The sequence below is a fragment of the Kryptolebias marmoratus genome, linkage group LG10 (genome assembly GCF_001649575.2).
Source record: "Kryptolebias marmoratus isolate JLee-2015 linkage group LG10, ASM164957v2, whole genome shotgun sequence".
In the NCBI taxonomy this organism is placed as follows: domain Eukaryota; kingdom Metazoa; phylum Chordata; class Actinopteri; order Cyprinodontiformes; family Rivulidae; genus Kryptolebias; species Kryptolebias marmoratus.
In genome coordinates, this window is record NC_051439.1 from 21,092,007 (window position 1) to 21,163,856 (window position 71,850).

Below are 71,850 nucleotides of genomic sequence, written 5' to 3' on the forward strand. Positions count from 1 at the left end.
GGCAGGCAGGCGGACAGACAGGCAGACGGACGGACGAAGAGATGGACGGACGGACAGACGGATGGTTGGAGAGATGGACAGACAGACAGACAGACAGACAGACAGGCAGACAGACAAGCGGACAGACAGACAGGCGGACAAAAAACAGAAACCTAACCTTTTTGGCGAAGGTAATAAAACTTCAAAACTTGCACGGTGACAACATTTCATTTTCTTTTGAAGCAGAGATTCACAGCTTTTATTATCTTACAGTTTGAATATTTAACCCCGAACTTCCCAACAACATATATGCTTCATGCTGTATATCATATACCATCCCTGTTTCTGCTAAACACCCAGATTGTTCAGGGAGGTTTTCCTCTTTTACGAACTCTAGCATTTTGAAAATGATCAATTTCTTTGATCCGTAGGGCTGTAACGAGATCTTGCGAGATTAAAACATCACCAGATTTCTTGTTGTTGAATAACGTCTAACGAAACCAAAATATTCTGTCTCATGACTTTATCTGGTGCCGTTCAAACTAAAGAAGTTAAATTTTAACTTGTTTGTGTGGCAGCAGGCTCTAAGACCACACGGCTGTGCTGTGAGCAGCTTTCCCCGCCCTCCTGCAGACTCTGCAGCTACGTGCTGAAAGGAAGAGCACCTGTCATGAAAACAGAACAAATCTGATGATCAAGCTGAGAAAATCAAGTTTGAACAATTTAATTCCTTTGAGTTGAGAGGAAAAGACTCAAACTTTGAGGTGGAGGTGAATCAAAAAACGAGACAAGCTGTTTAAAATGGTTTCTGTGTTCATCAGAGCAACTAAATCAGTCCTGAGTTTCCACAACTCAGACATTCAGACAAAATTTAGAAGTTTTGGAAAATTAGATTCTTTTATCCAATCTCACCTTTAGTGCTAAAGTTTGACCGAAGCAGAATTTGAACTTGGTTAAAAAAAAAAATCCTTATGTGAGGCTGTTTGTTGTTTAAAAATGATTTTTAAGCAATAATGTTTTAGGTTCAACACAGCATGTGTTGTGTCAGAAATAAGACAGAACCAAAACAAATCAGTCGCATTAATATTAATGTCGAATGTAGGATAAAATCAGATATTATTCAGTGCAACTCATCCTGCGCTCACATGATTAAAAAAATCTTCTTTCAAGATGACGTCGTTGCCATGGAAACGCGTTAATGAATGGTGTTTTTATTAAAACTGCAGCATGCTGCTCTCTCTTGGCCTCCGCAGTCATTGTTCTGTGCAGCACTTTGGCTTTCAGGAACACATTTAATTTAACTCCAAATTATTAGCAATATTAGTATAATTAAAATGTTTCCTGGCAATTATACTGTTTGCACAAACCACTGCAGTCTTTGACTGGGAGATGTATGATTTTTGAGTGAAAACAGACACGTAAAGGTTAGTTTTAGTTCACTACATTGTTATTAAACTGCTCAGAAGCTGTGATTTTTCTTTTTGTGGTTTTACTATTTATATGAAATACTCGCTAAAAGCTTAATGTCATACTTTTTCTACTTCAGGACAGCTTAAATCCTGCAAACCTTTGCATTTTCTAACAAATATGCTGACTGAAGAGTATCAAACACTTGTGACTCCTCTGTTTGAAAAGTTTCCTCAGGTGTCCCTTTATTAGTTTTTTTAATGATCTTTGCTTAAGGTCCTAAAATTGAACAACTGCACTTCTTTTTGAACTTTATTTCTTGCTGTTAATGCCGTTATTTTCTGTCCAGTATCAAATACTGCCTGTTTCTTCAACATTAAGATGATTTTACAGCCCTAGGAACCATCTATAAATTTTGATATCAGTAAATATATATTCAATTGCAGAACACATACATTTAATAGGATCACAACTCTGTTTGCAAAATATTCCATGAAGCACTTTCAGGAAATAATCATTGGATGTTCATCTACAATTAATTAATTTTTGTAGATTGATTAACAGAAAAATGTTTTAACTTGGTCACTTGAGATAAACTTTGGTTTTGGCAGTAGCTGGGAGTCCTCTCCATCACATACTCTGAGCGCTTAATAATTCACAAAAGAATTTTGTTTAAAACTTTGGCATGCAATGCAATGGGTGACATGCATTCCTGCAAGAAATGTTTGAAATGGAGATGATTTTAGCTTGGAGACGTGCTTAAAGCTGGAGGTGCTGCATATTTACAGATTGTTCTGTGGCAGCAACAGCATCCAGTTATAAACAGAAACCAACTGTAAGAAAATCAGTCGTTTTAAATTTGTGATTATTCGGTCGGTGTGTCTGCAGAGGAAAGAGAACAGTCCTGACATTTTTAAAGCACATGCATCCAAGGAGTCATTAAGCTTCGGCTCGACAGTGTTACGGCTCTCTGAGCACCTTCGGAGAGCAGGGAAGATGGAGAGGAGCAGCTTTTCAGTGTGGAAAAATTGACTGATTTTCTGTCGTCTCCATGACTTCAGCAGCAGAGCTGTTAAAGTTCAGGCTGTGTTACAAACACACTGTCACATTTAACACCACGAACCACACAAAACACCTCAGCGGCCTTTTACTGTTTCCTCACAAACCCTGAAGAAACAGGCTTTAAATGACCTCTCCTCATCTGAAGATTGATGACTCCATCTTCAGCTCTGCCTCATGCTAAAAACACTGAACAGCCCTGCCTCCTCCCCCTTTAAAGGTCTTTATTTGTGTGGGAATGATAATGGTTTAAAGTGTCTAACATAGGCCCGCAATAAAAACAAAATCTGCACCACATATGGAGGGACGATGTCTGCAGCAGCCTGCAGATAAACTGTGGTGTTTCTAACTTTTATTTCAGAAATAACAGTCCAAACAGCTGTTAAATGTGTGTCAGCTGATGCTGTGTTTAAGTAAAAGCAGCTTTTTTGGGGAATCCAGTCATATTATTCTTCATTATATAAACCTTTAGCATCACTACTTTCTTCTTTGTTGGCCGTTGTGTTCTATCATGTGATGCTCGGCTCCCTTCTTGTCTTTTTCCTTTGACTTATTTTTACATATTTCTCTGTTTTCTGTCATGGGAATGGATATTACTATCGTGAACTTTGACCCCTGAGCAATTTAAAAACAAAAATATATAAAATTCATGTTATATGCCCTGAAGAATGTTACATTTCTTATTTCTATCTAATCCAGACGGTAAAAAACTGTTAAATGGATCAGAAAAATTTATGTTTAAATCGGTGTTGATCTGCACAGCACCTCTTGACGTGATGCACGACGACCCTGAAGCAATGAACGCAGGTTAGAAATCTTTGTTTGACACATGGCATTAAAACCTCACAGAAGGGAGGTGGCTGCCATCGGGACGGGTTGGACGCTGCAGTCCAGCTCCTCCAGCAGAATGACGCAGGACGTGGCAGACATTTTTATTCAGATCGTTTTTACACACGTAGCTATTATCACCCGCCGTCAAAAGGCTTATGTTGAAAAATTATGTTTGTGTGTGGCTGTCTGTTCCAAAAATAACTGGAAATATTTTAATGAAACTTGCAGAAAGCCATCATTTACAAATAATTAAACTTTGGAGTCAACCTGATTCAAAATGGCTGACCTAAACCCCCCCACAAACCCAGTTTTACAGGTATTGACCCATAATTTGGTGTGATTGTAGAGCTATGTTACTCATAGCCCAAGATCTTTGCCTAAAATACTGTCAAAATCAATTATGTCTGTCTGTTAGCAAAATATCTCATAAACTATTAGACAGATATAATGAAACTTGCAGAAGGAATCACTAAATGCACGTCTACAACTGATTAACTTTAAGAGACAACCTAACTCAAAATGGCTGCCACAGCTAATTGAGATTATCCAACACAAAACAGGGACATCATCTGTGACATCTTGTGATTTTATCTTTAAAAGGCACATATTTATTTCCATCTTCAGTGAACGTCACTCAAACCATCATATCACAAAGTTTGACCATAAATTTACTGAGCACATTTATGATTCCTGGACAAAAATCAAAAATAAATTTGATTTAAATGACCCCTGCAGGACAAAGACATACATCTTCAGTTGGAAGGAAAAAAAGAAAAAGACTAAATTATGAGGATGCTGTTTTTTACATCAGTGCAGAATATATTTATGTTTTTGTTCTGTGAGAGACTGACAGCCTGTGCCATTTGTTTCCCAGTGTTTTACATAACTCATGAATAGAAATAAGCCAACAGTGAAACTCAAGGAATGATTGATGGGACAGAGTCTGCTGCCTAAAAGCTGCCCTCCTGCAGAAGTTTCAATTTATTCAATTTATTGCTGAGAAAATATCTTCATGTAGATATTTCTTGGTCTCAGTAAACCACAATGATGCATCTGCAACCAGAAACTGAGCCGTGACTTAAAGTCAGAGCTCTGAGAGGGGGTGTTTTGGACGATGGAAGTGTCTTCTTTTCTCTCGGAGAGGCAGATATTTTACGTCAGGGGATGGAGCTGTGAGCGACAGAGATGGTGATGAAGATAAGGTGAAATAAACAGAGAGAAAGTGACTCCTTTGGGCTTTTACTGCCCTCTAACAGCATATATCCTGAGGGCGCAGGGACAGGGAGTGGTTGCCACTAAAAAGCTATTGATCACATCATTGTGTTTCTTTCTTCACTTCAGAGTATATAAGTCACGTCTCCCCGCAGGGAGGTGGGTCAGCATGAGCGGCTGTTTGTGTGAGTAGTGGCTGCAGCACATATTGACGGAGCAGCTTGACATGCCAGTGACCTGCAGTGTCGGGTTATTGAACTGGTCCATAATGCAGAGTGATTACACAGCGGTGTTAATTCACTCCAGTACGAACAAGTGTCACCCTGAACACACACACACTGTCTTTATCTCACACACACAGACACTTGCAAGGCCTCCGATTACTTCACTGGTCAGATGAGCTTGTACTTTACTGCTGTAGTTTCCAGTTTAGCAGCCTGGGTGCAGCAGACATGCTTCATCACACTGATCTAACGCCGTTCTGTTCATGTGTGGTCAGATGAAAGGAGCTCCCAGTTTCTCTGTTACAGCTGCACGTGTTGTGTAAAGTTATCAACAATTAGGGATGTACACACCACTTCCTTCTAAAAGTGTTGGACAAGTGAGGTCAATTCCTTTTCTTTTCTGCTGCAGACTGAAAACATTTGAGTTTGACATTAAAAGATGAGACAAAAGAGCAACAATTCAACTTTTATATCCAGGTGTTTAAATCTGGATCGGATACAAAACAGAGAAGATAGCATTATTTGTAAAGGAACATCAAGAGTCTTCTTTTTTCTTCTTCTCTCAGCTGTTCCCTTTTCAGGGGTCACCACAGCGAGTCCTCCTCCTCCATCTAACTCTGTCTTCTGTGTCCTCTGTCCTCTCTAACATCCTTCTGTCCCTCCTCTGGACATGTCCAAACCGTCTCTAACTTTATCTCCCAGTTCTTCAACCTGTGCTGGACCTCTGATGTCCTCATTCCTAATCCTGTCCATCCTCATCCCTCCCAAGGAGAACCTCAACATCTTCAGCTCTGACACTTCCTGTTCTGTCTCCTAACCAAACAACATGGCTGCTCTCACCACTGTCTGTAAACCTTTCCTTTGACCTTTGACCTTTGCTGCCACCCTTTTGTCCCAAATCCCTCCTGAAACTTTCCTCCAACCTGCCTGGACTCTCTTCTTCAGCTCTTTACCACACTCCCCGTCCTCCTGGACAGTGGACCCGGAGTCCTTGAAGTCCTGCACCTTTGTGACCTCTGACCTTGTAGCCTCACTCCTCCTGCCTCCCTCTCATTCACACACAGGTCCTCTGTGTTTCTACGTCTGACTTTCATCCCTCGTCTTTCAGGTGCATCCCTCCACCTCTCCAGGTTCCCTGTTCTCACCACAGATCATAATGTCATCATCTGCAAACAAAACTATTGGAACAAACAAAATAGATTTAAGTACATATTTACAAATCCTTTGCTTGCAATAAATGCATAAATCCTATGACCCACTGACATCACCAAATGTTTGCATTCTTCTTTTGTGATGCTTTTCCAGGCTGTCAGTGCAGAAGGTTATTCTCTCCAGGTTCCTCTTCAGCAGGTAAGATGCAGCTATAGTTTTAAATCTGAAGCTGAGAGGAGACTTTCAGCGCTATCTATTGTTTGCATAATCAGTGTAACAGGACACACCTGTCAGCTACATGTTCCAATACTAATAATTTGGTGTTCTATCTTCTAAGTTGTGTATCTAATCCAGATGGAAACACCAGCTCTCTAGTCTCATATTCATCTTTAGATGTCAAGCACAAATGCAGTACGAGATAATCACACAGTAAGTAAACACAACTTAGATATGAAGGAACCTCAGCGGCAGAAACTATCTCAGTTTGAATCTGAGGTGCAGAAGATACATCAAGCAATAAACATCTCAACTCTGCCAACAAAGGCTGCAGAGCTGAGCAGACACTCTGAAAAGCAGGAGAGCTGCAGGTAGGAAAAAAGGAATAAAACAGATCCCTGCTGGAATCCAACATTACCCGTTTGAAAATGTTTCCACTTAAGTAGAAGAAAAGAAAAGAAGCACCTAACCCTGTGGATACCTAAATTCTCAAGCAGAGATGTCTGAAACAAAATAAAACGAAAGCAGAGCATTCATCGCCCACCGCCTTTCATGCCAGATTTTAAACTAAAATCATCTCATGATGGTCAAACCTTGAAAATAACTCATGAGAACACTCGGAGAATGTATCTGCTGTGAATGACTCAGTTTCTACCACATTAAAATGTAGGTAAATCTCCATAAAACTGACCATTTTTATGTTTAAGGTCTGTTTGGCAACAGCAGACAAAACCTTTTAAGAACGAAGCACCCAGACAAGCTAAGTGATGAGAAGTTCACAAACACATCCGGTCAGCAGTTCACCTGAATCTAATGGAAGTGACTCGTTTCTTGTTCCGCATGCGTACATGTTGTTCTTAATTTATTGTAAAGGCGATTTTAGTTGCAGCATTCCAACTAAAACTAACTAAACTGATGCCAGTGATCGAACATGGGAGCCATCGGTGACATATCTTAGTATTGACCATCTCGCTTCAGGCTGAGATGGACTTTAAGAGACAAAGAGAAGAAGGAAGAGCGAGCTGACAGAGTTTCACATTCGATGGCGGATCGTTTTCCTTTGTTCCTCTCTATCGGTCAGTATAACAAAGACCTGCGTCTCACCATATTGATTGAAACATGTCGGTTGTGCAGGAGAGCCACCGCACAATGACAAAATAACGTTTGGTTTTCAAAAGAAAAGTCTTACGCTGAAGAGGATTATGGATGTGAAGGGATGAGGAAAACACCTGCTTTCTTAATGAGTGTTAACAATACAAACATGAAATAATACATAATATTAATTTTAGTGAATTTATTCAACAAATGTCCCGACCTGATACGATCTACATACTATTTGAGCAAAATGATTATTTTCATGGCTGCAGATGGAGCGACTTCTGCTCAAACAGTCTCTATAGTTCTGCATGAAGTTAATTAGCCAATGATATGGCTTCACTTTGAATTTCAGTCATCTGCCACCTCCAGTAACGGCTGTCTGGGATCATTCATTGTCTGATTGCCGCTGCTTGTTGTTGCCGTTTCCTCTGACTCTCTTGTCATTTAAGATCCCACCTGGCTGTTTATTTGTAGTCCCCAACTCTCATGTGTCTTGTTTATTCCTGTTGACATTGTCCCCCATGTCTCCTGTTTCTCCACCTGTTTTATTGTGAAAGGCCTGACTTCTGTGCTCTGTCTTGTTTTACTTCCTGATTAGTTCTACCTTTTTCCAGCTCTGCTTTGGCAAAAAAGAGTGGGGAAATCTTCATAACTACTTCATTATAGAGGATGAACCCAAGCATCCTTCTAAGGGGAAGACTTCAGACTTAATCATCTAAACAGCAACCAAACTAAGACATAAAGACTACATTTTTATCACCTTTTATTGTCTGTAAGCGCATACATAAAATAGTATTGTTGTTTATTCTTTATTCCTAACATTATTCACAAGACTTGTTGCCAACTTGGATTAATATTGTCCAAAAATCTAATATGCTACACATTAAACTTTCAGGCTTTTAAGTTTAATGATGGGAGTTTTTGTTTCTGTTTGTTATTTCGAGGAAGTGTTGGTTTAACATACAGCCCCTTTGAACAGCTAAACTGATGGCTTTTGCGTCACTTCTTGCCTTCATTTGTCAGATTGTGCCTTTTCCTCTTTTACTTTTGTTTCTTTGAATAATGCTCTCTCTTAGATTGAAAACATGTTTTGTTGCTGCCTTCTGGCCTTTATGATTCATCTTTCTACTTTAAGCACCAACAGTCATATTGCTCAGTTTGTGCTGTCAGAACTAAAGGAAAATAACTCCAACAGCGTTTATTCTTATAAAGACACTTATCACCTGTTAATAAGCTCTTTGGTTGTGCAGGCTCCGTTTTTTTCCCCACTTGTCAGTTTAATGAAAATTACAGCCCAAAAATCGGTAAAGGATCCTCTACACACTGCTGTGACAGTTTGTCTAAATGCCTCGCTGCATTTCCTGTTTGCTGTCACATCTGTGGAGGGTGGCTGATCTAATTTCACAGCTGACAGTTGGTGACCACACACTGAGGCAACCGGAGTGTGTGTTGGCCCGTTTGTGTGTCTGTAAGCATGTGTTTGTTGCCGTGTATGTTGCTCTCAAGTTGCCAGTTTTCTTCATCTGAAACTGTCTGCTGGACGCTCGAACAGATCTGAGATCTGATGTCCTCAGAACAGCAGCTGGGATGATAACTCACTGCCATCAGACTGAAGTCCTGGAGATAAAAATGCTCATGAAACATTTAACCTTTGTCACAATATTTAGCTCAGAAACTACTCTTACAGATCTTTAATATCACAGATTTCCTGCCCAACCCAGGCACACGGGTCAAATAAATAGTGCTCGACAGTTTAAAGTTGGCAGATTTAAGTTATTATCTGCTGATGTGCAGATATCCTGTGAGATCTGGCCTTTAGCACAAGAAAACCCCAGATGCTACTTCAGTTTATCTAAAACTTATCGAGATATTTCCCGGTGAGACAAAAAGTCCAACATGCAGACAGACACACCAAGACTGCCTCTGGTTCTGCTGCCCATGTGAAAAACTGCGTGAGCGGTTTTCTAAATGGTAGACACGAGGCGGAACATCAATAGTAAAAGTTATTATGATTAATTCTGCTGTAAATCTGAAGTCAAACAAACTGCATCACATTCATCATGTTAGGGGCGGAGCACAGTAAAAAGGCATATTGGATTTCTAATCAGAAGGAAATGCCAGCCTCAGTCTAAATAAGAAGACATGAAGCTCGGTGAGTGAACTTTCTGTCAGGAGAATAAAAAAAGGAGGAGAATCTGAAGGAAGGATGGACGGAGGAGAAGAAGCACTTACTGTGTACTTACCTCGGCGGCTGCTGGTCTGGGCGCTGTTGTGAACAGCGTGGGCCAATCGACTGTGACACCTCATTTATTACCCTGAACACACTGGAACAGAGCTACAATGACACCGCTGCCGCCCACGCCGCTGAGAAGACCGGCAGCATTTTTCTCCAACGCACACGGCACATCCAGGTTTGTCCAACGGTTACCTGAGCACGGACGGGAAGGGGGCTCTGACCCGCGCTCTTCAGGCCTCAGCAGAAAACATCTTCAAAGCCAAAATAAGTAAACGTGAAACAAATACTGAAACATGCAGCAGAAACATGTTACATTAGCTCCCATTATGTTGGCACATTGAGAATCTTTTTGCATATGCTGCACAAAGTTCAGTCTTGTAACTTATGCTGTGTGATTCATGTGTAATGTTCATGATGCACTCGTTATAAATTTTGCTCAAGTCTTGGGTTGAAGGGTGGGAAAGGTACAGCATACTACGTGCTGTTTCCCCGTGTATCTTCTTGTCTCTTCTTTGCCGTCTGTTCTCCTCGTCTTCCAGTCAAGTCCAAACCAAACTCCCAACAGCAGCTTGGACATCGGTTTCTTCCAGGTCCATGGAATGAACGACAAGCGGAAGATGTTGGTTTTATATCCGAACACAACAGATCTAACGAGACATAAGTTATTACACCTTAAAGCACCACAAATATGCCAAAATATTGCGGCAGTGCAGAATGTCTGCATCAGGTTTTTATAAACTTTCATTATTATGGCATATATGGGAGGTTTCAAACGTTTTGTTCATGCGATAGAGTTTTTCAACATGATTAATATATCTGTGGGAACCTGGCTTTACTGAAGATCATGCTACTTTCTGCAGGTTAGAGTATCAGATACATAAAAAAAGAGATTTTGAGCAGGGCACAAAAAGCAGCACAGATTTAAGATCAGTTTCAGTCCAATATAACATAAAGTACCTGCATCTGATGGTATCTGATCAGTTCTGCATCAATGAGAAATGAGAACAATTAGGGGCTCTGGGAAAATGTGGTAAATTTGAATGTAATGATGGATCCACCACATATTCCTCAGCATCAATTATCAGACACGTCTTGCTGAAGAGTTTAGTCTAATAACTGATGCTGACCTTGTTAAAATTTGGTTGATCTGGACTGTTTTCTGTTACAGAGTTGCTCAGTTTCTTGAAGCAGAGTTTGAACACTCTTTCCTCTGTGGATAGATGCATTATCATTCTTTATCCAATCAATGACTGGTTCTGTTAAGACCCTAATGATGGTTTATATTTGGCTTTTTTAGACGGAAATTCAGTTTCCTTGAGCTCAATTCTCAGAGTTCGCTCACAAATTTCAACTCCTGCTTCTGTTCATAAAATAAATCCGATGAATAAAGATCCTACAAGAGTTGGGTTTCCTTTGTTTTGTTTTGGGCTGGGCTTTAGTTTTAAAAATTCTTCCTCATGCCATTGAAGAATACTGATTGTATGAAACTGAGACGGCTCCTGTTGAGCAGTTTTCATGCTGTTTTCACGGAGGGATGTTCAGGTAGGACCTGCGCGTTAAAGTAAATTAGCATGAATTCCAGGACTCGGGGTGTCGAAGCAGAACAATGCATTGTAAAAACCTGATCAGAGTAGTTTTACTGTTGCTCCTGCTCAGTTTATGACCTTTCGTACGCCTCCAGGCCTCTTCCACAGAGGGAGGAAAGAGAGAACTGCCCTTATTAACAGTGGCAGGCCTGGGTGGCTGTGTGTGATAAAGATGGATGGTCCAGCTCTCAAACACAAACACACACACACACTGAGCAATACATCTACTGCAGCCACACTACACCGGCATTTAGGGTGAGTCTACGAAGGGAAGAGTGTGTGTTTTATATTAGAAGCATGAGGAGGAAATTAAGTAAGGACAGCAGCTGGAAAAAGGTGTCTCTGACATGCGGGGATAAACCAACAACACTGAAACAAATTTCAATTTCAATTCCCCTGACAGCGCACTGAAAATAAGCACAGTCGCCATCCTGTTAAACTACCTATTACACCGGGTTGGATTCCCAAAGTGCAGTCGAGAATATTTTTCCCTCCTCCTGGACATTTTTGCAGTTAAGCACTTTGGCTGATGAACTGTACAGAGAGGCAAATTATCAGCAGGCTTGGTGAGTGTGTCTCTGAGATTGGCTGCTGGAGGGATTATGGAAATGAAAATGAGAAGCTGATACACCGAGTCCGGGCTGAAACTCGGGACAAAAAGGAAGAAAGGCTGAGACAAACGGCTGGCGTGTTCGTCTTTGGCTCGTCCCCGGGGTGTTCAGGCGAGGTTGGAGACATTTAGGGAATCCACTCCGTCTGTTTGTCAGCAAAATATCTCACTAACTACAGGATGAATTTAAACAAAACTTTCAGAAAGTCACCCATAGGTGTAAATCTACAACTGATTGACTTTTACAGAAAGACAGCTCAATTTAAGATGGCTGCCACAGCCACCTGACACAAAAACGGCTACAAGTCAGCAAATTTCAAATTGAGTCAAATGAATCATGCAAGATATCACAAAATTGCATGGAAATGTGCAAAATGTTACTTTCAAAGTTTGACCAAAACAGCTAAAACTCTGTTCCCCAACATATGATCTTAGTCTAAAAGTTTTGCATGAAAAGCAGCAGGTGATATGCATTCATTCAAGGAATGCTAGTCCTTTAATTTACACAGAATTTGAGGCAGATATAATATTCCTCTCTCAGTAAGCTGATAAACTTTGTTCTGGCGCACACAGGCAGCTATCTTCTTCATATGTTATGCCTGAAATGCCATAAAAAGCTGATAAACTTTGGTTTATTGTTTATTTGTTAAGCTTTTACCATCATTTATTGAAATAAATTCAATTTCTCTAAAACTAATGTTTTTTTTCCAAGCCTGCCTTAAAACTAATATCAGCTTTAGCAAACCTTTTACCTGCTAAACAGAAAAATGTTCCTCAGTCATTCTGAGTATTTTGACATGCCTGCTGACATTAGCTTTTAACTCAAAGCCCCACTGTGCCTAAGTATTTCCTCGCAGCGTGGCTGTACTCTTAATCTGGATTTTATGCGTATTTCTGAGGTAATTATGGCATACTGACTGCGGTTAAATGTACAAAGGCTGTGAGCCGCTGCCCGCTCGGATATTTACAGACACATCAGGACAGCAGCAGTGACCAAGAACTGGCCTCAACTTTTTCAATAATTTCCTGGTGTGAGTGATTTCATCAAAAAGGAAAATAGACTCAAAAGTTTCTTTTTGTCTGAGACGCAAAGTAAAACTGTGGGAACATGTTTTTTTCTCATAAATGCTGCAAACAAAAACATTCAGCCATGACATCATCATGGTTTGGTCTCATCAGTGTAATTTCAGTTGTTACAACATATTTTGCCTTTTTTTTGGAAGTTTTGGGTTTTTTAGGCCAAGTTATAAGGGCAAAAAACAATTCCACAGGTGATTGTAATCCTGATTTGATCCAAGAGAGTCGGAGACTTCAAGGATCAAAAATAGTCGGAGGATCTGCAAGATCATCACTGCAAAGTCATGAAGACCAGACAAAATAAAAAAACCTTCATGAAGTTAAAATAAGCACAATATTCTTCTCATATCAATGCTTATTGTGTACTTAAATTTTAAATTTAACTACCACATCGATTCATTAACCTACGGAAACAGTCAAAGAGGCTAAAAATAGTCAAAACGGTGTGTGTGAATGAGAGGGAGGCAGGAGGAGTGAGGCTACAAGGTCAGAGGTCACAAAGGTGCAGGACTTCAAGGACCTTGGGTCCACTGTCCAGGAGGACGGGGAGTGTGGTAAAGAGGTGAAGAAGAGAGTCCAGGCAGGTTGGAGGAAAGTTTCAGGAGGGATTTGGGACAAAAGGGTGGCAGCAAAGGTCAAAGGTCAAAGGAAAGGTTTACAGACAGTGGTGAGAGCAGCCATGTTGTTTGGTTAGGAGACAGAACAGGAAGTGTCAGAGCTGAAGATGTTGAGGTTCTCCTTGGGAGGGATGAGGATGGACAGGATTAGGAATGAGGACATCAGAGGTCCAGCACAGGTTGAAGGACTGGGAGATAAAGTTAGAGACGGTTTGGACATGTGCAGAAGAGGGACAGAAGGATGTTAGAGAGGACATGGAGGACAGAGGACACAGAAGACAGAGTTAGATGGAGGAGGACGACTTGCTGTGGAGACCCCTGAAAAGGGAACAGCTGAGAGAAGAAGAAGAAGATGCAAATTTAAAACTGGTGCATGAACAAGAACCAAATCAGGCAGGAATAATTTCTTTAATTCATCTGTTTCTAAATGAACAACAACCATCTGTTTTTGTTTAAATGACTGAACTGAAGTATGTCATCAGCTCAAGAAAGATTAAAAATATGTGGCTTAAAAATAAAATAGAAAAAAACTGAACAGTTTGTCTTTGACAGACAGAACCAAAAAGAGCTGAAACAGATTGGTACGGAAACAGAAGCTCCAGTGCTTCTTATTCATCTGTAAAAGTTCAGGACATTCAGCAGAGATGGAGTTGCACAAACCGAGCAGAGTTAGTTCAGAAACAACAACAATAAAAAACAAACAAACTTCAGAATCGTGTCTGGCTGAAGCTGTGAGTAAAGTCTTTCAGAGCCTGAAGATCACCTCGTCGTCTTCAGTAAATAACAGCTTAAATCTGAGACAAACTGCAGGAATGAGTGAACGATGTCTGACCTAAGAACGGTAAATATGATCCACCACCGGAGAACTGTTGGAGCGGCTGAAAGTATTCAGTTTAACAACAGAAACTGGACGTGATGAATGCTGTGAGGTATTTTGTTGAAGCAGACGTCACCTCTTAGAGTTCAGATCTTCACCTTGTCCTTTCCAAACGTTCAGGGGTTTGCCTCTTCGGTCCTGGGATGGAAGGAGGACAGTCGGCTGCAGTCTAAGGGATGAACTTTTCTCTTTGCTGGTTTCAACATTCTGATTAGGACAGCTGTTTACTGTTAAACTCCTCCTCTTTTAGGTTTTAGAACCTCAATAAATAATAATTTAAATTGAATGAAACAGCTGATTGTTCATTAAATCTGATTCTGAAACAATGACGGTGGAGAGAAGTTCAGGTATGTTCTAACATGAGAAATATTTTTGAGCCCAGATGTCAGCCTGCGTGCACGTTCTGCCACAGATGTTCCAGCTGTGTCTCAGTGCAGAAACATCAGCGCGGCAGTGAGCCAGCGGGCGACTGCGAGGCCTCGGACCCACAGAAGAAGTTCGTAGACGGAGAGTTTCCACAAACTCAGAGACTCAGTCAGAGTGATCTGCAGACGCCACCTTCTGGACCGAGCCTTGCTCCTCTTGTGTCTGTCAGAGGAGGAGGAAGAGATAAGACGTCCCAACACACTCCCACCGAGATCAGACTGTGCAATGCTTAGAACAAATGTTTTATTATTATTATTCTAAAAAGCACAACAAATAGATTTGGTTTCCAGATACCTAACAGTATAGAAAACACATTTATTTATCATTTCTCACAGCTGAAAGCTGTTAGTAAAATATATCATGAACCCCAGGATGGATTTGAAGGAAACATTCAGACAGTAGTCACTGGATGGACATCCTCAACTGTTTATATTTTGGAATCAACCCAATTCAGTATGGCCGCCACAGCTAAGCAACCTTAGCAAACATAGTAATGGCTGCAAGTCAGTCAGTCTTACAGGTAGTGAGCTGAAACCGGATCTGGTCGTAAATGAGAGTCATCCTCAAGACATATCTGGAAACTGACACATGATGGAAGATCTCACATGAGGTTGTGCATAATGACATTTACAAACAATAACTCCATCATTTCTAAACTTATGATTTTAATCTGAAGCTCTGGTTTGAAAGGCAGCGGCAGGTAAAGGGCTAACACTCCTCCATGTTCGGTCTTTAATCTATGGATTTCTTTTTTTTTCCATCGAGTCTGACACAGTTATGAAGATGCTTGAAGCTCGGATGCAGGTGAAATATTCCTAAATCACTTAAAAGGCACCAGAATGCCGAGCATGATGAAATAAGCCGATAACAGTTGGTAATCTGCTGTCAGAGAACTCGGGAGGTGAAACCGAAAGAGAGCGGAGAGTTTCTGACCTGGCCACGGCTCGTATGCAGCAGCGGGACATGTTGATGAAGGACGAGGATGAAGCCCGGGTTTGTAACGTGGTCTCGATGCCCCTCAGGAGATCGTTGGTCTTCAGCAAAAGCAGCATCTGCCGAGGAACCCGGTTCAGCAGATCGCTGATCTGAGGCAGGTACTGAGCTGCGTTGGTCCGAATCTCCACGTCCTGCCGACAGAAGGGGGAAAACGGTCACCTCTTCCTGTCTCTGTTTGCATCAGGCTTTAATCCTCCAAACTGAAGCTGTTTCTGACAGATTTAACCTTTCTGATTCACATGTTGGAACACAACATCCAGGATTATCATGCTAATCAGACTGACTCAGAGCCGGCATCAGGCTAAAACAATAGTTTCATTCATCCACAGTTAGACTCCAGGGTTTGGTTCCATCAGGGACAGAAAGACCTTCCAATCTTTGGGTTTGAAGCCTTTTTGTCTCTATGTTGACTTGTTTATTTAAAGTCTCACAGGCAGAAACTGACTCACAACAAACAATAACAAAAAAATAAAACATCTGATTTCTTAAATTTATTTTTAAATTTTAGGTTGCAAACAGAAACTACAACCAGCAAACTACTAAACAACACATAAAACCATTTAGTCAATGCTAAATATAAAATATTTTTCACATTTTGTATTTCTAAAGGAAAATCATGGCCTATTTTTGTGCACTCGCCTTGCAAAGATATATTCTTGGCTGTGCACATTAATTTGTTCCCACCCTGAGCAGCTGCTCCCACATTTATGATTTCATCTGCTGGAGCACAATTTTGAAACAAAGATCGGCAGATCTGGACCACTTTTTCAATAATTATTATTTATCAGCAGGAGTAAAACAGCTCTAGTGCTCTTGAGATGAGTGGGAGACACTTGCAGCAAAATTCAGACGGAGACGGTTTGGAGACAACTGTCTGACTATTTCGAGAGAAAAGTTGTCACACTAATAATTTAAACATGTTCAAAACTGAAGTGATGGGCTGCACACCTTGGCAAGTTATGAACTCTGCAAAAGTCGCAAGAGATTCTGAAAACATTCGGGAGATTCCCTTATGAATGCTGTTCATTAACGAGTTGCAGATCAGTGAGATACCACCTTAATGTCTAAGGCAGGGGTGTCCAATCCTGGTACTTAAGGGCCACCATCCTGCATGTTTTCCCTTGTTTCTCTGCTCCAACACACCTGATTCAGAGGTTAAATCACCTCTTCATGAAGCCTATTAATCACCCATTGATTCAAACCAGGTGTGTTGGAGCAGAGAAACAAGTAAAACATGCAGGATGGTGGCTCTCCAGGACCAGGATTGGAGACCCCTGGTCTAAGGATTCCAACAGCCTTCCTGTTTGTGTTCAGTTTGTTACAGTAGATGATAAAAAAACAAATAAGAACTGCAGTAACCCACATTACGGTAGGAAAAACTCAGAAAATCCTCCAAATCTTTTTTTCAGCAGCAGAAAAAGCCATCAGATGATGGAGGATATAAAGTTTTCACTCTTCGACACAAACAGGAGCAGGAACAGAATCCAAACGGGAGGAGAGTGGATGGAAGCTAGAACAAAAGGAAACGCGCCCTAAACGAGGAAGTGGAGGAAAAAAGAAAAGATCCAGGAAGAAAGAGAGCAGCGTTTACCTCCATGGCAACTATTTGTTCTCTTTGATGTCGCTGCTCGAGTTGCTGCTCGAGCGCCAACATCTTCTTCTACTCCACTTCAAAGGCCTTTTCCTGCTGCACATCAGCCGGCCTAAATTACACTATTAGTCATGGAACGGAGTGGACTGCAGGCTTACAATCCTTCAGATGCTCAGCAGTCTTTAGACAGAGACAGAAACCAGTACGAGCACGGGACATTACAGGAATGAGCCGAACTACTGTGAAATGAGGGGCTGATTGGAAGCAAAACGGAGAATTTTAAATTCAAAGCGCAAACAACAGAGTTTGATTAATCTGTTTTATTAAAACAGCTGGAGCTCATATTAACATTGTAATAAAAAACGATAAATAAATCTTCTACAACTACAACAAATAGAAGAATTAAGCAAAATCACAACACTCTGCTGGCAGGTTTCCATCAAGTTTTTTCACGTGTTTGCACATTATAGAAATCTGATGGAAAACAATGGGAGTTATAAAGTTTAAACATCAAAATTTAGGCATTTTTTCTTTGCTATGAATATAACAAAACTCCTAGCAGAAGCTGTATTAACACTCTTTGAAATGTTAGTTTGGCACATAATCTTTAGGGTCAAGTGTTGGTTTTTAGTGGATTTTTAAGTGTGACAGCAGCATTGTGAGAGCTGTCAGTCGCCATAAACAGAGTTTTGAGATGTACAGAGAGAGACAGACAGCCAGTCGACACTGTGACACAGATAAACCCAGTCTCTGCTCTGCGTCTGTCTCTAATGCCCACAGGAAACGCTGAGAAGTGACAACCTCCTTGAAGCAAACATTCAACATCTGATCCAACGACATTATCCTCCTCATATGACTGAGCCTCAGAGGAGCTGCAGCCATAATCTGATGACAAACAGAAAAAAGAAAATATGTTTAATCACAGAGTCACACCAGCTCTGACCTTCGGACTGAAAACCAGACTAAAGTTCAAATAAACCATTCCAGATTGAAGCTTCTTTTTAGTATTGTATTTTTTATAAAACGCTCCGACCAAACTGCCCAAGCATTTTAAGGTGGTTTCCATAAAACTGGAGAGAAAACCATAAAATACTCGGTTTCATGACTTGTTTCTAACAAAGCTTTGCCTCATAGGTTATTAGCAATTTTACACCAAAGATTGTTTGTTCAGTTTGACACAATAAAACTTATATATTTATATATTTTATAGCTCAAAAGAGGAAAATTCTGAATCTGGTTTAAGTAACAAGGGAAATGTGATTTTGCGAGCATTCGGTTAGTGTAACAGGCTGCAGAAAAGTGTGCAATATTATCACAAAAAAAAGCTATTTTTATCTGAAATAAATGGTAGGTTTTTACTTCGACGAGCTGGAAGGCACACACTAAAACACATGGAAAGGGTTGAGAAAGAAACAAAAAAAGGTTGTAGGTTTATGTCTTTAATATTTCACAGCTGCATGTTTTTCTAAACTCCTCCAACTCTTGTTATAATCTGTCATTTATAGTTCTAATTGTTATTATATCAAACAAACTAATCCTGAAGTTCAAAACAACAACTGGATGCTAAAACCACATGCAGATTAATTTCACTCCCCTCCATCCTGAAGGTGATTAGGGTCTTTGTTTGTCTGGCTCAGAAGAAAGATGTTTGGTCACCTGCATGAAGGTGTGAATCAGAGGGAAAATCACTAAGTATCATGTCTAATGCTCCATATTAGGTTTTGGAAAGCTAAAAATCAGAATTTTTTTATTTAAAATCTTTAGTATTTGACACCTCCTGAATCTATACCAACATTAATAATTAATAATAATTTCCAAAATGACTTGAAATAAAACAACGATCATCAGTATTTCTGGGCTTGGTAGCCCCAATTTCATCTGAAAGACATTCAGTTTGACCAAAAATCTGTCCCCAAATCATCCTTCTCAAACGACTCGTTTAATATCACACCCACATCTCTTCATTTCCTCAATTTACTTGAAAATCTGAACCAAGAATTACTAAGCTAAAGACATGGACATGCAGCACAAAAGCCCATCTCACCCCCCCTCCAGTCTAAATAACAGGGTCTTCAGAAGTGCTCTGCGAAGTCCTGCCTGGGGAATAACAATTAGTAGCAATTATAAGAGGCTGGGGGGGGGCAGCCACACAGCTGTCAGCAGGACACAGAGAAGGTGACGCCGCTTCATTTGCATCTGAAAGCTTCAATAAGGACATATTGTACTGCGAGTGGCGCAATAATAGGCTGTGCAAAAGGCAAAGGGAATTCATTTGGGGATGGAGAGGGAGTGGGGGGGGATCTGGCTGGTGATGTTTTTTTTTTAACAGCACATTAAGAGCCCACCGGCTGATTTCACCCAGCAGACAGTCAAACAGAACGACCAGAGATGCAGACAGAGAGAAGAATGTCAGAACTGCATAATTTTCTGCCAATAAAGCCGGTTTACCGCGCGGAGACGTCAAACGCAGCAGCAGAACATAAACTGCGCTCATCAGCTGCACGTGTTGGGACAAATTTGTATTTAGCAGCCTTGAATGACAAGAAATGCCCATGATTGCTCATTTTTCCCGCCGCCTTCCCAAAACACTGGAAAATAAATCCATCATTCAGCTGAATATAAATGACTGGAGGCTAATCGCCCACAGCCACCAACATGGGATGACTCTCAGCTACTACCACATAAACATTACCTCACTATCTGTAAACTAAGTTAAAGACGTGTTTCTGTTGGCAAAGGTAAATTAGCTGTGGTCATCTTAAACCATCTTGATCCAACAGCTACTTTGAGTGTTTCATTCAAATCGGTCCTGTAGGTCAGCAGATATTTTGCTAACAGTACAAACACACATGGGAAAAAAACATTAACAGTCCACAAAAACAACGTTATATAAGAATGAGAGCAAAAATCTGTCAGAGTCACTGAAACAATCATTTACATTTGATTTGTTTTTGAGATTGATTTTATTTTCTGAAGAGCTTGGTGAGTTATTTAACAAACTGTGCAACCTGTAATAATTTTCAGTGCATTTTTTGTTGACGCAAAACAGAAATTTGGTGATCACGGCGCCTCAGAAATGTTACAAACATCCTAATCCCATCAGCACAACAACAATCAGCTGCAGTCAGTCAACGTGTTCAGCCGTTGTGCATCAAACTCAATCATTTTACATTTAAAGTGCCACCAGAAATGATGAAATTTAGCTTTAAATGTTAAACAGAACCAGAGGAGGGATCAGTGAAGCTCACAATGAATCTTTCAGGAAGAGCAACGGATTTTAGAACATTCATCAACGCGGAGCACGAACCAACGCTGAACTGTCAACAAAAAGAACAAGCAGGAAATTAAAACAGCAGAACACATGAGACAGAATGTGCTTGACTTGTAGTAACACTGTCTGCTTGCAGTTTTTTGGGCCTAATTGCTTTGTTTTCATTGTGTTTGGCAGAGGAGCATTCATTAAAGAGGTAAAATATTCCTGCCTGGGAAAGAAAGGCTGCAAAAAGCCACAGCTCTAAAAGCACTCAACACTGACTGCGCGCACGTGATTGCATTACCGCTAATGGAATGCATCATCGTCTGTTAGAGGAAGAGCTTTAAAACGACGCCAGGCCCGTATGTGGCGACGCAGTGCTGCTGCGATAACGCGCCAGAAACAGGAAACGCCAACACCAGCTGTAAACACAACAAGGTGCGTAAACTACAAGACCACAAATCAGTGTCAGTATCAGTCCAAACACGCAGAACATCTAGTTTATTTCTGTCTTTATCTGTGGTTGTCCATAATTTTCCCTCCCTGTGGGCAGCTTATTACTCTGCAGGGGTTGGTGTTAAAAGCCACAGACAGATATTCTCGGTGCAAAGTTTTCCCCTGAGACGGGACCCACTTCAGAGTTTGTCCTGGTCCGTGTTTCCCCTCCTCCCCCCTCAGGTGTTCTACGCCACCATCTGTCCTCAGGGGAGTTTATTTATATGTTTCTTATGCAACGCTTTGAAGCTGGCAGGAGTACCACAGAACCGTCTGCTTACAGTGTGCCGCCCCCTCACAGGTGGTGAGAACACAACATTAATGACTCTCTCTGAAAAGGACATATGTGTTTTGGGGGGGAAAACCAGAATGTGGAGTGGATGACGCATCGAGACAAAAATACTGATAACAATTTCCACATGATGTTCTGACGCCGACCGGTTCTGATGCAGTGTTTCATTAGGAACACTGCATCAGAACCATTATTTTTTCTTGATAAACACATTGGTTATGGGAGTTATAGCATTTGATGATCAACATTTAGAAGAATTTAAAGCGATGCTCATACTGGAATCAGTGTGAGCCATCTTTTAAATCTGTGGCTACATTTGATTAAACTAGAATCCATAAAAATATTTAAGCCTTCACAGCCGAGTATCAGCTAAAGCAACTGGTTAACTTTCAGTTAACCCAATTCAAGATGTCCACCACAGCTAGTAGACGTTAGATATAGCCACAGAAAAGGGTGTATCCTCAGGGAATTTAAAATAAGGACTAACAGATTATGCAAGATCAGCCTGCACAAACTGTTCGCTAAAATATCTGCAACTGTCATTTCTCAACATAAGATGATCTTAATTAGGTGGGTGATATGCATTCCTTCAATGCTGGGGCTTTATTTTGAGTCGTTATTTCATTGACGCTTTCCACAAAAGGTAAAGGAAGAAGTGCTCAGAGGACGCTCTGGGAGGAAACGAGCGGCGGCGCGTCATACCTCGGCGTGCGTGACGGGAACAGAACCGATGCCAGCGTTCACAGAGTTCCAGGAGCGGGCAGTCAACACGCAGGCAAAGAGGGGGTACAGGTCTCCAGCTCCGAGTCTGCGGCTGTAACGCTCCACCCCGGGTAGGTCCCCGTTAATCAGAGACATCCACAGCCGGCAGTAGTCCATCCTGAAGTCTGGCTGCAAGACCTGGAAGGAAGAGTTCGACGTTAGCTGCATTTCGTTTTCATTTCATTCTCCTTTTTAAACATTTTAAACTTGTATGTCTTTATCTTTCGAGCCTGAGGCAAACATTTTCTAAACATGAACAGTTTGAGTAGAATATTGTCTTAATATTTCATTTGCTGTGGATTTTTCTGTGCAAACATACTTAAAAAAAAATTATCATTTTCAATTTTTATCACAGTCGTGAGATGACATTTTCTTTGCTTTCACCATGAATCCTCGATGTTTTACAATCATAACGAAATGTGTTAAAATAATTAATCCCAAATGTTTCCTCGCTTTGCATTAACAACTTCGCATTCAGAAGTAAATTTAAATTTAAATAAATCGGCGTTTTCTCTAAAAGCGACTTGAACTTCAGAGACATTTAGTCACACAGAGAGAGAGCTCTCTCTCCAGACAAACTACAGCACATTAAACACACACACACACACACACACACACAATGTTCTGTACCATACTGGTAATGACACTTAAAACAGTCTATGTGTGTGTGTGTGTTAGGGGTGGGGGTTGAGTGTGTCAGACGAATGGATTAATATTCTACTCCAAAATGACATCTGAAATCACAAGTCATTAGGAATAAATTGGACCCATTATGGTCCAAGAAAAGTGTGTGCATGCGTGTGTGTGTTTCTGAGTGCTTGTGTGTGTGTTGTAGGTTGTGTGTCAGATAATGTTGTTGCATATTTATAACTAAAATCTCTCATGAATACGACAACAAGCACCAAACAAAGTCATGTCGGAGCTGTGTGTATCAGCTGGTGGGTGTTTGGAAGTGGAAGTGTGTTGACAATCAAACAGCGTGCACGTGTGTGTGTGTGTCTGTGTGGAACATGAGCGTGCACGTGTGCCCCTGTCTGATTAGGCTGTGGTGCATTCAAACGTAGCACTCTGCACTCTGCTAAAAACAACATCAAATGAGTTGTTTATGAAAAAGCTTTTATCCTGCTGTACTCTAATAAAAGTGTGTGTCTGTCGTTGAGCTTGTGCGTGATCTCCAGGTTTTTATGTGCGTCTTGATTGTGTGTTTGCTGCTCCACCAATTTGCCCAAGGCCTGAGCCGGCAGTATGAAAAATGGACTGCAATATTACAGCAAATAGTGTTTTGTTTGTGTTCAGGCGGCTCAGATTCCCCCACCTGATACAGGCCATGATCGAGCAGAAGGATCTCCGTCTTCTGGCTCCAGGGACACTTTCGGACCAACACGTTGCCCGGGTGCGGGTCGCAGTGGACGAAGCCGTGGACAAAGATCATTTCGCTGTACATTTTACCAAGATTCTCTGAGATCTGTGGGGAGCACAAAACAGGAATGTCATTTGAAGCTTAAACTGATAAACAAAAACAAGCATTTCAAGAAAAAACTGGGACTGAAACCATGTTGTAAACAAATTAATATTATTTTAGATTGACTCTTTTAATCAACATGGCCTCACCAAACAATTTTCACAATCTGTTATCCGTAACAAATGATACATGATATATGATTACTTTCTGAAAGTTTTATTAAAATCTCAGGGACCACCACATCAAATTTTAGCTCAATATCTGTTAAATTAACTGGGTTATAAACATTTTGGTGTTTATTAAAATCGCTTTGCTGTGACGACCATCTTGAATCAAATTGACTCCAAAAGTTAACCAGCTGCAGATGCCAAACAAATGATTACTTTGTCAAAATTTCATTAAAATTTGTTTAAACACACAAACAATCATGGGCAAAAACATTATCAGGCAGAGTGATAAAGAGAGACCATGTCGTGTTCAACCCCATCGAGAAAAATTCAGAAGGATTACGTTTAAAAAATTGTTTGATTTTTTTACATTTTGCACTGAATTTATGAAATCTCAGCGCAGTCAGGTCTCAAATCATGCAAACATGTTAAAGTAGAAACAAATCCCAGGAAGCGCTGCCTTATTCTGATCACATCAAGCCGTCGACTTCAGAGGAAAAATTCATTTGGACCCTTCATAAATCTTCTGAGTCCACAGACAGAAAGAGTAACCAGCACGAAACACTGACACTTTAAAATTCCTCCCATCCTCTGAGTGTTTTTCTCATTGTCTCCATCATCCATCAGACGGTCAGCAACATTTGTCATTTCTACCTAATGAGCGTCTCTTCCATTTGTCTGTTTATAAGCACAATAAAACCCTAAAAAAAATCAGTTATAGGTCAGTTTTATGTCAGTCTCTTTTGATTTTGGCAGTCTAGACTCTTAGCAGGTGATTTGACAGTCAAAATAAAAAGGACTGGTTCTGATTCAGACACTAAGCACACGTGTGACGGAGCCTGGAGTGAGAGTGGTTAAATGTTTAACTGTCACTGAAGAATTTAAGCTGCAGCACCTCGTTGACGTCGATGCCGTGTTTCTTCATGTATTCCCTGTCGTTGACCTGCCCCCCCTCTACGAACTCCATGGTCAGGATCCTCTTTGTGGAAAGATCCCAGTGAATGATGGGAACCTGAAGAGAAACTCAAATATGTCGCATTTAGACATTGGAAGAACAGTAAAAATGTTTAGAATACATATTTACACATCTCACTAAGACCAGCTGGAGTAATAATGTTGTGTTCTAAGACATTTATACAAAATTAAAATTAATTTTGAAGTCTTGCATCTCTATCAAATGCTAACTTATACAATTAAAACTAGCAGAATACGAAGAAGCAAATGACCAAAAAAAAGATATTTAAGCTCTTTGGGTTTAAAAACCGAACAAAAGGAGAGTCTAATTCACATTCAGCAAAGCTAATAAAAGCTCTCAAACAGACATATTAAGAGAAAGGACACCAGGAAATTAAATGATAATGGACATGAAGTCCAACTCTATCGAGCACTGGAAATATGATTCTGCAAACGCTGCTTTGTTAGAATGCAGAGGAGCTGACGGGCAGCACAAAGGAAGAGCTCAGACACAGAGGAAGACTCTGACCTCAATTAACTGTACGCAGGAACATTTTTAATACTGGGACCTTAACTTCAGACAGACTGTATTAAAATAAAACCAGACATTCGCAAGTTAACAGAAGGTTTACGTATAATTCGATGTTAAAAAACACATCTGTAAAGGAATGAGTACCTTGAGAAAAGGGAAGTGAGACAGCATGTCGGCCACCCGTTCAGCATTGCGTCCCTCGTTAACGAAGTCCAGCTCCAGTGGCATGTTTTTCTTGGCCTCCTCTACCAACCACATGAAGGCAAAATCAGGGAAGAGCCAATGAACTGCCTTTACCAAAACCTTTAAAAGGAAAACACAGAATGACTCAGATATGAACAGTGCCCATAACATTCTTTACAACAAAACTTTAGGCTTTAAAAATGTTCATTTCTATGCAGATGACACCGAGCTTTACTTGTCAGTAAAAGCCACACATCTCAGCAGTGTTGCAAATCAAACGCTTGTTAAATTCACTGTTTAATTATTGCTGTCCACTAATTTTAGCCCCGATTTGTTCTGATATCAGCAACCGTTTGAATAATATCAGTCATGCTGCAGAAGTCTAGTTTAAATTCGGAGATCAAACATGTTGTTCAGTCTTGTTTTTTCCATTTTAAGGAGTCTAAAAAAAGAAAGTAATTTATTTTAACAGACAGCAGTTTCCAAAGTCACTGTTAGTTACCGAAGATCAAGCTTTTTTCCCCCATTGGAGCTCAAATTTGATAGGGCTCTTTGCTGAATAAACTTTATGTGATACCAACTAAACCAAATTAGCAGATAAAATATTAGAATAAGTCCATAAAAGCCAAAAAAAAATGGCTAAATAACAGACAGTTTAAAGACAATAACTCATATATTTATATAAAAAGAAGGAGAAGCTGTTCACACACAGAAAGCATTAATATTCACTGAGTAATGTAAGATGTAAACATGCTTATACAATATGTTTCAGCAGAATTTTGTCTTCATAAAGATGGTTTGTTTTTTAAATTCAAGGCATGAATAGACAGGAACTGTCTCAGACAAATGGAGACAGAATATAAATAACGCAGATGCTCATGTGTTGAATACTAACAGGAAGTACAGATGATGAGTCTCGAAATGTTTGAAACAGACTCACCTCCATCACCATTATGTCCTTGGAGCTTTGTCTCTGGACTTTGGGGTGCTGGACCTTGACAGCGACGGTCTTCCCATCATGCAACACTGCTTTGTGGACCTGTGCTAAGGACGCTGCACCCTGAGGCTTCTCCTCAAACGAGACGAATAACTCTGAAAGCTGCAGGACGGATAAAGATAAACAAGACGAGGAGGACAAAACATGAGATCCTCGGTTTGTTAAAAGATCCTCCTCACACATTTACCCAACATGCTGCTCTTTTCTTTACGTTGATTTGTTTTCAGCAGTTACCCGACATTTTCTGACCATTTAACGAACGTACATTCAGTATAGTTGTCCTAAGAACTTGTCCAAAGCTTTTTTTATTCGTTTTACCACCAGTGTAGGTTTTGACTTTTTCATCTTCAGCACAAAGTTGAGCTACATCACACGTTACTGCAACAGAAAAGTGGTTGGTAAATAGAAAAAGATTTGAGGAAGAAAGCAAAAAGAAAAAGGATTGAGTCCGAAAATTACAAATGTAATAAGCGGTTTTGTCACAACGACCCAGAGAAAACTACTTTAAGTCATTATTACAGTAACACGTTCATCTGTGAAGATAAGGTCTGTTCGTTTTGTAACGAGAGAAATATAAGGATTATGAGAATGCCACACTGTCTGAGTTATGTGAAACCATAATAAGGATTGTGAAATAAATTCTGTCCAGCTGCCACCGAAGGTTTTTTAGTTTTTGCCCATTTGTGCATGTGTCTGTCTAGTTACCAAAATATTTATCAAACCAGTGGATGGATTTTGATTAAAACTCCTAGAAAGTAATCATTTGGAGGCACATCTGCAACTGATTAACTTTCAATTCAAGATGGCGGTTAAGGCTGACAAACCTTAGATCACTCAGAAATGGCTACATCTCGGTGATTTTTGAGGTAAAATGTGATGTGGAAGTAGCTGTCAGGCATTTATACCACATACTCCAAAGGCTAACATAACCTGTAAGATAAAGCAACATTGCATGAGACTGCACATATCAATATCTTCAAGCTTAGACCAAAAATGGCTGTCACTCCATCATCATCCAACATAAGAGCTACCTGCTATCAGATGGACACTGCAGATGTTTCTTTCAAAGGAAAAAACATTAGCTGAGGTGAAATAATAATGATTAATACTTAAATATTTACAGATTTAACTGTTTTGCATGGTTAAATGTCCCCACAAACAAAAAGAAACCTTTTTTTATACTCCGACTTCACTGTAATTTGTCTGATTCATCCTTTTTCTACCCAATAGAGGTGGAGTAAAAAACTGGACCTCCAAACTGGACATTTTTCTGACATTTGTGCTGTAAAGACGCAGCGGCTACATGAATAATCAGACCATGAGCCAGCAGATGAGCTGCTGCCTTCAGCCCACTCACATATCTCCATCACAGCGTTCAGCGCCCAGTTTGTCCTGAGAGCATAGGTGGTCCCTCATTAGCTTCCACTCATCTCTGTGGACTCGCAGAACACACAGAGTAATTAGTGTGTGGGTTTGAAGGTTAAACAGACTTCCCGAGGGACCTTTTAGTTATTAGAGCAGACTTATTGTGTTCTTGGGAACCTACAGAAACGCCCTGAGGCTTCCCGGCCTCACGGATACAAATCTGTTCAATGAACAAGACAAAAAAAAAAAAAAAAAGAGATACAACCTTCAGAAAATACTTGTCCCTAAGCACTTAAACAGCTTGGTACTTGCTGTCCTGTTATATACACAGATGTGTAAAAATACAGATTTAAACAAACCTCTAATCATCTTTAAAATGTGACATTTTTATCATTCAAATAAACATTAAATATAAGCATCGAATCTTTGAAACCATTTAATCAGAAGCAGCAGATTAACATTAAAAACACAAGAATAATAAGGTCTTAGGAAATGACCAGTGAAACATCTGAAATATAAAGGGCCTTCATGAAATACATGCTGACCACCTGAGTTTCACAATAAATAAAACACTTTCCTATTATATAAAACAAATACGATGCTGTGAAAAAGTTTCTGTCCCTTTACAGATTTCTTTTGTTTTTGCACCTAAGTGTTTCAGGTCTGCAAACAAATGTTAATATTAAACAAAGATAACCTGAATAAAGTGGCCTGGTTTGATTTATTAAAAGAAAACAGCTTTCCAAACCAACCTGGCCCTAAACATGGAGCAGCGGTGAGCCTTCCCAGGAGTAATCGGCTGCCCAAAATAACTCCACGAGCGCATTAACGACTCGTCCAGCAGGTCCCAAAAGAACCAACATCTAAAGCTCTGCAGGCCTCACTTAAGGTCAGAGCTCCTGATTCAACAATAAGAAAGGGACAAAAGGGCAAAAATAGACTCTGTGTTGGAGTTCCAAGGCAAAAACCACAGCTGAGCCAAAAGAACCTAATGTAAGAACTTTCTCTAAAAAATACGAATCAAAGGACATTTTACCAAAGCCAGCTCCACCTTGCTCCACCTTGCTCCACCTCGCACGGTGAAGTCGTTGGCAGGTTTAACTGGACGTCTCATGAAAGGAACGATTCCCCTGCTGCTGGTGCAACATGAAAGGAGGCTAATTTGTACACAGCGTTGGCCCGTCAGGTGCAGGCAGAACACGAGCCCTGCAGAAGATGCAATAAATTACACATCCAGCACAAGATCCCGACGTGGCAACAGCTGAGTTATTCATTATGTAAATATGCTAAATGGAATTAAATTGTCTGCATGCACCAAAACAACAAGAATCCAATGGGATCTGACATGCCAAAGTGCTTTCATGGGTTGAAAGCAATGTAATTTCTCACATGAGACCCTTCTTGTTGAGCAGCACTGAGATCTCTGAGCAGTCCCAGTGAAATTTGAGCATGAAGATTTTCAAAATTTAGATGTTAAAAAAAGAAGAGGGCGGCTGCAGGAGCGTGCAGCAGCGGCCTCAGCTTCACCACGCCGCTCTGCCACCCAGTCCCAGTCCCTGCTCATGTTAAACTCAGCTGTGGAGTTAATAAACATGGTAATGCGCGCGATCGGGCCCCCGCTCCCACAGCGCGGACCCCTCGGTGACATACGTTTCCTGAAATGAGTTATGGCACAAATAAAACGGCCCCCGAGGCCTCGCGGTTGGATGACAACACATTGAAGGCTGTGTCACCGAGGAAAGGTGGCCAGTTTGGCTGCTGGCGGCGAGCCACAGCCCCAGCTGGGTGGAAATACATAAATCATTACAGAGCAGAGAAATGGAAGGAAATAAAAGAGATTGCCTGAATGAAAAGAAGGGAAAAAGGCAGGGAGATGCATATCCCACTTTATGAATCATAATTTGAAAGTCTTAAATTCATTACACCTTCCTTTTTTTTTAATTTTAAACTAAGATAATCTTTTGTTGAGAAACGTTGGCGTTACAGCCATTTTGGTCATAACTCCAAAACAGCATTATGGGTAATGTCATGCTCATCTCACCTGATCTAACTGTGCTCGGAGTATGTTTTGTGAATTACTGTCAGCAACTACCACACCAGATTTTAGCTCAGTATCTGTAAAAGTCATGTTTTTTATGCTGAAGACGATCAGCTATTCTGAATTGGGTTGACACTAAAAGTTAATCATTTGTAGATGTGCAGACAGAACTTCCCTTCTTGAAATCCATCCAGTTTGAGATATTTTGCTAACAGACAAACAGGGTTGACTCCAACAATTGACGAGTATGCGTTGAGGATGACGCTCAGAGACAATGACGACTAATTTTAGCTCAATATCTAGAAAACTGTCTGAATTATAATCAGTTTTCTGGTTTCTAAGGTCAGTAGGCTGTGTTTTTTTTATTTAATCCAAATTAAGGTGATTTCTGCTCAGAGTATTTTGTGATTTATCCTGTCCTTCTCATCCCAGCAACCCAGTTTTTTTTAAATCCAGGTAAATTCTTACTGCAGCATCTTTCTCTGGTAAGTTTCTCCATCAGCTCTAATCGTCTCGTCCCATCAGTGGACTCGTTTTCACATTTTTTTACCTTTAAACTCCTGCTTTAATCTGGAACCCCACACCTTTCCGTCCAACCGTCCTGACCACCCCGCCGGAGCTTTATGACCCTCATCAGCTGCTGTTCCTGCTTTTAGACTCAGCACCACAGGTAGCGACGCTTTCAGGTGCTGTTTCATGAGAAACGCAGCTATAGGCTGCTGTTTAAATCAGCACACCTACATTAGTTCTACTAGAAGATGGGGAAAAAAGAGAGTTGCTCCTTTTTCTTATCATTATCGATCTCAGTGATATGGAAAGATGGAGCAAGGATGTTTTTCCCCACGACTGCCTCTACAGTTAGCAAAATATCTGATGAATCACTGAACAAATTTTAATGAAACTTTCAGAAAGTAATGTTTGAGTTGACATCTATAAACAGATAAACCTGTGAAATTAACCCAATTCATTATTGTTGCCAGCTGACCTTAAAATATGTAAAAATGATTATAATTTTATAGACATTGTAATAAAATTTGGTGTGACTGTAGCTGAAAGTCCAAGGGCTACTCATTGTGCAAAATCTCTGCCTCAAACTTCAGCATTAATCAGAGCATGACATCTCCAAATATAACATGAAATTGTGAGAATGGCTAAGATGATCTCCGTCTAAAACTGTAATGTCTTAATGCAGGGGTGTCCAATCCTGGTCCTCAGGGCCACCATCCTGCAGGTTTTACTTGTTCCTCTGCTCCAACACACCTGATTTGAATCAATGGGTGATTAACAGGCTTCTGCAGAACATGAAGAGGTGATTTAACTACTGAATCAGGTGTGTTGGAGCAGAGAAACAAGGAAAACATGCAGGATGGTGGCCCTCAGGGACCAGGATTGGAGACCCCCGTCTTAATGGGTGTTTGTTAATGTTGAATCTTTTATTTTGTCTCAACTCAAACACATCTGGTTATGTTATCACTATAAGAGCCATTGTGTGAAATTTATCAGTGAGTGCAAAGAGAGAGTGAAAACCAGCAATATAAAATGACCATGAACATATGCAGTAATAACTGTAACTTTGAATGAAATATATTAGAGATAACACACAGTTTTTTCCAGTCTGGTTCCAAAATATTTGGCCCCCTCCTGTTTGAATGTTTGGCTCACAGCGGATTGTAGCAGTTTAGTTACAAGAACCACCTCCACTTCCTGAAACGCCGTGTCCACAGATGTCCCCACACCTACACCACCCGACAAAATACCCACGATGCACCCATGTTATCTGGTGTCACGCCTCAGCACCAGCTAAGTGTGACGCTCCTCCTGGATTCTGTTTGCTTAAAGAACATATTGCATGCAGACTGGCCATTTCAGCAGATTCACCGGCAGCCAGGACTCTGCTCCAGATCTGAGCACAGTGGGAATGCATATGTCACCACAAATGGTGCTGCAAACAGCACGACACCACACACTACGCTCCACTCGCTACTTCTGTACCACAGTATCCACGCTGCAAAAAAAAGAAAGAAAAAAGAGGCATGTGCAGTGAAACGGAAATGATGCTGGAGCGGCGCCCCCCCCTCCTCCGACTCCGGAGCCGCCTGGAACAGCTCATCAGCGTTGCTTCTTTTCCAGCCACTCAAAAAAAAAAAAAGAGGAGGGCTGATTCATCCTGCCGCCCGCTTTCTACACACAAGAGTCATATTACTGCCTTTTCAGGGATAATGACGCTCCACACATAAAAAAGGAGAAATCAAACCCAATGAGCACTTCTTTTTTTTTAAATAACACGAACAAGACTGAGGAAACGTGTTATATGGCGGCTTTGCATTAGAGGAGAACACTTTGAATAACTGTTCAGATGGAAAAATTACAACATCAAACTTATAATTTGTCGTTTTTATTGGAGGGCTTTAGAGAACGGTGCAGTTGGTGCTGAATGTTAGAGCTGCTGCAGGTGTGCTGATGGAAAACCACGCTGCAGCATTAAAGATGGTTTGAGAATCTAATGTTTCTGGTAATTATACACTTACTGTTACTGCTGCTTCCTTCGGCTTTATCTAACATACATCCCATCACATGTCAGTTGGTGCTGTCCTCTAATGTCAACATTTGCACCAAACTGCATCAAAGGCAGATTATGATCAATGCTAAATAAATGCTGTACATATAAAAATCAGGTATATGAAATAAATAAATTCAGGTGAATGTACAGAAGAATAAAAAAAAAGCTCAGACAAAATTTCAAAATAAAAGCATCATTCAAAGTTTAAACTGGTCACAGAAACTTGGACTGAACTGGCCTTTTGTTATCTTATACATTTTTTACACAATTACAGTTTAAGTCTTATAAATTTTGAGCCATTTAAACTTTCTAAAACTTCTGCAAACAAACTGTTTTTACTCCCTCAAATGTTACACGTTTTATGCAGTTTATACATGAAAACATGGGCTTTTTTTTATCTTTTTTCACCCTGTGTGAGTCTCACTGCTGCAGGACCACAGTTTTCCTCTCAAATCCCCTCAGAATGCAGAGTGCAAACATCCAAACTATCATTGACTCCCATCAGGTTTTCTCTTTCACATCGCCTTCATTAAACAACGTAGATAAATAAAAATGAACACATTCGGCCACTCATAGTTTAAGATTTCTTCTTTGTTTTGTTTTTCCGTACATCCTGTAGTTTTCATTCAGCAGCAGTTTGTGTAAGCCTCAGTTTCCAGTTCGCATTTCTGTCTGTTTGATGAAGAGCGATGCTGCGCGCTCCCCCTCCTCCCCAGAAACAGAAAGTGGTAATCACCATGGCAACCAGTAACTCAGCATTTGGATTTGTTTTTTTTGTTTTTTTTTATATATTTGATTTAATGTATCTAAAATTCAGCGACAGGACTGTTTGTCTCGAGGGGAACATAATCTTTGTTCCTGACTTTGTTGGTTTGATGTACTTCAACTGTGCACATTAAATCAATTTCTTTAACACACACCAGAGGGTGTGTGTGAGAGGTGGATCGTTGTATCTGAGAACAGCAGAGTAACTACCTCGCCTCCCACAGGCCCTGAAAGGGTGTCATAACTAGTTTGGGAGCAAACACTTCACTCTGTACAAACAGCTTACAGAACCACACAGGAACACGGTGCTCTTCGTTTCTTTCATCACACAAAGTGTAAATGCAGAGACAGCTGCAGGTCTGTTTCATTTAAATTGATACTGCAGGCTTTTTCTGCGTGGTAGTTCTGAGCTGTCAGTATCTTACCTGCAGCATACTCTCAGTTTGACGAATCAGGATGATATTTTTTATTTATTTATTTTTTTTTTTTCGCAGATCATGCAGTCACTATGTTGTAGATTTTAATGCCCCATTATGTGTTTAATTTTATTTTATTACCCCAAACCTCTGGAGAATATGTTGCATCAACTAAAGTAAAGTTCTAACAATCCTTGAAGGAATACATATTGCCCAATATCTTTTGATACAGAATTTTAAACAAAGATAATCGTATCTTAAAAGAATAACATGTTTTAGCCCTTTTAGGCATTTGGAGTGAAGTGTGGTCAGATGCTGGCGCCACAGGATCATAAAAACTAATTAGTGGTCGCAAATCAAAACCAAAAAGGACAGATAAGAAAAGTGTGCTTGGTTATTTCAGAGAAAGAAGAAACAAAAAGATAAAAAAGCTTCAGACAAGTATTGGTGATCAGTGGTGGGAGGAACACATTAAAGCTTATCCATGAAAGTACTTTAGGAGAATTTTGAAACTATTTTGAATAACTGAGGCCGTTTGTTCCCAATATAAAACAGAAATGCATGATGGGAAGACAATGAAGTCTCACCTCCTTTCCCAGATCTTCTCGGATGACCTGCTGGATCTCCTCCATGCTGCTCTGAGGAGCTCGGCTGTGGAGCACCTTCAGCGTGGACGTGTACTCCTCAGGCAGCAGGTAGTCCAACGCACCGATGTGCTGGCCCACTTTGATGAAAGTCCCCCGGTTGGCGCAGCACAAGTCTCGCAGACGCTCTGCTGATCGTCGATGCACCTGCAGGGGACGGAGCGGTGACGTAAAACGACTTTTAATCACAACTTCTGACTTTATGATCTGAGAAAGGAAACCAAACATGAGATTGTCTGACGGAAAAATAACAAAACTAAAGATCTGAAAGTAAAAAATTCTGGAAAACAAGCATGTGTCACAGTTACAGTTTACCGTTAAAAACAAAGTCAAGGCCGAGAACAGTTGGAATCTCAGCGTTTGCAGGAATGGAGTTCACGTTTGTCTCCCCTGCTACACCACGGGAGTAAAAAGTTAATTTATTGCTTCTTTATGTACCCGACTTTGTGCTTGAAGGCATCATCACATGAAGCCGGAGCGGGACAAAGACAAAAGAGCGTCTTGGTCCCGTCCCGTCTGTCCCATTTGAACCAGCTGGAAGCGATAATGCTTATAGAGAGTTTCTCTCCTGAGACCCGCGCAAATAAAAATGCGTGAAATTAGCTCTCCTTAACCTCAGTCACCCCCACCACACCACACACACACACACACACACACAGCAGGCTCCCACAGGACCGTTTGACACGAGTGTCATCTGGGCGATGATGACAAAGCAATGACAGAAACAAGCCACCAGAGATTACCAGATGAGCCTTTCTGCTCAGAAAGGAACCTTTTTGTTACATCAGCGCCACCTCCTAATGTCTGACTGAGCACAGCAGAAATGTTTCACCTTACAAAAAACAAAAATAAATAAATATACAGTGGGACAACAACGAACAAGTATTAGAGACATGATTTCAAATTCCAAACATCTTTGGTTAAAAATCCTTTTTCCTGATTTTTGAGTAAACTTTACTGAAGGCAACTGATTCTAAATAAATAAAAATGACAAAAAAGGCTAAATCTGGAGTAACTTCTGAAACCAATATTCACATTGAAGACAAAATCTCAAAGTAACAAATAAATAAAATTGAGAGGCTAACACTGCATTTTGTATAAAATATATATTTGATGACAAAAAAAGTGTTTTAGCTTTTTGAAACAAGTAAAACACACTGACAGGATCTCAGAAACTAAAATAAATAAATAAAATCTAATATATAAATACATATTAATTAGAAATAAAACAGATAAAACCAAATTTACTACAATAATAACACAAACGTAAGAAAAAAATGGCAACCAGACAACTCTAGTGACAAAATACAATATCAGAACAAAATGATACAATAATAAATTATGAACAGAAAATAAGTTTACAAATAATAATAGTGAAATAAAAAATTAAGACTTGCTAAAATGTCTCAATAAAAGACATTTTGATTAAAAGCTGAAGCTAAAAGTCTGAACTATAAAATAAAAAGGCCTGTTGGAAGGAAAAACTATGATTTTTATAAATATTATAACCCAAATCTGGTTGTTTAAAACAGAAACATACTGGATTTTAAAACCTATGTTGTAGAAATAATGAAAAAAACAGTAATGTCTAAATTTGTTCAGGTTTTAAATAATAAATAAAATCAATGATTAGTAAAACTAATCAAACAAAGGAAAAAGGGCATTTTTAAACTTTAAAAAAAACCCATTAAATTAGAATAGTTTGTTACTCTAAACCATGTTCAGTCATGGTAAAAATACAGTATTAAAAAGACCTAAATACAAATATAGATGCACAACAACAACATCTTTAAATGTGTAATCGTTTATGAATTATTTAAGCTTATAAAAAGTTGACTCACTGGTAAAACACTGAGAATGCTGGCTATGTTTTTGAAATAATCACATCAAAGATGTTATTATGCTAACAAGACTTAGGGAAAAAATGAGGCACAGCTGCATGCTGGAGATGATGCACAGCAATCTAAAAGTAAAACTTTTACTAAACTCAATTTTTGTCCTTTTTGAATGCAGCTGATTGCATCTGCTTCACAGGACTGGAATCCCAGCATCTCAACAAAAAAGTCAGTTTAAACAGCATTTGTTTAAAGATTAAAATCAAAATTCACAGCAAACATTCTGCTTTTCCTCCTGCACTGAATGAACATGTGGAGCATCATTCTGCTTTGCAGCAGGGCGGTGTGACATTCAGCAGCGTCACGTAAAGCTGATCAACCTTCAAGGACGCGGTTGAGATTGGAAACTCATTTGGAGGTGGATCAGGAAGGAAAATGATCATCAGATCGATCGCTGCTCTTCCCCTCCTCTCCTCTCGTAATCAGCAGGCTTTGTTGGACGGAGGCGGGCGCACGCAGCTCCGGGATGACATCACCATGGCGATGCTGCGCTCTGACAGCCTGAGGGAATCGCTGCTCTGGGATAGGCTGACGATCGCCACCGCCCCCCCGCACCTCCACACATGCGCAGTCCGGTCACATGGACCATTAGTGATTGAGACACATGGGTTAATTTGTGGTACAACCCAGAGCCACAAAGCCTACATCCTCTGCACAGCCGAAGAGGATGGGGGGGAAAGAAAGGCTGGAGGAGTGTGTGTGTGTGTGAGTGTGTGTGTGTGTGTGATGGATGAAAAGGTGAGGAGATAAGAAGACGAGACAGGAAGGAGGAGGGGGAGAAGGAAACATCACGATCAAATAATGAACAGCAGCAGTTTGTTCCTATTAAATGTTGAAGTGCTGTTGCTCATTGTGGCTATTTTAACTCACACAAACCTGCTCGGATAAGTTCAGAAAGCAGAAACTTCCTGAAAGCTCTTCAGAAAAGATTATTAATCAGCTCCAATCAGTTTCCAGGCTGAGAGTCAGAAACACCTGTCAGATGTTCATGCTGCTCGCTGCCTTCAGAGTCATCCTTCCACAAACCTAACCGCAGGATTTCTGCAGCCTGCCTACGTTCTCGTGTTAAAAACTGGTTTCAAAATTAAAGGCCTGGCATTCCTGGAGGAATGCATGTTGCCCGCCACATTTCCTGCTAGACTTTTAATCTGAAACGATCCTATTCTGAGAGATGACTGGTCAAAAACTGAAAATAACGTCTTCATTCTTGGTCAGCGACCACCACACCAAATGAGCTAAGTTGCAGCCATTTTTGTGTTTACTGGGGTCACTGTGGCGGCCATTTTGAACTGGGTTTACTCTAAAAGTCACTGATAGATCTACATCTATTGATTACTTTCTGACAGTTTCAATAAAATCCATAAAGAGGTTCATGATCTATTTCGCTATTTCCAGTAGTTAATGGCAGGTTTTAAACACGAACCTTGTGTGATCTTTTGACACTCACCAAATATTAGTTTAATCTCTGTAAGACTGACTGAGGTCTTGTTTTACTGATCTTTTCTTGTTTCATTGCTTATTCCTGACGTGGTGTAAGATTTTCAGCAGCCTCGTCTTCCTGACTGCACATCTTTTCCTCACACAACAAACATCTTTCTAAGAGCCATAAAGATCTCACACTTGAATGTTTTATCGTTTGCAGAATGAATGTTAAAAGTCAAACTTTTTGGGTTTTTTTTTCCCTGACACCGTCATGCAGAACACAGAAACATCTGAGGTAAATGAAATACTGGAAGTTGAGTCAGTTTCAGCTTCTCTGACATTTCAAGGCAGAAAAATGTCCCCCAGCTTAAAAAAAGTTGGTTTAATGAGGCCTGCTTCTTGTTTTTCTTGGTGTTTAGTCTCTGTTTATGTTGAAGCACAGAAGCCTCGGGGCCCGTTCCCTGTGGAGCTGATCGGTGGACAGCCTTCAGATGCCATTAAGCACAGATGGCAAATTGTTTTCTGGGAGTGCGCCCCCCCCCCACACCCCCTCCTTTCTCTCTGTGCACTCTGATTGTGTGCAAGTGTTGCAGGGGGAAACCAGAAGATTAAACATGGTGGTTAAATCAATTTGACACAGATCCTCACTGCAGACACAGACACATTTAATGATCTAAACTCTAACGTGGATATACAACTCCTGTAATTTTAATTATTCATTTTTATTGCACGATAAAGCTCAGACCAGTCTGTAATAAGTACAAATCCCCATGCATGGGGATGTGTTGTGTGCAGCTGGACAACAGTGAGCCAGCTCCAGCTGCAGTAATTGATTTCTGCAGCCACACCACGACTAAATGACTGGGATTAGTGGACTATGAACAAGACCTATTTATTACCGGGATGCTCATGATTAGCTCGTTACTCAGTTCACTGAGGCTCATCTCGCCGCCTGTCACCGGGGAGGGGAGAGGCTGCGCAGTGTTTGTGCTCAGATTTAAGCCTTTATAGTCAATAACGCTCAACTACAAGTATTATAGCAGCAAAGCCACTAAGAAGGAATCCTCCTGCTGTTAATGCAGTCACACAGCATCCGAATCAAGACCCTCTGCTGCTCTATAGAGTAAAAAAAAATACATTTATTTTAACAAAGCCCAACAAAAGCACAACAAATTGGGACAATTTCAAGGCATTTGTTATCTCTCAGAGCCCTCAGTGTGCCTCTGTGATGCTGCTTTCTCACAGTAATGGCAGAAGAAGAGTGAGGAGTCGGAGAGATGGAGGGGGTTGATTTTTCAGCAGGAGCCACAGTTAATTTCATGCTCTGCATTTTATTGTCATGCCTCGGTGATTGTACCAAAGTGCTATGAGAACGGCAGAAACCCTCTTTGCCACTAGCTGGTGGACCCTATGGATCAGCAAGAACCAACTGAGCTCACAACACGGACATCCACTAAGGCCCACACTACACCACTCCAGATAGTCCTTTTTCTGTAAAAAAAAAAAAAAAAACTGTCCACACAAACAAAGAAAATATTGGAATACTCATACTGTGGTACCATCAGTGACTCATTAAAAATACAAAAAGGAACTTTCTGAGCACAGCTTTGTCCACATTTTGTCTTCATTATAAACTTTTTCAGCTGTTGTTTCAACTTTAATGGCCACAAAATTAAACAGATTTGAAAAAACTGGTAAAATGACTCAACTTTGTTATGGTTTCAATTACAAAAAGCAATAGCAAGCGTGCATGAAGTAGGCTGATAAAAAGACTCACTGCTTCTTCTTCTTTTTTTATTTGGTAAGTGCAGGCATGCCTAATTGCAGATTTTTTTAAAAGTAGCTAATATTGGCAGATTGATCAGTTTATGTCTTGCTTGGACCCTTTGATGATCTGCTGAAATCTGGTTACAAGCCACCACAGGCAGATTTGTTTTTTTAAATATTTAAAGTCTGGATGTTATTAATTAGATTTGAAGAATTTGAACATCTCGAGCTGGTCGTTGTGATCCTCAAACAAATCTTGAAGGATTTCTGCAGACTGGAAAGGAGTATTATCCTGCTGCTGAAAGAAGCCACAGCAATCATAGAACAATGTCTCCAAGAAGGGGCGACTTTAGGTACGATTAGAGACAGACCAATGATTCGGTCGACTGATTTTAAATCAGCTGATAGTGGCCACTTTGAAAAAAAAAAAAATCTGCAATCAGTCATGTTTGTAGATACTTAATTATCAAATAGGAAGATGAAGATGCTGTTTAGGATGTTTAAGAAGTTAAACCTCCTCCTCTGGGTTTGTCTATATCAAACTAATCCTGTAACTCTCAGGACACTTTCTTACATTTACAGTCCTAGCCTTTGTTAATATTTGAATTGCTCTTATTATTTAATGCCTGTTTGCACCAAAACTCAAAACTAATTCCTCGAAGCCGTGTGACACAGCTGTACAGTATATTTAGGGTTAGGGTTTGGCAACAAATAAAGAAAAAAAAAAGAAACTGATGTTGTGCGTCGGCCATCGGAAGCAATGATTTCTAAAGATCGGCACTGGCCAGAGAAAAACTGGCACCTGTTGACCTCTAAAAGCATTATCCACATGAATGGAAGGACAGATCATTCAGTCCCGGTGCTCACATGATCATTAGATGCAGGTTTGGTAGAAGTCGCAGGTCACCTCCAGCATCCTGATCATCACAACCGTATACGAGCCGGTGTTGTGACCAGAAATTAGGTGCAAAGAAATGCAGAAAAATCCTTCCTCAGTAAAACGTGGACGTTTGTCTTGTTTTTACATTCTGCAGCTGTCTCAGTCTGCTAACGACTAAATATTGATCCACCCCAACAACCATCAAATGACTTGAGTTATTCAGTTATCAAAAGGTAAGAAGCGGTTTTCACAGGTAATCACTGTTTCTGTGATGCTTTAAATCCTCACTTCAGTCAGATTCATCTTTTTTCTTCACTATAGAAGCCTCGAGTTTCGAACCTCTAAAAGAGGAAAAGCCATCCAGCGGCTTGTTCTGTAACACGTTTCAAATATCTGACCAGGCTGAGACCAGCTCCTCTCCTGCACTGCCTTATTTATTCTTTCTTTTTTTTAACTCATTTTTATTCTCCGCAGTAATGCGAGCAGAACACACGCTGTGGTTGTCTGGTTTCAAACACACCTCTGCACACCTTCATGAAGCATGTATGGAAACAAAGCCAGGTGGAAATGGTCTTGGCCGATCCTCGCGGCTTCACCTGTAAAAAACGAACAAGTGTTTCAGTTTAGGTGTGCAGCGTGTTTCTGTAACTCGAGCTGCAACAGAACCAACTGAAAACCAAAAAACAGAGACAATCCACAAATATAACAAACACACACACCTCTAACAGACAGTCGACTTCAGTGACTTCATTGGTCACCATGGCAACAACAAGCATGTCCATCACTTGGCTGAGCTCCTGTGATGTGTGTGCGGCGTGAACGACAAACGACCCAACAGTTGAGTGTTTTTAGGATTTATCTGTTTATGTCGTCTTATAAGACAATGATTTTGTCTTAAACACAGATTATGAACCACATGGAGTGGCCACTCCTATAAAAAAAAAAAGTCTGAAATCTTTGAGGCGTTGTGCCAGCTGCTGTGGGATATCTTCTCCGCCTGGTACAGGAAAAGAACAGCCGCGGCAGAGAAATGGAGTGTTTACGCTGCTGCTGGAGACCAGCTTGTCAGCCATGATGTAACCACAGCAGGCAGCCGGGAAGCAAATGTTAAACGCTTCCTCATCCACATCCCTGAAGGATTTTCCCGCCTCAGACTTGTTTGGCCGATAAGCTGGTGCCACGAGCTCGTCAAGGTCAGCAGTTATCTGGCCCCACCCGCTATTTACATAGCATGTCCCTCACAAGAGCCAGAGCTCCAGGAGAGGCGGTGGACACTTATCTAATCTGAGCACTCCCCTCGGTCCTGATGCTCTGACAGATGCAGCCAATGCTGCCATCTGCTGGTGGAACAGTGAAGTGCAACACTTTCTGATTTCAGCCTGTACCAATGAGCATTAATGAATTTACAGTTCCTGTTAGGATCCAAAAGAAAACCAATGAGCTGTTTGTTGTTGGGTAAAAAAAGTTGCTTTGGATGCTGATAAAGGTTCTCAGTCATCCAGGTGACCAGTTTTCTTTTCTTGTTTTTTAGGACATTTCACTTCTCTTTAAAAAGCTTTTTATTCCAAACTAAAAATTGCGGAGATTCAAGCTTTAAAGCTGCTGTGAGCTGCTCTGTTTATGGTAGTTGAACTCACATGCAAATCACTCTCCCTTTGTTGGTTTAGTTCACATGATAAAGGCTTTTTTTGACATCCATGAGGTGATCGATGTGAAACTGACAGGGGAAAAAGGCCCAAAGCTACACTGTATTTACTGAAAAGGTGACATGAAACTTCCTCCTTTGTTTAATGTTGAAACACAGGGCTTATTTCACACCTCTCTCAAATCATTTATTCTGCTCTCTGTCCAAAATGTGTAGACTACTGTCCTCAAAAGAGTGTCCCTTATCCTTAAGATAAAGGTCCTGACCTGAAGAGACAGCTCTCCTGTGAAGTGCCATACTTTTGTGTAGTTTGTTGTTTAGTTTCTTCTACATATGTGAAGGTTTGAAAACTCCTCACTGACATCTCAAACCACCAAAGACCCCAACAACCTTCAGGAAGGAGGGGAAGGAGAGTTATCTGCTGTAGGCTCACTACAGCTTAATTTGGCTTGTTTTTGCTAAAAAAAAAATCTCTTTTACAGTTAATCATATCTTAAAAACCAAACGCTAAGAAGAAAAGACCCTGACACTGATGGAAACTATACACCTGTTTCAATAGGAATGGACAATATCATCTCAATTAAACAAACAAATAATAAAAAAACAGTAAATTGTCATCATATGATAATATTCTTCCAGTGACTTTCCCATCCTCCAGAATTTGGTTTATTGAAATGACTAAGAACCAAATGGAGCTGAAGAGCTGCACATTCAAGCTCATTTATTAAAAATATTCCCTCGGCTCTGTTGTCCAGGAGAAACGAACACAGAACAAAGACTTCAGACTCTAATAATGACTACTTGACACCCCCACAGGTGGTCCTCAGGAACCGGTTTTCATCCCAGCAGACAAGGGGAGCAATATGGGAACTGAGAACCTGCTTTGCCGTTGTTTTTGTTAAATCGATCACAATACATTGTAATAAGCTGTGTTGTTGACCTGGAAAGGCCCCATGAACTTTATTTTCTCCTAATGTGTAAAATCTTAGGACTGTATGATTGCAGCTTAAATGAAACGGCTGCTGCTATGATTTAGAAATTTCTTAATATCAGTTAATTATTTGGACAAATTAACTGTTAAAAACTGTATGTGGGTATCATTTTACATCTTGTGATTGTGGATGAAAACATGCAAGCTGTCAAGATCAGAACTGAATGATGATCAGTGCACTGGAACCAAGCCAGTGTTGTTTCCTAAATTTAATTGTGATGCAAATGTGATGCCTAAAATTGACCCGAACAGTAAAGAATGTGTCCAAACAATCATGCTACGAACTGCTTTGTCACACATGTATATGCACAGGCTCGTCAAAGCTGCAGGTCCATATCTGCAGTGTTTTATAATCGTCTCAGTTTTTGGCAGGTATAAGAGCATCAGTTTAATCAAGGAGAAGCCAAATGAAAATACAGCAGTGCTCACAGCCAGAGAAGCAGCTGATATAAAGAGAGATATTTCCTCTGGTGAGAAGTCAGGAATCAGCATCAGCCAAGCCTTTGATTTCTCCCCCCGCGGTGCCTCCGTATTACTGTGACGAGCTCAGACACATTCAGTGGAGCGGGGGAAAAGGCAACTCTTTATCTTTAACCTTTGGGTGGTGCTGAGACAGAATCTGCATGATACGGTGCAGATGTGCCGAGTGAATCAGCGTTTTGTTCTCCTTTTCATCTCAGCCATGAAAAGCCACCTTCAAAATGGCTGCTCGCCTCCAGCCGCTCTGCTCTGCTCTGCCTGCTGCAGAGGAAGTGGGGAGGGGGGGTCATTAGACATCAATGTGTGTTTGTCCTCACTGTCAACAGTTCATCATGTCCCCAGCTTCTCCTCCTACTCCTCTCTCTCTGGCCCTTAAAATAGACTCCTAACCTGCGCGGTTCTCTCAGCTCTTCTTCTGTGGGCTTTCAGTTTGACTCAACAATCAGACGCTCGGCCCGTCTCTCCGTTTGCCGTCGCAGCATTCGTCTTAGACACTGAGCTGAAACTCAGCTTCATCCTGCAGCTAATTGCTGTGTAAGGCCTGCACAAAATAACACCTGATATAGTAACATTTTTAACTCATTTTAATCAACAATCGGTGCCAGTAAAGCATTAAGAAGTTTGGAATACGATATACTTTCAAGGAATCATATTTGCCTTTTCAGACTTCTGGATGCCAGGTAGTTAAGGATCTGATGGATCGCTGCCCTTTTTTTTGACCACTACTTTCAGTTCTACTTACTTTAAAATCACACAGTGAGCTTTATGAGCTGAGTGTTACACAACCGTCACGCTGGATGACGTGGATCCCTCTATGACGTCAGAAAATCAATCAATCAATCAGCTGCATCACGGGTGGTTTGTGCAAAATCATGGTGAGGTCTTCTGAAGCATACTAAGACTGCAGTGGCTTCTATATTACATGCAATCAAGCAGGATAAGCTGTGGAGAGTTCTGAGCAGATACAAAACATCTAAAGTAAGGTTGGGATTTATTATCATGCTGGCAGCACATCTGGGTCCTGGATGGAGCGTGGTGGCAGCTTATCCATGACGGCGCAGCTTGTTCGAAGAGAATTTGAACCATGACAGGCTAAAATACAACCCTATAGGTGGAATCTCAATAGGCTGCAAGTAGCTGACGAACAGCATTCATGGGGAGTCTACGACTTCCTTGCTCGAGTCAAAGACGCAGGCAGCCCTGTCACATCAGTTCTGAACATGCCCAAAAAAAACATTATGCAACAACTTTGCTCTCAATATAGTCACAAAGTTGTCTCCAACCTGTCTCAGGAGAGCTAGAGCTTTAATCTCACTCCTGTACGGGAGCTCATTAATGACAGAAAACATCTGAGTCTAAAAACCACGCTCGTGTTGTCAAAAAACGTTTCATTTCAAAAACTATATTTCAGCAGATTAACCTTAAATGTGGGCTCAGCTGCCAAGGTGGTTACAAAATAATGTGCGCAGCTAAGAATGCACTTTCTGCAAGCTGTGCACGGCTTCTACTACAGCTAACAGGACCGCAACAACCAATTTACATTCTCACTCATATTCATTCACCTTGTAGACAAAAAACAAAAAGCATGTGTTCTCATTGTGGTCTGGAGCACAATATTCCCACAATGGGAATCACATGTGTGCTCAGTGGAGCAATCTTCGAGCGCAGAGCTGCATCCTGACACGATCTTTGAGAAGTGTCCCGTGTGGGGCTTGCACTGAGGGCGAACATGATGGGACCGTCGTAGGGACGTTAAGCTGATGTAAAAAGCGTAGTGAGGGCGCAGGAGAGTTGCTGTTACACATCCCCAGAATGCTCTCCTGCATCTTAAGGAGGTTTTCCAAACGTTCTCTGAGGTTGTGGCGAGCGTGGCAGGGTTGCCATCCGACGTGAAGCGGTGTTAGCAAGAAGGGAAAGAGCCGCTAATAAATCACATCATTTTAACCTGTGAAAACCATTCGGCTCACAGGACCTGCACTGAATAAACACCCTCAGACGATAACACAATGCTGCTTTGCAATTAGATGGCTTCTATTGAAAACAAACAGAAGACAGAAATAAACACGCAGCACAACGGTGACACCTGACTCTGTGATATATGAAGTCCTTCACGTTTAAAATGAGCCATTTATAATCACTGCATTTCAAAATCTTTATATTTAAAGACGTCCAAAGCTTCCAAACTTGCCCCGAGGCCTCAAACGTCGCTCATGCATTATTCATTTGCATTAAGTAAGCTACATTTAATTTCCCAATCATCTGTTGGCATGGCTTGTAATGAGATGCTAATAGAAGCCTGTACCCTTTGAGGGGGGGCAGTGAAAGAGGAGAAGGAGACGATTGCATAATCATTACACAGATAAAGACCTATCTCTATCAGGCAGCACTCGCTCTTGTTTATGGTCCTTTTTCCTCCGACTGACGTGCATTTTAATCTGTCTCCATTGTTTTGTCTTTGATTCGACTCACTGGACCTGAAGGACACGTGGAAGGACCAAAAGACAGAAGTGGTGTCCAACTATATCATTCATAATATCAGTTTTCTGTAATCAGAACAGACGAGAGAGTGAATGCAGGAAGAAAATAACTCAAACTGTCAGTCAGACAGCAATTACACTGATGGAATACACAAATTAAATCTGTTTTAGATTTTGAATTAAAGTAGTTTTAGTTTACTTAAGGTGTTTTTTTAGAGTCAGGATGCAACTGGACTTGTTAAATGTTCCTCTGGGATCCAGAAAAAGTATTTTTCTCCCGTTAGAATGACTTTAAACCCACCGACAACTGTTTGTTTTTTATCTGTCTGAAGGTTTTTTTTGAAACAGATGCCTGTAAAACACAGGAGTTGGAAGTTATTGAACCTAATCAAGCAGACAGTTTTTTCTAAAAGATAACCTGTGGGAATATAATGAAAAAACAGGTTTCTGAGCTAAAACAAGTTTTACTGATACTGGTGGAAATATCAGAGGACTTTGATGACATAAGTCAGTTAGAAATATTTAAGTAAATCCAACTTAGAATACATGAAAATTACTTTTTTGTCTTTGTAAGGCCCCATAATTGAGTCTATAAATAGAGAACAAAACATTTCCATATTAACTTAGATTTTATGTTGACTTTAAACCGGAGCCAGTGCACCTTTTGACTTTATTTAACATACAGATGTCATGAATAACAGCCGCAGATGTGATTCCATAGGCACGTTCCGGCTCTTATTTAACGGGCAGCAGAGCGCTCTCTAATTGGCTGTGAATGGCCCCTCGGGTCGCTCAGGGAAGCCTTTGATGAGGCTGGAAGACTGGCTGCTCAAGTGGCTTTTGAATCAAGCTCTCCAAGAGCCGCAGAAAGCAGCTGGCTGCTCCGCTGAGTGATGAACACACCAACAGGACGACGAGAAGAAGACGTGCACTCACAGGAGCTCATTAACTGTTCACTCAAACAAGAAATCACAACAAGAAAAATAAAGCTGGAAGCCAGGAGCTGCTGGGAAAACGGCTTCATCTGTTTTTAACCTGTTCGCTGGTATTGATTCCCAAAGAACTATTAGCTGAAAACTCGTCCTACAGAAGGATGAAGGGTGGACTTTCTGCTGGAATCCTCCCTGCTTCTTAAAGACATGACTTTCAGATGCTGCTCGTTTGCTGGAAGTGTTATTTTGAGGCCTGGTGCTTCTTCTTTTGTGTTCAACTAGTCAACATTACTGCAGTTTTAAAGGGCACAAGAACCTTGAGAACTACTGATGAAGACAGGCTATTCAAGCCTAAATATCTGCTGATAAGTTTCTGACTCTGGTGACTCAGACAAGAAAATCTTGATAAAGAAATTCCTAAATTACAATTCATCACACTCTATCAGTAAAAATGTTTTCAAGGTTTGACCAAAATGGCTCCAACTGTCTTTTCTCAACACAAGATAATCGTAGTCATGAAAAGTGATGGGTGGCATGCATTCTTTCAAAGAACGCTAGGCCTTTAATTTTATCAGGTTTTGAAGAGCACTCGGCCTGGATTTGAAATAAAGTTGACCTTATCGAGTCTTCTACCTCCACCTGCTGTCCTCGGAGTGTGCAACAGAAACATGACACTGCAGGAAAAAGGAAACTAAACACGGAGCTGCAGATCTGACGGCTCACCTCTCTGACTTCATGATAATTAGGAGCCGAGCCTCCTCTGTGGAATAAATCAGCAGCATGCATTAATTCTAATCAGCGAGCGCAGCCAGGCTTGACCAGTGGGGCCCAGGGGGGGCTGCAGCACTTGTCTGAGCGTTTGAGTCCCATTCATACGGCCAGCCATGCTGAACGGCGCTCTTCAGGGTTCACTGCAGAGCTCCTGCAGCAGCAGCGGCGCTCCGCGAGTCTCTGACCTTTACTGCGGCGCTCACCTGAGTGAACCTGAGCTGCGACCTTTTAACAAACACCAGAACAAATCACTCTTTATGTCAGCACACTGTCCCACCGTCCCAGAAACTATTCACTTCACACACACACAGTTCATCAGCATCATGTACCTTTCTGACAGAATCAGATCTATATTCATATTTTGATTTTAAAACTACATTGCCTGAAGCTGTTTTTTCATGTTTGGGGTTTGTGTGAACGCTTCTTTTCCTCAAATCCTGATTGAAAAAAAATGCAACCACTTGATTAAACCCAAGATAAAATAAAACCCATGTTGAATGACTGTGATGTCACTCGGTCCAGAAATCTCCCCCCTTCAGATACAAACATCACCTCAGATTTGAGGGTCCAGTACTCCTGGGTGCCATGTTCCACGTGTTTGAAAGCTGTCAGGTAGTCGTAGCTGATCACCACCGTCTGCAGACAGAAAGAACATGAAAACAAAACGTTAGGAGTCAGCGGCTCATCTTTTCCTTAAAACAATCAACCAGAAATCAACTAAACATGTTAAAGTTTAGACTCGTAGTTTTGCACAGATTGGATGTTTTCTTAGTCTTTTGGGGATCGAGGACTGAAGATCATCTGGACCTCAGCCAATGGGAGACATTTGAACGTCTGCACTCCAAGTTTATTTTTTAAAATTAATTTAAGTTTCAACCCCAGCATTTATGTCTTTTTAAAGTCAGTCCAATAATCAGAAGCACAAAGGAGATTATTCTCCAAGGTTAAAAACTGTGTCCCACTAAAGTGAAAAGTCTTTATTGCAGGTGTATTCTATAAAAAAGATCTCTGATCATCTGAAAGTAAAGCTGTCTTTCTAACCAGTCAGTCATTAAGACCAGTAACAAATGAATTGCTGCTTGAGAGCCATGTGACCAATCAGATGCTGTTTTTTACACATTTATTTATACTGAACTGGTGTGAAGGTCTGCTTCAGACACGGGGAAATTTGTTCCAATTTCAAGAGCAGGTCTTTCTCAAAGTCATATTTTTAATATTATATATTCAACGACAATCAGAGATCGATGCATCTAATTAAACATGAAGTGAGCTGAAACACCAGAAGTCAACGTGAACTCACAGTGGCTGCGGCTCGTCCGAAGCGGATCACGCTCAGGTCGTTGATGTCCAGCTGTTTGGTGTAGAGGTAAAACCCAGAGGAGGCAAACGCTGCCGTGGCCAGAGAGGAGACTTTCAGGAGCCGGACCGCCATCAGGGGACTGCAGGGGAATAAAAAAAATAAAAAAAAAACATCCCCAAAGGAGGTTCACAAAATGATAGGCACTGAAAAAACATGTTTTTATTCATGGCTGAATGGGACTCGCCGTCAGGAAACAGGAACAATATTAATGTGCCCTTCAAATTAAAATGTTTAAGCAGAATTTGTGACCAAATGCCAACTTGTCCTGAATAAAAATGAATAAAAACAGCAGAAGTTTTGCAAAAGCCGTCCACCTTAACGTAGGTCAATCACGAGACGGCAGACTGCTTTATTTACATTGAGTGCGCACCCGCATTTCAGATTTGCATTTCAAATTTGATTTCATGCTTTGCAATGAGTACCTTTAAATGTTTGTTTCCAGTTTGCTGCCAGCTTTAAAATGAAGCTGGAAAGCCCTTGATCAAAGTCAGTAACCCTCAGCTCATCAGCTGTTCACCAAGTTGCGTTCAAATATTTACAGACTCAGAGTTATCCTGTTTGTGCGCACGGTGGCGCGCGGATTTAAACGACAAATAAGAAGTAATAATAAGAAGTAAAGAGTCTGCTCTTCGGTTCGGCGACCACCCCCACGCAGCCAGAGGCAGGTTCGGGTAGAAATCCCCCCTCCTGTCGCGGTTAAAACGGCGGGCCGTTTACCTGGCGGGCTGCGGCAGGTGAGAACCAGGTGCTCCTCGGCTTCAGGTGAAACACGTGGGTCTCGTGCGTTCGTTAAAAGCCCAAGAAGCGTTCAGTCCATCATGATGGCTGCGACCTGAACGCCGATCATATGAGAGTTATGCAAGCGTTTAGTAACAGGCGTGTGTGAACGAGCTACACACAACAAACTGACACTCACACACAAACACACACACACAGACACACTGAGCTGTCAGCTGCTAGCAAGAATACTTTACATTCAACAACAACCACATTATTCTTCCTCACTTACCGGTTTTATTTTTGACCTCCTCGCCGTTCTGTTTTGAAACGTCAGGAAATAAATCTGGATAATGTAGTTCTTATTGAAAAGAAACCGAAGGATTTTAGATTAAGCATTCAGCTCACGGGATAGTGGAAAACAACCAGGTTACAATCTGACTGCTAGTTAGTGTTTTCAGACCGTCTGCGTTCACGTAGTGCAGAATTTGGCTTTATTTGTAATAGTTACGACAGGTTTTAAACTACACTTCCGGTAACTGCGATGACGCCATCACGTACGTCACGGTCAGAACGGTTCACAAAAAGTCACACAGACACGAGAGCGCTAGACGCCGCTTAGCTAGACTTCTGACGCCGCCATATTGGGGAGAGAAACTAACCAGAACCAACGTTACTTTTTATTTCACTGGAAGAGTGCTAATGTGAAATATTAATGTTAAAATACATTTGTAATAAAACATGATGAATCTAATTTAATGGTTAGTCGTTTTAAAATTTTTCTGCAATAACTTTGCTTATGTATATGCATTTTTTATAGATACTTTGCAAAATTAGCATACATATAACTTTACATTAATGCATAAATAGGCTAATTGGGTCATGAAAGGTTTTTTTATTAATATTGTGATGGTCAACAATGAAAAACACTGCTCATTAAGTTCTTTATTTAACTTTAATCAACAGGAAAAATAAAATCCATGCTCACCTGAATGGTTAACTGGGCCCGTCTCTCCTTCCAAGATGGCCGGCATGTTGACACATGGCTGCAGCGTGCTGAATGCAACATTTATGTGTTTTATGTCTATGCATGAAGTCAGTCAACCGGTGATGCATTCACGGACGGCAAGAAACCCTGACTCCTCAGTTCTCAAACTGAAAGATTTACTAAACCTTTTTTTTCTAGTAGAAATAAGGAAAAGAAAAAATATAGATTTTGCTAAATATTAATACTGCAATACAGTATTTTTTTGTCATTAGTTAGGTTCAAAGTACATTAAAAAAACTTTTAGTTCCAATTTGTTTTGACAAGAAAACATGAAGTTTTTTTGTGTGAGAGACCTAAAGCTTCAGAAATCTGTTCTGTCTGCTTTAAATCAGAAGGTTAACAGTTACTGTGGTTATCTCCTTGCAGGACTTAATCCAGCCACAGCCCATGCTTAGTGTCCACACATGAGTCATAAAGAACTGCAAAATGAAACCACATTTAAGGAAATTAACATCGTCTTTATTACCTGACAGGAAATTTGATGAATATACAAGCTGTCTTTGACATGTTTTTATGATGAGGTGTGACAGTAAAGAAATACAAATACAGAACTTATCCCCGAACGGCTCTAAAAGCTGCTCATGTTCACTCAAAAAAGAAAAACATTTTGAGACCAAACGCCAAACGCTGGTCTGACCAAAACAAAGCAGCTGAGGCAGCAGGAATGAAAGCCATCTCAGTGACCCGGGATCGCAGAACAAGAGAACATCTCGTCGGTCTCATCCACACAGCGGAACCACCGAGCTTCAGTCAAAGTCACCGTCACTGTCACCATCTTTGTTGAACTTCGACCTTACAAACATTCGAGTGTTCCTCTGAACCTGAAGCTGGAATCAGAGAACATCATCAGGTAAACAAAGCGTACATGCAGTCTCATTTCACACTGAGATTCATTCATTTAAAGAATGGAAGGAAGCTCAAAACAGAAACTTGTTTCTGTAAAACCTCTTTCTTTTTAATTATTAAAATTACCAAGCACCATTTTAGACTCTGGATGAAAATAAGCTTTAAATGAGCCCAATTAGAGCATTAGCTCAGCTTTTTTCCATATCAGTGAAGACTCCAATCCACACAGAGTAGTTTTACCTTTGTGCCCTCCAGAACATGAGGGTCCTTCTCCAGTGCATTGTTCAGCCCCTCCTCGTTTGAGTAACGGATCCAGCAGTACCCTTTGTGGAAGCCCGTCCCTTTGTCCTGATTCAACCCAGAAACACATTCAAGAAGAAGAAACTTTATGTCCGCTGCCGTCAGCCTGGAACATTACCGGCGCTGATGATCATAAAAGCTGGAAAACAACTAAAGTTCTGGCAAAACATTTGCATTAAGTTCTTAATCATCTACCTTACAATTTTAACTGGATTAAGTGCAACACTTGAGTCAACATGCATCGTGTTCAAAGTGTGTGAAAACTTACAAATGGAAGAAAACAACGCTTTATTTGGCCAAACTGTCTGAAATAGTCCTTTATCTCCTCTGCAAAGCAAACAGAACCAGATCAAGACTTAAAAGACAAACTCTGAGTTTATTACTCAACAAATGATGCTTTAGTATCCTGAAATACCACAAGTATTCATTAACACAGCGATCATGCAAGGAAGCCTTGAGTCGTGCAGATTTTTGCACAACATGAGATTTATTCTTTTATTATTATTCCAAAAAATATCAGAGTCTACATTAACTTAAAGCAGGAAGAATAACCCAGATAACAAAAAACAGACACGTCTTACTTTAAGGTCTGAGCTGGACTGGATCTGAGTGGTCTTATTCTGTTTTTTCAAATAGAATAAAATTTGAATAATCACAAACTGTGGATGTCTGGATATGTTGCTTCTAAAGTGCTCCTGGTACCGTCCGTGTATTTCCATTAAGGGTTTAGATTGCTTAATACTTCGAGCTCCGTGTTGATGTTGCTCTGAACCGTAACAGAGACAATTAAACATCATAAAATGCCAAAAACAAATAAATAAATACAACTTGAACCGTGAGTTTTTCACGTCACGCGTGTCTCCTCGCACGTTACCTAAACCCTAAAATCAAAAGTTAAACTAAATCATGTCTTGCAGACTCAACATTTAATAAAAGTAAAACATTTAAGATAAAACTTCAGTTATAAACAGGACTTACTGTTAGCTACAGTCCAGGGTACTTTAGATACTAAAACCTCGAAGACCTTCCGACTCGACGCCGCCATCTTTCGTCCTTCATTCACTGACCTATGACCTATGACGTAGAGACCACGCATGCGCAGTACTGGCTAACATGACGGGGGGAGAAGTTGACGCAGTCCCTATTATAATTTTCTTGTACTTATTTAATAAAATAAAAAAATAAAAAATAAATGTGATTCATTTATGGTTTGTAAATCGACGCAGGTTATTGTAAACCGGAAACGACCGGAGTTGAAAGGTCACGCTACGTCATGGCCAAGATGGCGGCCTCCGTGCTGGATGGTGGCGAGGATGCGTTTAGGAAAATCTTCAAGTTTTACAAAAGGAGAGATCCTCCGCCAGATCTGAGAAATGTTACTGATTTCTGCAGCGGAGCAGCGGGAGAAAAGGTCAGAAAAACCGAGGAGTCATTAACAGAAAAGAACAAGAATTAAAATCAAAACAATCTGGTTCTTAAACGAACATTTACCAACTGAACCAGTAATGTTTTGTTTTGCATTTTATTATGATTTAATACAATAAAAAACCAAACAATGAGGTGTTTGGCCTTGCTAAACGACATCTGATCATCTGATTGATGAAGTCCTCTCATGCTGCTGTTTGTACAGAACTGAAATAGTTGAAATGAAACAAATCTCTGTGTGTGTGTGTGTGTGTGTGTGTGTGTGTGTGACACTGTCAGGTAGTTCCGGTAAAACTGAACCCAGCTGCTGTAAGGGATGAGGATGCTGCCAGCGTTGGGCTGAAGCCTGTCAGAGACTGGAGAGCCTTCAGCCTGCAGGGATACCCAGGTAGGACTCTCAGGTGGATAAACCACGGCTCGATTTGTCATCACCTGTTGTTCTGGAGTTCTGCTCATCATTCCTGTATCACCTGAAGGTGTTCTGTTGTCCTGCAGTTAATCTTCTCAGATTCACACTCCAGGACCCCACCTGTATTAGTTGATATATAACTCGTCACTCAGCTCAGTCAGCACATCCTGTTTTATCACATAACACCACTTCACATGTCGGACCCGTTTTCTAACAGTATTTTTGTGTTTAGGGTTCATCTTCATCTCCAATCCTTTCCTGCGAGGCTCCCAAGCCTGCTGGGTCAGACGGTGTTTGAAGACGTATCCCCAGAAACCAAATGTGTGCAACCTGGACATGCACATGTCCCCGTCTGACACCCAGGACATCTGGGCCAGCAGCGCAGAAGTCCTCAGGTGGGAAAATATTCGCAGCTCAGAGTCTCTGTGTATTATCTGAACAAACATTTATTACAGAGGGGAGAAATTAGTCATATTTTAGGCACAAAAGTTGCATTTTACAACCAGCCAACCAGCAGATGTGGCTGCAGTCTCATGTGTCTCCAAGTCAAATTTCAGTGATTAAAATGACTTGAAGTTTGAAATCTGCAGGGTAAGTCAGTGCAGGGTTCTGAAAAGCTCCTAATCTCGTCCAGTTACGGATCAGAAGACCGTACTGACACCTGCCTTTCTGAAAACTCTCCTTGTTGTCCTTCCTCCGCAGGCTTCCTCCTTCTGGAAAGAGACAAACAAAGACTCTCCTGGAGAAACTGCGCTGGGTCACTCTGGGATTTCATTACAACTGGGACACTAAGGTCAGCAAGGGGCCTCGGTAATAAATGTCTCTATTTTTCAACAATAAAAGAGACAAGTGCAAATGTAAACTGCCGTGCAATGAATTAATAATTTTATTTACAGTTTGAATTATATTTTTGGACTGTTTGTGTTTGTTTCCCCAAATTTGACCTTTTTTGGTTGCTGTTCTTCCATTCACAGACTTACTCTGCCCATCGTTTCACTCCGTTCCCCACAGATCTCCACGCGCTCTCCTTTAGGATAACGGCTGCCTGCGGGTTTCCAGGATTCAGCTCCGAGGCCGCCATCCTGAACTACTACCGATCCGATTCGTCTCTGGGAATCCACGTGGACGAGTCGGAGCTCGATCACTCCTGGCCTCTGCTGTCGCTCAGGTGAGAGGAGGAGCAGTTTTTATTTGTTCTGATGGGTTTGGTTAGTAGGTTCTCATCGCTGTTGTTGTGTTTGGACAGCTTTGGACAGTCTGCCATTTTCCTCCTGGGTGGCCCCCGCAAACAGGACCCCCCCACTGCCATGTTCATGCACAGTGGTGACGTGATGGTGATGTCCGGACCGAGCCGCTTGCTGTACCACGCTGTCCCACGCATCGTCCCGGCGCCTCTGGAGCGTGCGGCCGTTCTGGAAGACTTCAGCTCTGCGTCGTCGCTGCTGGAACCGGTACCTGAGGAAGACTGGGCCGTGTGCTCCAGGTACATCCAGAGCTCCAGGGTAAACGTGACTGTCAGACAGGTGCTGGGGCCGGGCCAAAGCTTCCCAGAGACGTCCCCTGCTTCTGTCCAAAGGGACGACGAAGGCCGAACGGTTGGGTACCACGATGGGTCAGGGGACGGAGACAGAGGGAAGAGGAAGAGGAGCTGCAGCGTCAGTGACTCTGCTGAGACTAAAGAGACGTGAAAACAACTGCCAGAGTTATGACACAGATTTCTTCAACCACAGTGTTCCCTCACAAAAACTGTGATATTTTATTTCCTTTCGCTCTGTCAAAAATAAAAAAAACATTTAAATAAATTATTCTATCTGGTTTTAACTTTTAAATCTTTGCTAAACGATCAGTTTTCAGTCTAATAAAGCTGAGTGCAGTCAGGATGTTCTGTAAAATTCCAGCAGTTTGTTGCAACATCAGACTGACATCTGAGCAAAGAAAAGAAATTCACCTGATGGGTCAAGTCACGTTTTCCTCTCACTTGTTTGTTTTAACAAGCTTTTCCTCCATACATGGCAGCACGGCGGCTTAGTGGTCAGCACTGTTGTCTCACAGCAAGAAGGTCCCGGGTTCAAGCCCTGGGTTGGGCCTGGGGTTCTTCTCGTGTTTGTGTGGGTTTTCTCTAGCTACTCCGGTTTCCTCCCACAGACCAAAAACTGCCTTCAGGGCCAGGCCTCCCCTGGAAAACAGACCTGCGATCTCAGTGGGGTTCGCCTGATTAAATAAATAAATCTAACCTGTTTCTGATGCTGCAATGAGATAAGATGTCTCTATTAATGTGCTCATTTCTAAACAAATGATTGTCAGTCTGAGTATGTCAGAGCGGTTGCAGTTGCAGATGGTGCTCACTAGGTGGCACCAAATCACTGAATAAACAAAAACTGCAGAAAATTCTCTTTGAGATTCTGAGATTTGTTCTTGCTAATTTGACTTGATAAACCTTACAGAGCAGAGTGTGATCTTGGAAAAAACAACAACTTACAGATGTGTAGACTGTGACAAACAGTTGCAGGATGATGAGAGGGTCCAAACACTCTAACATGCATCTTTATGAAAAATATCTCAATGAGCATAAATGTTTTTATAACAGACTGATTAAAGTTCCCACTATTTTAAAGAACACTGGGTTGTTGTTGTTTATTTGAGTAAAAATGTTTTGCTGTTTTCTCAGACTCTTCAGGTTGTTGTTACCAGTTTACTTTGAAATGTATTTAACACAATTATAAAATGTTTTATTTATATAAAAAGACTAGACAATAAAAAAAACGTATTTTAAACATTGAGCACAGAGAAAATTAACAATCACAGTGAAGTCGCTAACAGTGTAAACAGTTTAAACTCATACAGTAAAATACAAACTGAAGGTAAAATGATGAACAACCTTTAATTTATGATAACTTAAATTCATCAAAGTGTTGATGAATAAAGAAAGCATGCAGTGCCGTTAGTTCAGGACGTTTTAGAAGAAGTGAATATATGCATGAATTCATAATGTTGCTGTAAAGTTACTAAAATACACTAAAAACCACCGGGTTAAAACAATCCTGATTTGGACCGAGCCAGTTCAGCAGGGTTGGGTTATCAGTTTGACTCAGCATACTGGGTTAAAATGACTAATGTGTTGAATTACAGCAACTAATAAGTTATTAGATAATTACAACTTGGTTGGTGTTAGTTAGTTGGCACTAACTGCGATTATTTACTAATGTTATTTTAGGAAACCAAACTCACTGTGAAGTAGAAACTGAAGTTTTTATTAAATTAATATTACAAGTTGTTTTTACTGTCTTACCTCCACTTATTCCATCTGAAAGCAGAGGTCCAGTCAGGTGAGTTTTGGTCAACTTCTGGGTTAAAATGGCCGACTGTGAAGCACGACGTGGCTCAATATTTGATGAAACCAACCCTACCTCTGACCCAGCAGCTGAGCAGGTTTCAGTCTGTAAAGTGAACTCACTGCTGATCAGAGCTTTTCTGGTGAAGTTACGGATTTATTTCCACTCTGCAGGTTTAGAATGATTTATTTTTTGGTTAAACTTGAGTCAGACTCATTAGAAGAGAACCAGCAGGGGTTCTGTTTAAAGAAACCAGGTAAAACGGGGTTAATCGCCGTATTCAAGCTGCAGCTGTGAGCTGTGAGTTTCCACCATTGTTATTATTGAACTTCTCCTCCTCCGACTCCACTGCCTACTAATGAACAACACTCATGCACATCATTATAAGTGCTATAAAACACGCCTGTGGATGCTGCGATCATTCAGTCACTGTCTTGTGACCAGGTTTATCTCTGCTTCCCACAGGAGGATAGAAACTGCCGGACTCATAAATGTCTGACCGAATCACATTAAGGACCATAAATGGCTTTATTAGCACATCAATTGTTGTTTTACATTCTGATCAACACGTCTTGTTCTGCTGAAGAACATCTGGGATCTAAAAGAGAATCAAATCTGCATGTTGGTTTTATTTTACTGTCTGAAGCCAATTTGCATTGCTGCATTTTTATTTTATTTTTTTACGTTTATATATTCAGTGTGCGGCTAAATATGGTTATGATAAAAAAAGGTGTAAAGACGTCTCGTTCCAAACTTAAAGCGTTCATTATAAGTACATAATAAAAAGATCATCTGGACCTCACCAGGTCCTAATATTAGGCAAATAAAGGCTGAGATTAACAACAGGTGCCTTTTCTTTTTTAAACCTTTTCATTATTTGTTTAAGAAAAATGAAATAGTGAGCGAAACATTAAGTCCACCTGTTGATCCATCTAACAACTGTCTCCTCCTGGAAGTCCTTAATTAAGATCCTCACCTTCCACCAGAACACAAACTCTGACTCTCTTGATGTTTTTGCAGGTTTGCAAACATTTATTTATAATCTGTAGAATACTTTAGTGCACAGAGCAGTTTATGGTTGGCTCTATGGCTGTTAATATGTGACCAGGTGCTGTGGCTGCAAGAAAAGCCCAAATCATCACCCTTCCACCACGTGCTTGACAGTTGCTATATGATGCTAGGTCCTAATCCAAGTAATTTAAGACTCAGTAAATATAAACTTATAACATATAACAGCACTAAAGTGATTAAAATGAGTCTTTTAATCGAAACATAAAAAAGTAAATTCTTTCACACTGCCACACTTCATTTTTTATTTATAAAAATAACAATGTACAGCTCTATTAAAATAAAATAAAAAATGTTTTATTAGGAGTTCCTTAACTCAAATATACAAAGTAAAGCATAAATTCTTATTTATTTTTAATAAAGACAAGTTTTTTGTTAGACAATCCTTGTTACAGATGGAGTAGCACTACAGAAGTGGAACATCTTAAATAAGGATCTAATATAAAATATTAAAATATGTAATGTATAATAATCTGTGTGTGACAAAACTGTGTCTCACTCAACTCAAACTCAGCAAGAAAATGTATGTCCTTGTCCACATGGGACCATTTTTTCCTCCCTAATATTAGTATTATTTTTCTAAATAATATTCTTGTAAACATGGCACTGTTTCTGGAAATGTTTTCATCAAGATGAACAAAAAACAACAAATGTGCCAGGCCTGTATCTGCCTTGGAAATACACCAGAAACAGGAAACAGGATGTGGAGCATAAAGCTTACACGTCATGTAGACTGGATATATTTTACTCTACAGTCTAAGGTTCAAACTGTGAACACAACTAGAAGAAAAAGATGAGGATGGCGAATACAAGAGCGAGAACCAAATTTTTTTTGTGGACGAAGTGGAACTTTGTTTCACGTTAAACTCGAAGACTATAAAAGTGCAGAACGGTGAATGTTGACTGGGAGTCATATCATCTAAAACACATAAAGGATTCTTTTCAGTCCCAGTTTCCAGAAAGGGACAACTACAAATGTTTAAAACTTGTCTTATAAGACTTATTCTTTTTAGGGGCTCCTAAGGCACCACTTCCATGTGGATGCAAGGCTGAAACTATACAAAAAACCTTTACGTATTTACAAAAAGTTTCTGCGTGCACGGGCCGCCACGACTGACCCGCTGAGCCCATTTTTCCACGTATACAGTGTGTTTATGTTCTGGACACGTTTCAGGTCTTCTAATCGGCCAGCTGCATGTTTGTTGTTGGGCTGTTCATACATTTTGTTGTGTGTGTCATTAAATCAGCAGAGCCGAAGGCATTTCATAGATCATGACAAAGAACAAGTGTTTTACTCAGATTGTAAAAGAAATATTTAGGTGACATAATGGACATTTGCTCACCTTTCTTGCTGTTGTTTGGATGCTTGACTTGTGAGTTAATTGCTGGAGTTAACGATGGGCACATGTTTGTCGTCCGCTGAGAGCCTTTGTTTGTGTTTACGACAGCAGGTTTGCAGTAAATGATTCAGCATGCGACACCTTTCTGCGTCTGAGCTCATCGTTTGAATTCACTGAAGGTCTCGGCTTGTGGTCCTGCTGCTGTTCGTCTGCAAGACGGGGGCCGGTTTATGGCATCACACCTGCTTGTTTGTTTAAGCTATGACTCATTTACCTCTGTGTTGTATTGTTAAAGGCTGCTGTAGGCAGCTTGTTCTAATTTGTTGCACTTTGTAAGGTTATACCAATAAGTAACAATCTGTAAGCTCCCCAGCTTGTTCTTTTTAACATCTTATTCTATTAAAATCAGAATGCAACAATTATTTCTGTCAGTGATGTAGACCATAAGCTGCATATCTCACTGGGAGGCAATATTTAAAGAGGTATGCAGGTTAAAAGCCTGATTTAATGTGAAGAAGAGGAGCAACATTCAAGTTTTCTGATTATGGGAGGTACAAATGTAAGACTTAGGACATAAATCTGTTTAAATGGAATTGATGACATATAGCAGCTTTTATGAATCTGCTGTTCTTTTAGTAAAAGCTCTGAAAAAGCTTCAGTTTCTGTGCTGTTTTGTAGATTTGGACCGGGACTGGGTCCGGTTGTGTTCTGATTGGGTTTTCTCACTAATAGCTCTGAACTTCAGTCATCTACAGGAATCTGTTTACACAAAGCGTTCAGACAGTTTCAGAGGGCTCGAACATCTGGAACTCAGTCCCAGGAACGTACGTTTGTTTGGGAGGAAAGTTTAAACTTTTTACTTTTTCAAAAGAGACCAAAATCAAACATTTACTCCATTTGGTTCTTGAGCAGCTTTAGGTTTAGTGCAGGTAAACCTTTGTCATGGAGAAGTGTGTTTTTCCAACAATAAAAGTAGTTTTAGTCCATTCTGTAGTATTAAACATGCTTTCTGGATCCATTTTTTCTGTACATTTTTTATGCTCAGATTTATTCTTGTGTTTTTTTTTCTGGAGGAGGAGGAATACCAGAATCAAAACATAATGGTAGTAATTTCCTGGACATGTTGATGATTAGATGGCGGTCCTAAGACCAGAATAAAAATGTCATCAGTTAAATGCATGTGCGTTCTGACCACCTGTACGCTGATGGAGTGCTGCCATGTCTTCTCATTGACATCATGGTTGTAAAATTAGAAACCTGGTTTCATCCATCTCACAGATGTGGAAGCTTGAAATTGCATTCCTGGGCCTGTGCCACATTTCATCAGTAAATTTTCCCCTCGCTGGTGTCCAAAAAGGGGGCTTAGCTGCACAAAGTTCTTGTAACACCCACCCTCCTCTTGCTGCAGAGTGAAGTTTCACCTCCACAGAGTTTTGATGGAGGCGCAGCTGCTGGAGAGGCAGATAAAATGTTCAAGCTGTACAGTATGTAGTTTAAAATGACCCATATGAATGTAAGTTACTGTCACTTCTCAGTCCCACACGTCTGACTGAAGCTGATTTGGTGCAGGGAAGAATCTCAGACTCAAATATGATTAATTTTCCTTCTTCTTCCAGCAGAGAAAAACAAATGAAAACATCATCTTAATTCACCAAGCATAAATTTACAAATGCTTAGGCAAAAACTGAATATTTGCTGTCCGTAACTGTAAAGCTAAGATACAATATGCAGCTGTATTATACCAAACATGTACCCAAGGTGTAAAAATACAACTTAGAGAAACAAGTAACATCTGAAGACTACCGAGGTTTCAGTCCACCTGAACGTAAAATTATAATCTCCAAAGCAAACAGTCAATCATCTGAATAAATCCTGTATTTGTGTAACATGTTGTTTCAGGTGATGTTCACATTAAATTAATGAATGATTAATCCACTTTTCTGATCTGTGCAGGCAGGCCAGGATTAAGGAGGGTGACCCCTGGGCTAGAGCGGCTTTTAGGGCCCAATCAACATCATTTTTTAATGCAAACAAATTACAATATTGAGTATGTGTCCATTAATTTCAAGGTTTCTAGTTACAAAAAGCAGAGCTGCTCTGAGCTTTAAGGTAACATCTAAAGTTTGAAGCACAGAAAAACTATATAACTACCATCTGAAATGATAAAAAAGTCCATTCTGCCACAATTTTTTTTTTTTTTTTTTGGTTTTGCCATTTAGGCACAGTTTTACAACTGGATCTGAATGTGTTTTTTTTTCTCTAAACAACAAGAAACTAAAATAAAGTAGCTTTTCATGGACCAAATTATTTTGAAGTGTCACGATAACGAGAAAGAAAAGGTCAAGATGCAGAACATCTGCAAACCCAATAAAAGGAAACAGCAGCAATCGTTAAAAAGCAACGCTATTCAAATGTCTTCAGATCATAGAGAGCAAAAGAAAGCTGCAACTACAGTTTTAGTTCAAAATAATATAAAATCTGAGACTAAAAAAAGGAAACAGACGACCTGACTTTATGAAAAATAACAGGTCGTCTGTTAGGATTTACATTCATCGCTGCAAGGACTTTAAGATGAAGCTGAAAATACAGAGCGGTTATATAAAACAATGAGTCTTCTACGAAGCAGAAGGAAGATTTACAAACTGTTATGACTCACTTAAAGCCACAAAGAAGTTGTTAGTCTAAGCTTTAACAAATTGAACTAGTTCCAGTGTGGTGGACTCACACCTGATTGGAAATAAGGAAATGAAGGCGTTAGAAAACATCCATTTATTAAAAACAATAATGCTATTTGGGGGCCCGAGGTGATCGGGCTTCAGCTCCCTGCAGGTAGAGGAAAATAATGTTTTCTTTATTACTTCATTTGTTCAGAGCCTGAACATGTTGTCAGAAGAAGTGTGAGAATGTATTTTTCACAACCCAAACTTCATCACATCGGATCAGAAAGCCGTCCTCTGCCTCTGTGTTTGGACGCCTGCTGTTGCTCTGATGTTTCAGTGTTTCCACCGCGGAGCTGTCTGATCCCCAGGCACAGCCCACACCTGTTGTTGATAGGCTCGTTCTGGAGTACAAAGGCTCTGATTTACAGCCCCGATGGGTTGCGGGCCCGGCAACAGCTGCAGAACGGCAGGAAAAGGAAGCTGTTCATCACGCAGTGTGCATTTCAGCAGCGATAGACACGAGCTTCCAGGGCAGGTCTACAGCTCGGATTTCACCTCAGCAACAGGTAGCAGAAAGGTGTAATTTCTACACAGTAATGCTGCCTGTGACATCTTTTTTCAGAGATTTAAAAGCTTTAAAAGTAGCTAAAAGCATGTTTGGTTTCCACAGATCTGCAGGATGATCAGAGTGAAGCTGCTGCTTCCAGGCCTGAGTCACACAGATGAGTCAAAGTTAACGTGGAGAAGTTTCTGATTCTGCATGGCTGACTCAAAGCCTAAACAGAATACTTTGCTGCAGTCAATCTGTGTGATGTTGGACAGGAAGACTGAACACACATCCTGGAAATGATAAATGACTTTCACTGTTTAGTGTCGGGATATTCACGGAGTCTCTTTGGAAACATTATTTAACTCCATTTCACTGAGAGGGATCTGTTGAAATGTTGAGTTCTTGTGCACATGTGAGTTCAGTATGTTAATATGAGACATGCAGAGTGGAACTAATGCATTTGGTTAAGCTCTTCAAAATCATTTCCATTCAGGGTGCTGTCACGACAAAATAATAAATTGCTCATGCACACAGGGACAAGACTGCAAAATATGCTCGATCGTTGTGAGAAAAATAATTTTCACATCACAAACCGGAGGGGCAGAGAAGAATCTGATGTCAGGACAAATGGTAAATTAAAAAAGAAGGTTTTAGGATTTGTCAAAGTGGGGCGCCGTGATTCTTCTGTTGACATCAAGTTGCAAAAAGACTTTTAAAAATCCACTTTTCAGGGTAAAACTAAACTAAAAAATTTTTTTTTCCTCCAAATAATCCTGGTTGGATTCTCAAGTGGAAACGGTCCATTTCCTCATAGATTTTTAAGATCTTTTCCTTTCATTGTCAGTCACTGTTTGAAACTGCTGCAGACTTCTGAAGCCCCAGAATCTGTGTCTGAAGGCGAAAGGAGGCCATGCTGTTCACTCAGGCTGTGAACCTTGGCACAGCCATCCCAGACGCAGCTGTCTTGGACCCCGCTCACTTGTTTGTGTACCCGTTCACACATGCAGGCTTTGGAGTTTTATTTGCAGATCCCTGAGCATCACAGCTATGTTCTCCGAGCCAGGCCACCTGCAACAATTAAAAATGCCTCTGCAGCTTGCTGGCTCAGCAGGACTCTGATCAACACTGCATCACATTATAAAGAGAAGTTGTTTTGCGAGTGGCTGTAAAAGGGGACTGGTTTCAGCCCCCTTGGAGCGCGTTTAGTCCATCATTTTGTTCTCACTCTGATGTGGAGGACTAAACTGTGGAACAAAGTGCACATACTGCAGCAGCAAACTGATGTTTTTCTCTGCAGCTTTTATCAATTATTGGTTTACTGAATGCAGTTCGGGTTGGTACGCAGTCAGAAAACAACAAAAGACCCCAAAAAAGTGGAGAAATTTAAATAAAAGCTGACATTTAACAAGCAGTAATGTAAATACCTTGATTACTTTCCATGCTGGTTATGCTGTGCAGATGTGTTCTGTTCATTGTGAAGTTTTGAGTGAATGGGACCAGATACAGTATGAAGTATGAACTCTCTAAATGCGACGCAAACCCACTGATTCTTGCTCCAATCCGCTGAGCAGCAGAGTCAGACCTCCTAACTACCACAAACCATCGTCCGCAGGTACTTCCAGGCCAGCTGGGAGATAAAATCATTAACAGAAGCCTAAGAAATCTTCTTGTCCACTGCCCAAACCACCTGCCATGGTTCTTCTCAGCGTTAAAGTGGAGCAGTTGTCTCTGATTTTGGTGAACAACCAACATCTGGAGAACATCCTACCCGTTATTTTTCACTCTTTATGACAGCACCAATGTGCACGGACTGGGAAAGCAAGATTCTTGCTTCTTTATTATTTTGCAATAAATTGTTGTCAATTTCGAATAACGACCGCAAGAATGTTGTCTTGACTCTTCTGCCCTCGTGCCTCATCCTTACTGTCTCGGTTTGTGGTGTTTGTGGGAGCAACTAAAAGCCAAATCCAGTCCACATGACTCTTAGTGTCACTGGTTGGTTGTTGTGAGCACGCTCGACGACAACGAGGACAGGACCGATTGGCAGCAGGGCGTCACAGACTGGCTGTAATTTTCCCCTTTAAGACAGTTTTGATGTTGCAGGCAGGAAACAGCTCAGTTCAATCATCTCATTCTCATCAAATCCAATTAAATCATTCTTTCCTCGGACCATTCTGTCTTTGAATCTGTTCATTTTTTCCTCTTTTTAGATCAGACTTTTCTTTCTTCAGCTCTGCTCATTCTTTCTAAATTTCAGCCTTTTTTTGTAATCAAATCAGACCATGCTTTCTTTGGATGAGATCATTATTTCTTCAGATTCACCAGTTTGTTTGTTTGCATTTTCAGATTGGACCGTTCTCTCTTCAGATCAAGTCTTTCTTCAGATCTGACCCGTCTTTTTCACCTTTCTCGTTTTGGTATTTGCTGTATTCGTCTCGGACGTTTTCTCTTCCAGCCGCCGTCCAATCAAACCTTTAGAGTATCTTATAATTGTAGAGATGCTCTCATTCAACCCGTTCTTTGTCAGAACTGTTCAAATATTTACATTTTCTCTTTTGTTTTCACAAAATCTTCACCATGCATTCCGGTTTATTTTTATTAGGTTTTGAGGTTTAATGTCCTAAGGCTATCGAAGCTGTATTAGATTATAGTTACTATGATCCTCACATCTCGTTCTGACAAGTTTCTCATTAAAGGCCTTTAACTTACAAAACACAAGCTGGAATGTATTGGGAAGAAACCACAAGAATCAAGATATTGTCACCAATTTTAAACGGATAATCAGAAACTGCTTCATGCAAAATCTCTCTCCTTGTGATTTCAGTTTGTGTTTTATAAAGACTAAATAAGGAACACACATGAGCTGCAGATGACATTCTGGATGCGCACAGAAAAACTGATCTGCAGGAGAAACTGTTTTTTTCTCCAGGAGACACAGATTTTAACAGTAAATAAACTATAAAACTTTTCAACAGCTCAGCTGCGCTCGTCATATTTAGTCATTTTGAGTGAATACTGATTCATCATTCACACATCTGATTATTTCTACTTTGTGATATTTCAGCCGTTCAAATAGGAAAACGTTTGGCTCATTCAGGAGATGGGTGCTAAGACTTTTGGGTTTTGTAACTTCTATATTTATCTAACTAATTAACTTTATTTACAAAAAAATCCTTTTAAAATACACTGAGATATTTTCATACTTCTGCTAATCCTGTTACTGCCACAACTACTTCTTTTTCTCTCAGCTGTTCTCTTCAGGGGTCACCACAGCGAGTCCTACTCCTCCATCTAACTCTGTCTTCTGTGTCATCTGTCCTCCATGTCCTCTCTAACTGCATCCATATCTGTCCCCTTTGTCTCTAACATCCTTCTGTCCCTCCTCTGGACATGTCCAAACCATCTCAGTCTGTCCTCTAACTGCATCCATATCTGTCCTCTTTGTCTCTAACATCCTTCTGTCCCTCCTCTGGACATGTCCAAACCATCTCAGTCTGTCCTCTATAACTTTATCTCCCAGTCCTTCAACCTGTGCTGGACCTCTGATGTCCTCATTCCTAATCCTGTCTATCCTCGTCCCTCCCAAGGAGAACCTCATCATCTTCAGCTCTGACACTTCCTGTTCTGTCTCCAAACCTTTCACATGGCTGCTCTCACCACTGTCTTGTAAACCTCTTCTCCTCTGTTTCCTTCACCAACATGTCCATTCAGATCTGCTCCAATCACCACTCTCTCCATCACTTCATCGAGATCCTTTCTCTTTCTCTTCTACATCACATCCAACCTGTGGAGCTTTCTGCTACCCTCAGTCCGACACTCTTGACTTTCCTTTTCTCCCTCGGTCTCCTGGCACGTTTCCCTCCTCATGGCCTTTATCAGCAGCACCGGTGGCGGTCGTTGTCGTCGTTAACAGGAGACAGATTCAGATCCATATTTTGCATCAGGATATATTTTATAACATTTACCTGAATGATCCTGCATGAACAGCACATAGAAAATAACCAAAACTAAGAATGTGATGTGACCCTCTGCCTTGTTTTGCACAGAAACTGTTTATACTCATGACACAAAGGATTTATGGTAATTTATTAGTTTATTAATTTGTTTTGGCAAAAGTGTTTTACACCGGATGCCGTTCACCATTTATCTGGGCTTGGGACTGACATGAGAGACACACTGGGTCGTTCTCTCTAGTGGCTACTACTACTTCTGCTCATTTTAATTAAAATGTAGCATTCTAGTAAATTTAGCAAGAATTTTGCTACTTTTAGTTGCAACTAGCCATTTGTTACTTCTAGCTTTTAGCTACCAATTTTCTTTTTTAGCTTCTAGCTAGCATTTTGCTATTTTTAGCTTGTAGCTACTACATTTAGCTTTCAGCTCAGTTTTAGTTTCTTCCGTAAGTTTCAGCAAAGTCATTCAAAACTTTGCATTTTTAGAAAAAAAAGTCAGTTTCTCTGGTTGTAAGTATGAATACTGAAGCATCCTCCTAAAACTGGAGCTGTTTGTTCATTTTCTCACGTTTTGTCTTCCTGGTTGGGTTCTGAATCAGATCCATATGTTGTGACGTGCTGAGAGCAGAATAAGCTGCCACTAAGATGAGCCGATCTGTCCTGAGAACAGTAGTAAGGGCGAGACAGGCATTCTTCAAAGAAATGGGATAATATTTCTGTTTCTCTTCTCCCAACAGAAGTCAAAGCATTTTACAAAAGAAAGCATAAATCATGGCACAGAATGCTTCTCTTCCTCTTTAACCAAACTTGGAGAAAAGTTTTAGAAATATTTTAAAGAAGAAAATTCAAGGACCAAGTAAATCATCCACTGCTCAGAACTAGAAATGACCTAAAATCTGTTAAATATATTGTGTACATTTACACATTGTGTCGTGAATATCATCACAAATAACCAGTTGTGTTACCTGAGCTTTAAACAACTTGATAAAGATATTTCTGACAAGAAAACAATTGTTTCTCACGAGAATATCGAGCACTTGAATGTTTTGGAAACATGTAAAATAATAAAAAAATCTTCCATTGTTCTGAGACTTGGACCAGAACTGGGTCACATATCTTTCTGAGGTCTGATTGTCTTTTCAAATACCTCCCAACTCCAGTCACCTACAAACATCTGTTTACAAAAAAACATTCAAACGGACAAAAGAAATCAGAGTTATCTTTGGGTTCAAACATCTGGACTTCGCAGGAACATTCAGTCATTTTGACTGTAAAATGAATTAAGTGTTACCTTTTTTTAAAAAAAAAACAAAAAGAATCAAAACAAGCTTTTACTGCAGATGGTTTGAAAACTGTTCCCTGTTTGGTTTGGGTTTTTTTTTTAGAGTTGGAAAGGGCTAAAACAGATCCCCTCACATCAATTTAATGATGCAAACTGTTTTTTTTTCTGATTTTCTCATCCTGACATGTCAAACCTTTTTTACTGAGGAAATACTTTTGAAGTCCTGCTGGAGATCTTATTTTTTTTTTTAAAAAAAGCAGAATTTATATCCATCAGTTCTTCATTGAAATCAGGCTGATAAAGACACATGAAGTTAGTAATTATTAATGTTAAAGAAATAGTGTTCCACTATCCTGCAACAATCTGCATTAGTAGCTTAACGTGTTTGAATGTTTACTTTCTAATTTCTCTAAACCAGTGGTGTCCAATCCTGGTCCTGGAGGGCTGCTACCCTGCATGTTTTAGATGTTTCCCTGCTCTTCAGCAGGTCTTTAGGTTCTGCGAAAGCCTGGTAATCACTCGGTCACTCTAATCAGGTGTGTCAAAGCAGAGAAACATCTAAAACCTGCAGGATAGTGGCCCTCCAGGACCAGGATTGGACACCACTGCAAAAACATGATAACAGATTCCTCTGTTTTCTTCTTCACCACCTTAAAAAGTGGAAGACGTGAAAGATGTTCGTGTTTGATGTGATAACAGACTGCATGAGGTGCTGCATTTCAGCTCTTTCTTCCCTAAACAAAGTCTGGACTTTACTCTCAAAAACATGAAACTTCTAATCATTTCAAACGAGCTAAATTTATGACGTGTTAAGTGCATTGCGTTTGTAGTGCCAGTGCATTAAGTAGCAGCTAAAATAAACTTAGTTGTACCTCAAAGGTTTTTAAGTGATGACGGATGACTGTAAGTATGCACAGAGACATTCTTGGTTTATGCAGCAGCGCAGAAGGACCATATTCAGGCTGAACACATTCCAGAGAGCAATCAATCCCTTCCTACAACTACTGTGACCGGAGGAGCCTCCACCTCCACACCGGTTTACTTTAGGCTGCATCTCTGGCTTTAAATCCTCTTCAACTGTTGGCACGCTCTTCTGGTTCACTTCGTCACCAGGTGACAGAGCAGGAAGGTTTCACGCCGTCACTTCACCTCTGAAATGTGATCTTTATGCATCATTAAGACGCAGATATGAGTTTGTTCCAAGACAACATATCGTCTGTGGAAACTGAGAAATTTGATTGTTGTTGTCACCGAGTTCCAATTGGCGTTTTATGAGTTTATGTGCGTTCAGCAATTATCTGAAGTTTGTCCAGGATCTGATCACGGAGGCAGCAGTCTGAGCCGAGACTTCCGGACCTTCCTCCTCGACCTCGTCGAGCTTTTTTCAGGGGATATTCTGCAAAGCCCCTCCTCATAAGGTGTCTGAAAGGCAACCAAAGGTTGGGAACCTGGCTGAAAAACCATCCCCTCAGACTTGGAGGTGTTAATTCTCATCCTGGCTGTTTCACATTTGGATGCAAACTGATTGAACCAACAAGACCTGAAAAACAAACAAACAAAGAAAAGAAAAACACAAACTAAAAGGACCTTTCTATCCAACCAAACTAGTGAAACTCCATTCATTAGCTCCACTTATAAAGGCCCAGCAATCCTTGGAGGAATGCATATGCAAGATGGCCACCACAGTCACATTTTACAAGACGTATTAATGCTCAGAGGTTTTGTTGAGGACAACTCTCAGCTACTACCACACCAAATTTGAGATCAGTTTTGGTTAAATTGACTGACTTACAGCCATTTTTATTGGGCTAATGTTGATTAGCTGTGGCGGTCACCTTGAACAGGAGTGACTCCGGAGTGGTTATAGATGTCCAGAGTTTTGTGATACGTTTTGCTAACAGACTCAAATTGTTGATGTCAATCAAAACAATTAAAGCTAGTCGCACTCTGAGAGCACAAACCTCCGCCTAGGCCATGCTGTCATTAAAAACTTGTAAGTTCAGAATTGTGAACCGGATCACCACCAGGATTTAGCCACTTGTTTTTTTGTGACAACCCCAACATTTCTTTTTATTAGTTTTTAAGTCATTTTGCTAACAGACAAACCAACGCGACCAAAAACACAACCTCCTTGACAATGGGAACAATATCTGAGTTGCTTTCATGACAAATATTAGGCAGCAACAAAGCTGCTAAGATGATGCTGTGCACAAATTTTTAAAACTTTTATTCAACTTTAGCACTTTGTTCCATCAGGCACAGACTCATTTATAAGTAATCACAGTTTGCTTGTAACACAACTCTTTCAACTGGAACTAATTTCCGTGCAGAAATTTGTTTCCTCTCCTCAGGTCTGTTTGATCTTTTGGCAGGACCGAACCATCGCCTCCGAGCCGGACTGATTGGACTTATTCTGCCCCATGATGCAATCCAAATTTTTGAACACGCTGGGATTTAAATTATTCAGTTTAACTGTGCGCTAAGGGAACATCAGTGTTCTTGGATTTCATAGGTTGATCAAATTAAAGCGAGAAGAAGAAGAAACTTTGCTGTGTTAGCGTTCAGCTGCAGTAGCCTCTCCATGTGGAACGTATTACTGTTGGAAGTATGGCCGTGATACACAGGTAGGACACATTCTTCATCAGATCCAAGTCTTCCCTTTGCCATATTATCCTCTCTGCATCCACACCAGGCTCAGAGACGTGACGGTAACTTCCTGTGATGAATCACGGAGGATAACTGAGTCTTCTCCTCTCATAACACCTCAATCTGCACTTTCGTCTTCTGCATTGGTAACAAGACACGGTGCATCTTTGATTTATGCTCCCCGCGCCAGCCAACGCCGATCATTTATTATTTTTCTTGTATACACCGATCAGCCACAACATTAAACCGGCTCGGATGATATTGTGTAGATCAGTCATATGCTGTCAAAACAGTTTTATAATGATGGGATCGGGCAGCGGATACTTTGGATCCCAGAAGTTTCTGGGTGGCCGTGTAAACTAATCAAAAATTTAGACTCCCTAAACAGATATGTTTTAGTGTACCAGAGTTTTCACTTCCTGAAAAAAAGTCACCATCATAAATACTGTTGTCATAAAGTGGCTGTTTAAGTTTATGTGAAAGTTATAATAATAAATAAAAACCACAGATCTTTTCTTCTCCATTGTCTTTGTTTCCATCATTTTCCAGGGTTCTGGTATCGGAGCTTTCTTAGCTTTGGCCCGATGTTGTTTCTGTCACAAATTAAGAAAGCTTTTAAATGTTTTATTCTGAAGATTACAGTGATTAAAACCTCCTAGAATGACGAAAGAAACTGCAGTTCTTTGAGTGAAGTCTCTGAATAAAAGATGTGCACACCACTTATAATGATGCACTCCGGTTATAATAAAAAAAAGAAGAATGAGAGAAAACAGTCTGCACTTCAATCCTCAGAGCAGGCTTGACAACTAAACCAGGACTGTTTGATGAATGTGTGTCTCGACCCTGTTGGTTTTGCTGGTCTTCACCCTGAAGAACAAAATCTTACAGAGTTGCCAATGATTTCACAGAAACCTGCCACAGCAATGAATGCTAAATAAACTGGTTAGACATTTGAGCCCGCAGCTGATGAAGATGTTCAAACAGTAGCTGCTTTTGCTTTTATTCTATAAAAAAACCCAGGCTTGTTTTCTCCATTAAAGCGCTCTTATTTAAACCGTTTGAACCAGTTTTCTATCAAGCACCATATGACTGCATCTCCAACTTTAAAAGAAGTTCTGGGAACTCTTGAATGTACTGACTGGCAAACTCATAAAGACTGGTAAATTATAATAATTTTTTTCTCATATTGATAGGTAATGTGTCCTTAAATTGAAAGTTTGTAAGTAAAATTTGCGAATGGCTGCCAACTATCACGTGTATTTGTTTTCTTACGGAAACAGCAGATGGGACTGAAAATCATCACCAACAACAACAATCATGGAAGAGGCGTTTGGGATGGAGAAGTTGAGCAATTTTCATGTCTTGGTATGTATTCAAACCCAGATTTGTTGAGCGAAGCATGCATCTGATTCAGCCTTTGTTTACATTGAGCGCATACCCACATTTCAGAATCGCATACTGTATCAGTCCAGCTGCAAAACTACTGGAATAAACTCTTTCCTTCTTGCGAACGTTATTCAGGATAACCTTTTTCTGTTTGATTTTATATCAATCAATCAATCAATCAAATTTTAT

The 71,850-nt window shown here is 40.5% G+C and overlaps 3 protein-coding genes across 4 annotated transcripts; 1 reads left to right on the forward strand and 2 right to left on the reverse strand.

Moving 5' to 3' along the window:
* Nucleotides 1–13,693: 13,693 nt before the first annotated feature.
* On the reverse strand, nt 13,694–49,953 carry adck1 (aarF domain containing kinase 1). 2 transcript variants are annotated; one of them, XM_017431660.3, is made up of 12 exons: nt 49,709–49,934; nt 49,417–49,531; nt 48,640–48,778; nt 47,892–47,975; nt 34,023–34,226; nt 26,235–26,393; nt 25,256–25,414; nt 24,521–24,637; nt 23,312–23,461; nt 21,937–22,134; nt 15,541–15,734; nt 13,694–14,769 (listed from the first exon to the last, which is right to left on the reverse strand). In XM_017431660.3, exons 3-12 carry the CDS (start codon nt 48,769–48,771, stop codon nt 14,610–14,612), a joined length of 1,557 nt encoding a protein of 518 aa, XP_017287149.1. In that variant the 5' UTR covers nt 48,772–48,778; nt 49,417–49,531; nt 49,709–49,934; the 3' UTR covers nt 13,694–14,609. The 2 variants fall into 2 exon arrangements, with proteins under 2 accessions (XP_017287149.1, XP_024865240.1); XM_025009472.2 differs by lacking the exons at nt 13,694–14,769; nt 15,541–15,734 and adding an exon at nt 16,907–18,079 and having other exon boundaries at nt 49,709–49,953.
* A 948-nt stretch (nt 49,954–50,901) lies between these two features.
* LOC108245047 (SRA stem-loop interacting RNA binding protein) lies at nt 50,902–52,696 on the reverse strand. The gene is made up of 4 exons (XM_017431673.2): nt 52,589–52,696; nt 51,879–51,937; nt 51,551–51,658; nt 50,902–51,291 (listed from the first exon to the last, which is right to left on the reverse strand). Exons 1-4 carry the CDS (start codon nt 52,653–52,655, stop codon nt 51,211–51,213), a joined length of 315 nt encoding a protein of 104 aa, XP_017287162.1. The 5' UTR covers nt 52,656–52,696; the 3' UTR covers nt 50,902–51,210.
* A 167-nt stretch (nt 52,697–52,863) lies between these two features.
* alkbh1 (alkB homolog 1, histone H2A dioxygenase) lies at nt 52,864–55,748 on the forward strand. The gene is made up of 6 exons (XM_017431666.3): nt 52,864–53,021; nt 53,315–53,423; nt 53,677–53,839; nt 54,147–54,237; nt 54,419–54,612; nt 54,691–55,748. Exons 1-6 carry the CDS (start codon nt 52,884–52,886, stop codon nt 55,130–55,132), a joined length of 1,137 nt encoding a protein of 378 aa, XP_017287155.1. The 5' UTR covers nt 52,864–52,883; the 3' UTR covers nt 55,133–55,748.
* Nucleotides 55,749–71,850: the final 16,102 nt, after the last annotated feature.

Bases quoted from the DNA above. Each gene is read 5' to 3' on its own strand.
- adck1 (XM_017431660.3), bottom strand. From the start codon at position 48,771: ATGGCGGTCCGGCTCCTGAAAGTCTCCTCTCTGGCCACGGCAGCGTTT. The intron at 25,415-26,234 runs GTGAGTCTGTTT...TTCCTTTTAAAG, and splicing joins AGGACATAATGGTGATGGAG to GTTTTGGTAAAGGCAGTTCA. The intron at 23,462-24,520 runs GTGCTGCAGCTT...TGCTCCCCACAG, and splicing joins ACGGCATCGACGTCAACGAG to ATCTCAGAGAATCTTGGTAA.
- LOC108245047 (XM_017431673.2), bottom strand. From the start codon at position 52,655: ATGGCGGCGTCGAGTCGGAAGGTCTTCGAGGTTTTAGTATCTAAAGTA. The intron at 51,938-52,588 runs GTAAGTCCTGTT...TTTGCTTTGCAG, and splicing joins ACCCTGGACTGTAGCTAACA to AGGAGATAAAGGACTATTTC. The intron at 51,659-51,878 runs GTAAGTTTTCAC...GGGTTGAATCAG, and splicing joins AGCGTTGTTTTCTTCCATTT to GACAAAGGGACGGGCTTCCA.
- alkbh1 (XM_017431666.3), top strand. From the start codon at position 52,884: ATGGCCAAGATGGCGGCCTCCGTGCTGGATGGTGGCGAGGATGCGTTT. The intron at 53,424-53,676 runs GTAGGACTCTCA...TTTTGTGTTTAG, and splicing joins CAGCCTGCAGGGATACCCAG to GGTTCATCTTCATCTCCAAT. The intron at 53,840-54,146 runs GTGGGAAAATAT...CTTCCTCCGCAG, and splicing joins AGCAGCGCAGAAGTCCTCAG to GCTTCCTCCTTCTGGAAAGA.